The sequence below is a fragment of the Gavia stellata genome, chromosome 1, assembly GCF_030936135.1.
Source record: "Gavia stellata isolate bGavSte3 chromosome 1, bGavSte3.hap2, whole genome shotgun sequence".
Taxonomy (NCBI): Eukaryota; Metazoa; Chordata; class Aves; order Gaviiformes; family Gaviidae; genus Gavia; species Gavia stellata.
The window spans coordinates 95,979,413-96,051,010 of NC_082594.1; the positions used below are offsets into that span (position 1 = coordinate 95,979,413).

The 71,598-nt window shown below is 43.2% G+C and overlaps 2 protein-coding genes across 2 annotated transcripts in view; one reads left to right on the plus strand and one right to left on the minus strand.

Moving 5' to 3' along the window:
- Positions 1-3,860: 3,860 nt before the first annotated feature.
- Positions 3,861-48,881, plus strand: LOC104251402 (amine oxidase [flavin-containing] A). Its single transcript, XM_059817878.1, has 15 exons — positions 3,861-3,906; positions 15,875-15,969; positions 19,426-19,563; positions 31,476-31,580; positions 32,851-32,942; positions 35,731-35,872; positions 37,724-37,873; positions 39,234-39,393; positions 40,688-40,784; positions 42,346-42,399; positions 43,328-43,385; positions 43,819-43,916; positions 45,390-45,501; positions 46,972-47,034; positions 47,527-48,881. The coding sequence occupies exons 1-15, from the start codon at positions 3,861-3,863 to the stop codon at positions 47,680-47,682; spliced, it is 1,566 nt and encodes a 521-aa protein (XP_059673861.1). The 3' UTR covers positions 47,683-48,881.
- An 8,228-nt stretch (positions 48,882-57,109) lies between these two features.
- Positions 57,110-71,598, minus strand: part of LOC104251027 (amine oxidase [flavin-containing] B) — a 21,528-nt gene continuing 7,039 nt past the window's right edge. Inside the window, exons 6-13 of the mRNA XM_009808660.2 lie at positions 71,110-71,206; positions 70,055-70,108; positions 66,078-66,135; positions 65,033-65,130; positions 63,827-63,938; positions 62,106-62,168; positions 61,528-61,688; positions 57,110-58,567 (exon numbers count right to left, since the gene is read on the minus strand). Of these exons, the coding sequence (XP_009806962.2) occupies positions 61,533-61,688; positions 62,106-62,168; positions 63,827-63,938; positions 65,033-65,130; positions 66,078-66,135; positions 70,055-70,108; positions 71,110-71,206 (638 nt within the window). The 3' untranslated portion in view covers positions 57,110-58,567; positions 61,528-61,532. The remainder of the gene's footprint in view (positions 58,568-61,527; positions 61,689-62,105; positions 62,169-63,826; positions 63,939-65,032; positions 65,131-66,077; positions 66,136-70,054; positions 70,109-71,109; positions 71,207-71,598) is intronic.

A 71,598-nucleotide genomic window follows, 5' to 3' on the forward strand; every position in this document is an offset into this window, starting at 1 on the left:
TAGAGCAGAGTGCTAATCAACACAGATGATGAGTTAATGGCAAAAAATTTCAGTTGGTGGTAACACTTAAGATGGCATGTTCTAGGATATTTCAGATAAGCTCTGTTGATATCCTTGAGATACAAGAATTATGTGACTTTAGAGGTGGCTAAGTGGTGGTAATTATGATCTTAGTAATGACAATCAGTCTTCTAGTGATAATGTATTCTTGCCTTACAGCACTTAGGTTCTCTCTATTTACCTGTCAAAAGACACTCATAAAACACATAAAGAACTAAAAAATTATACTGTATGCATGAATGTACAATAGATAAAGTTTTTTATTTTGACAAAAATGTTTTATTTTAATGCCAGGGATTTTCCCTACGTTTGTGTTCCAATTTTCAGATGCATTGGCAAAATAAAGTAACAGTGAAATCAAGAAGGAATGCAAAACATCTGTGACTTCCACAACCATTATGACTGATTTTACTCATCATTTGGGGTACTGAGCAGGTGCAAAATAACACGTAACTGTGACTATTGATGACATGACATGATGAGAAGTTTGACTTTCTCACATCAGTAGTTGGTAAAAGTGAAAGCAAAGCACTTGTAGTACAATAAAGAACTTGGTGATGACACTTAGCTTGAATATTTTTCTTCATGATCTTTGATCAAGAAATTGATGCATTTTTGCCCATTCTTGGGGCTACATGACAATTTTTATTGTTGCTGACACAGCTGTGATCTCAAATGAAAGCCTTGCTCTGGATGTTCCACTGTATTTCTCAGCAACCTTCAGTGTTTTTTTCCCAGTAAATGTAAAAGTCTATGTCAGTCCTGTGACTTTCTATACCTTCACATTAATGATCATGCACATTCTGCAAGCACAGGAAATTATTACTACAACTCATTCACTGAAGCAGACATAAATCTACCAGACAGATTGCTAGGAAATAGTTTTAGCAACAGTGGCTTCCTATGCCCACCCTTCAGAGTTGTCCCCTGTTTTTTTTATAGTGCATAAGGAATAGGGCCCATTGGCAAGCATTTCTTTATTATTCAACTCTCTGTTCTGAGCAACAATTAACTTCTTTCCAAATAAAATTTTATCTGCTTGGAATAAAATTTCCTTTACTGTAAAGTTTGCCATCCCTTTATTTCCTGTTGATTTCTGAAGACATTTTGAATTTTTCTTTGAAAACGTGGTCATAACATTTGGGAAAGGAGGATCACTCTCAATATGACAAATCACCTGCTTCTTCCCTGCTTCTTGCATTTTCAGCAAGTCCTCAGCAAACCCTGATGGACCTAGCTGTGAAGTTGACAAGATCTGCTTGATCACCTCCTATTGGGTTCATCCCATTGTTCTCAAGCAAGACTTCAGTATCTGCTCACGTTTTTTTCCAAATCCTAGCTGTCTGCAGTTCTGTATGAGTTGAGGTAGAATTATTCCGAGGTCTCTTATTTGTATCATAGGGCTTAGCAGTTACGCAGTTCTGACAGCCATTGCTATCCCTGGAGGCTGCTGATGCCCGAGATAATCCTTGGTAGCCCCTTAGATATTTTTTTGGTCTTTACTCCAAGGGTTGAGGCAACCACAATGTGTACAATTCACACTTTGACATCATCTCTCATCATTAGAGCTGCTCTAGGTAAAACCACTTGAATGTCTATTGCTCTTTAACACACATGTTGCAGCTCCTTTTAGCACTAGAGAATTTTTGGCAAGCTTATCTATCAGCAAGTTATCTAGATAGACACAAATTTCCTGTTCTTATCACAGAGGATGTTTTTGTTGTTTTCCTCCAAACTTGGCTTCTGGATTATGAGGGAGGTGCCGCTTGGTGAAGCTTTTTATTTGCCAGATTCCCTGTGACCTGCTCACTGTGGGCAGCAGAACTGTGAGAGCGAGTATCCTAATCACCCTCGAGAAACAAAGACTTTTTCCACAGTAAGCACAGACGGCTGTTGGTGCATTACATTTTCTGTTTCAGAATACATATCAATCTCACAGTCTTGGACTGTGCCCTTTTTGCTCACTTTACTCTGGCATGCAAGCAGCATCAATCTCAGTGACAATGAGCTTCTGTGTTAGTAGACGACCTCTCAGAGCCGTAGGGATCTTGTTCTTGTTTGCTATAGCACCTGGCACTTGTGTGTCTGCAGCTAGTGCAACACGCTTAATTAGCACTGCACATCTACTTTACTTTTATAGTACCTGTTTTTATTTTGGAAGAAGATCTATTATTCTGTCTCTTGTATCATTAATCCAGGTGGAGCCTGATGATTTCACAGATGTTTCTGCCTTCAGTCACTGTGGTCATAAAATCATAGAATGGTTTGGGTTGGAAGGGACCTTTAAAGGTCACCTAGTCCAACCCCCCTGCAGTGAGCAGGGACATCTTCAACTAGATCAGGTTCCTCAGAGCCCTGTACAACCTGACCTTGGATGTTTCCAGGGATGGGCATCTACCACCTCTCTGGGCAACCTGTGCCAGTGTTTCACCACCCTCATCGTAAAAAATTTCTTCTTTATATCTAGTCTGAAGCTACCCTCCTTTAGTTTTAAACCATTACTCCTTGTCCTACTGCTACAGGCCCTATTAAAAAGTCTGTCCCCATCTTTCTTAGAGGCCCCCTTTAAGTACTGAAAGGCCACAATAAGGTCTCGCCAGATTCTTCTCTTCTCCAGGCTGAACAACCCCAACTCTCTCAGCCTTTCCTCATAGGAGAGGTGTTCCAGCCCTCTGATCGTTTTTGTGGCCCTCCTCTGGACCCACTCCAACAGGTCCACGTCTTGCTCTTTTGGCACAATTAGCACAACCCAAAAGTCCTAATTTTTCCTGCTGTAAAAAAGCCAAGGCGTTTCTGAGGACACCGACTGTGTAGTATTGCACTCTCATTCAATTCTTTGGTCATACCCAGGTATAGCATGTGATTGCAGAATTGGGCAACTCTCAGAACTTGTATCAATATTTAACATAAAGCGGCATTAGGATTTTCTGTAATTGTGTGAATTGTAAAGGTCTTCTGTGCTTACTTGGAAGGGGATAGACAGGCTCATTATTTTTTCTACTTAGCTTCACAGAGATGACATTTACACTTTGGCAATAAAAATTGTACGAGCTGTAAAATGCACAAAAAAATCACAACCATCATGTATTTCAGAGCCATAACAGTAGAAGTACAAACAAAATTGGTATTTTGGCAACCAGTTAGTATTTCAGGCATTGTCTTTGGGAAGCTACTTTCGTGCAAAGGTTAACCCTTCGTTCCCTGGCTCATGGACCGAGTGCTGTTTGATTCTCGTACAAGGTGACGCTTGTACAGCGCTGTAACCTGTAACTGCGACACTGTGGCTCCATGGATCTCCTCCTCTCCCACGCTCACTGCTAGCACACTTTCTACATTTTAGCAAATAAAAAGGGGTTAGTGAGTGCAGGCTGCTAGAGCTGCTGCATCCTGCAACAGGCACGCTGTCGCCTATCTGTCTCCAGCCCTTCTGGTGCGCCCGGGACGGGCTGGTGCGAAACCGAGCAGGTACCGAGCGGGATCCAGGCAAAACGTTTACTCGGAGGCAGCGTTTGGCGGCGCTTTACCCCCTGCGGCCCCCGCCGCCCTCCTGCTCCGCTGCGGCCTCGCACCGCCGCGTCGGGCCTGGCCGGGCCCGGGCGGAGAGGGAGCACCGGAGGGGCGTGGCTAGGCGAGACCCCGCCTCTGAGCAGCGTCTATTGGTGGAGGCGGCGGGGAGCCCGCCCAGGGGCGAGTCCGGGGCGGGCGGGACGGCGAGGCGCTGTCCGCCCTCCAGAGCCGGGTCGGAGCTGCCGCCGTGGGAGGGCGGGATGGAGCCGGCGGCCGGGAGGGGGGGCAGCGCCATGGACGAGAAGTACGACGTGGTCGTGGTCGGGGGCGGCATCTCAGGTGGGTCCGGGGTGCGGCGCGACCACCGCAAATCCGGCGGCCTTCCCCGGGGCACCACCCCGGGAGCGGTCCCGAGGGCCGTCCTGCGCCGCGGGGGGCACCGGTGCTCGGGGCCGGGGTGCTGCCGGCTGGGCAGCGCGGGGCCTGGGAGCGGCGGGTCCGGGCGGGGCTCGTCCCCACGGCTGGCCCCAAGGCTTGGGCGACGGTTAACGAGTGTCAGGTCTCCAGGGGCTTCGGATCCTCTCGGGGGAAAAAAAAGGGAAAAGTTATCCAGGTCACTATTTTAGGACGTATTTGCTGCTTCTTGCGTCGGTTTGTACTTCGTGCTCATCAGAAGAGAGTCTGTAGGAAAACTGACTTGATAATGTCCACAGGTGCAGGAGAATGCAGGGATACAGGCTGGGATTTTTGCATCCCGAGCAAGATGGTATTTTGAAGCTGTGGTTTTCCAGGTGGCTCTCGCAGTGCTGGCAATTGTGTTCTCTTGATAAATACTGCAGAAAGATGTCTGGGAATATCTGTAAAAACAGGTTAGGTTTTGTTACTATTAGAAGAGCTGTACTACAGACAGCCAAATTCCCCTAGTGCGATGGACTCTTCACACTTTACTAGGAAATACTTCCCAAAATACTCTTCAGATCTACTTTAACACTAGCAAGTGCGTTGTGACCCCTGATCCTCATGCTTAAAAAAAAAAAAAAGTAATTATTCTTATGGCACCTGATGGTACCTAAGATGAGAATGTTGCTATGTTGGAGAAAATCTGTATTTGGTTTGTCCATCAGATAAATACTGTGTTAGCAGCTTTGGCCAGGTTTCAGTTTTCAGAGAGCCTTTACTTCGCTAATGATTCAGAAAAGGTGAGTTATGTGACTGAGTGACTTCAGTGATACAACAACCATTATTGCTATAGGTAAAACTAGTTTTTATTAGAATTGAGAAGGAGTCAGAGGCTTTCCTTTCTTTAATCTGCAGTGAATTAATGCACAAAACAGCAAATTGTTTACTTAATTACATTATTTCATTTGCTAAAACAACAGTAATTGTTTAAATAATTATTTGTGATGATTTAATTATGTAGATAATCTGTAGTATCGCCAAACAGAGAGAAAGAGTTTGGACTAGTTTTGCTTGTTTTTTAGTTTTACCAGATGCCTGGGTATTTTCCTGCTAGCTCAAGTCATTTGGTCTTCATCCTTAAGGTTCCTGTAACGCACAGAGTGCCCTTAGGGAATTACCACCTGTACTGTTTGCAGCTGATGGCGACACGATCTTAATATGTTTTTTAAGGCTCTGAGAAGCTCTTCGTCCCTTGAGGGTACCTTGCTCCTCCAGCTTTCCAACCTGTATCAGTGTTTTGGAAAATGTATCGAGCATTTCTAGGTGGTATCTTGCCTCACTAGTGCAAGAATCAGTAAGTTACTTCAGAACACTTATGCCTTGGACTAAAGCCTGGTGTGGAGTATGAAATGGAGCCAAGCAGGAAATTTCAAGGCGTTACAGTCCGTGAAAATTTGTCAGTGCCATTAGGAAGACAAATAAACATGTCACAGCACTCTTGGGGTACAGGAACACTTTTCTTGCCAATAGAAACCCTTATGTCATGCCAGTGCTGTAGAAATTGGTGTTTGGTGTTACAAACTAGAACAGTCATCATTTTAAGAAAGCAGCCTTAGAAAAATGAACAGTAAATGCTTTATTTCATAATTAATCCATCTTTGTAATTCCTATCAGCTTTTGGTTTGTTTTGCTTTTCATACAGCTGCTTTGTCACTATCATTCCTATACCAATACACCTACACCTCAGTTCTGTAAGAGGTTAGACAGTGCTGCTTTCTGGCCTCAAAAAAGTATCTGTATCTGGAATTTTGGTTCTGGTGAGACAAATAGTAAAACACGCTCCAGTATGGACAGGGTTTTGCCCTCTACATCTCTCTGACTCCAGTCTTGACTTGCTGCTGCTTATTTCTCTGAAGATATATTTGCAATTGCCTCATCTGATAGCATTACTGTTTTCTCTCCTTCTACTATATTTTAAATACTCATTACCTGATGCTTGCAAGAAAGGATAGGGAACTTTGGGATAAACTAGTTCTTTATTAGAAATACATGAAATGTGTATCAGTATAAGCAAGCTGCTTGTTATAGTAAGTGTGAGCTTCCCAGCAGTGAGGTTGTGGCTTTTAAAAGTATTTGTACAATTTTGAAAAATGAAGCTCAAATCCTGACTGGCACCTCTGGAAATGTGTATTCCTCAAAGCGAAGCACGGTCTTGAGAGCCGGTTTCTGTACAACCTAAGGCACACTTCTCGTCCATGCTCCTGGCCTCTGTATGCACATGTCTGTACGTGGTCATTGACAGGGACACAGAATACACTCTGCCTGTAGGAAGCTGCAGTCTAGGGATGGAGGGAGCTTCTGCAAAGAATGCTTCACAGTGGGGAAGCTCTTGGAAGATGAACTCGGCTCTGGTGGCCTCTGCCGCTGAGATTTGTCTGCTGTACCCCACGGCATCATGTTTGAACTGTCCAGACTGCATCAGCAAGTACGTTTGGACCCCTACAGAGAGGGAAGTGCAGAGCTTGGGCTAGATTCCTCTTTTTACATGGGCATGCATGTTAAAAATGTGGATGGTGGCCAGGAAAGGCCCCAGGCACATGTATGTATCATTCTTAATGGATAGTGTCCCCCATAATACAGTTAATATTAATTTTAACATTTTATACTCAAGCATATTGAATAAATTGATGCCTGAAGTTAAAGACTTTCCCCATACCCATGGGGAGTTCTTATTTATATGCCTTGAATATTGCTCTCATTTTCTATTAATAGAGTTTTCTGCTTAATTGAAGAGGGTGTTCTGGTTTGGATTGATTTTCACCTTTTTCTTGTGCATTTTGGTTTAGGCTATGTAATTTCCTCATTTGTTAAACACAGGAAGCTGACAGCTCGTGACGTGCCATGGATGCGTTGTCTGATTAATCGGCAGGATTAATCATCCCATCAGACAGGCCTCTGATGCTTGGGTTAAAGGGCTACACTAGTTGAGGATTAGGAGATTATCATCCTCTGTGTGGAGTAACTACTTTATTGACGTCTTCCAGAAGTTGTCCCTTTTATGCAGCAAGTCACTGCCATGCTTCTCCTGACACATCATCCCTATCCCAGCTCCATTACCCACTCCCCAAGGTAAGGCCATAATTACAGGGAAATTCAGATTTTGGCTCTGTAGCCCTAGGATAGAGCATACTTGCTTGCTCTGAGATACGAGATGGATTGTAAGGAGGTCCGGGATGCTCAGTCACTCCTTGGGAACTGCTCATTAACAACTGGACACCATTAAGTGCTTGGAAAGTTTTGACACAAACCTCAGATATTTCAGCTTTTGAGATCTAGAAAATGGCTGCTCTCTATGTGTGACCTGTAATTCCTCAAAACTTTCTAACTGACCTTATTGGGGTATATTTTCACATGGATAACAAAATGCGCTATGTTGACTCAAAGGCTACCTCCTTGCCATTTTTCAAGTTGCTGCTAGAACTTCCAAAATAGGACAGGGAAAAAAAAAAGCCATCAGTTTTCAAAATCGAAGAAGAATGTTTGTTTCTTGGAGGTTTAGAAATAGCCAGCTAATTTTGACCAAGATTTTCCAGCAAAAAGGAATCAGCCTGAAAAACACACCCTGAAAATTGAAGCTTAAATAGTTCAAAATTTGGCAAAAACAGTATGTAAGCAAAACACCCCAGCTTTTTCAGTGGGAAGCTTGGAGTACATTCGTATGCCAGCCTCACCTTACACGTGAATTTTGGACACTGGAAGCTGAGTTTATCAAAAGAAGGCATGGAGAATTTAGGATATTTGTCTACATAATGCAAACCAGAGACGCATCAGATATGGAAAGGTATGTCCAGAAGCAGACAAGTCCAAGAGAACTTGTATGCAAGTATCTTTGGGAGAAATTTCAGCACATCGTATTACAAGCACAACCACAGGGGAAACACAGCCGTAACTGAAACTTGCGCTGAAGATTATCATTCTTTGACATGGATACTTCTTATTTCCAAATAAAAGCACATTTGTTGTCAGCTCGAAACAAGGAGATCTCATAGCTCAACAAAACGGACGCTTAGATTTGCCAGCCACATGCAGGAAACAGCACTGTTTTCTATTGTGCTTATGGAGGCGGCCAGGGGCCACAAATTGTAGAAGCTGGGTTGTAAAAATAGTAGTCATTAGTCTTTATATTGAAATACAACATATGAAATACTATTAAGGCTTTCCCTCCCCGTGGAAGTGTGCTATGCGTTGGCATCTCCTGCTCCATGGTGTGTGATCAACAGCCTTACCACTTGAGCTACCTACGCATTGGCTGTGGTCTCTGAGTGAAATACTGAATAATGAGGAAACACAGATTTTCCTTGCTTGCTATAATGGCAGCACAACTTATGTTGTATACTGCTCTGTTTGTTTTGACAGCATGCCAAGCTGCCGGTGGGTGGTAGTGTCAGATAAACTGTCAAATACACAGTTACTGGTAGAAGATATAATCAGTCCCACCTGTGTAAATCTGGAGTATTTTTCAGTAGATTTTTTCCTACTGTTATTTCTAAATTTACCCAAAATTTGACCTGTAGGAATGCACTAGCTGGTTCCTAAAATGTATCCTGTGTTTATCTCTTTACATCTGCCCTGTGCTGGGCTCTAGCTACCTGGTTCCTTCCCACTTTCTTTCTGGATCCAACAGGAAAGCTGATAATCAGTGACAATATTGTCACTTGGTAGCAGAAATTCCTATAAGCCATTTTTTGGGATGCAGAAATAAATAGCAATGTTTTACAGAGCTCTCAGTTCCCCATGTACTGCTAGCAAGCTGACTGCCATTATGAGAATAATTTACAGTAGAAACAAAACAATCAGACCCCCGTATAAAGTGTAATGGATGTTATGTACAATACTCACAAATAAGCAAAAATACCAGTTTCCATTTGCCGCCTTCTTCATAATGTGTTCTACTGTTTTGCTACTAAGGACACAAAACCGTATGGCATGGGGCAAAGGTTTTGGTTAAGACACTCCTTTGTGTTATGCTCAGTGCTAGATGTTTAGTTTTGGCCAAAATATGGTTATGTTGTGTTCATTATATAGCCAGATGTAGAAATATTCTTTTCTTCATATTTCATCATATTTGTCATCTAGTTTTCTGTGGCAAATGCATCATTTGTAAACATTGTCTATCCCAGGGGGTAACCTGAATAGTCACAGCTGGTTCTGCTCCTAGATGAAGAATGTGTCATGTTTGTTTCTGGCAAAAAAAAAAAAAAAGTACACCAGTGTGATTCATAGGTTAGCAAATTCAGAGCTCCTAAGAGAGTGCTGTAAACCTATGGTTTGTCCTTGAAGAGTAGATTTTGCACCATGCCTCAGGCTTAGGTGAAAGGTGTTGAAAGGCAGGAAAGAGCATTCCTGTTAGCTAGGTAGATCTGAAGTCTTAATTAAGAGTGTTATTTACTCCAGCGAGCAAAACGAATAGCCAAGTACTTAGGACAGATCTCTAAATATCCTAGCATAACAAAAATGGGCATGGGGCAGGCATTATGTCTCTCCCAGGAATACCAATGCTGATGTTCTTGATATTTGTGATAGTGATGTTGATCATAGTTTTGCAGCAACATTTTTTCACATACATATTTAGCTGAAGATCACCAAATAACTGACAGGAATTTATTCTGCATACTGACCAAAACAATTATCAATAGTTAGAAAACGTGCATAATTACCTTAGAGTTTCCATAAACTAGACTGAATCAAACCATCATCATTTTAAACGGTGCTACTCATTTTAATATGTAAGGGGAAGGAGGACGCTCCATTTCTAACCCCATGCTTATACTAGTTAACTTTTTTCTGCCTTCGTTTTTAGGGGAGGAGGAGAGAATTATTCTGGGGAAGAGTTGTTTATTGCAGTGGGCTTTGGACTTGAAAATCACAGTGGGTTTGTATGGAGGAGTGGCTTCGTCCTTGGGATACAATTCCCTCTCCCTGCCCACTGTGTGTCTATCAACATTGTCCGTGAGAAACTGTCTTTGTACCCTTCAGAACAAAGCTTGCATCTGTTGAAAGTATTTAGACAGTAGCGCCACTGAAACCAGTTAGAGTGGCTTGGTCTCAGTTGGACAATGTACACTGTAATAGAAAATATTTATTCTCTTTTGGTTGAAATCTTTGCTGAAGCAACTCGATTATATTTGCTAGAGGGGGGGAAAAAGCATTGATAAAAAAAATGAAAAACATTCACATGAAAATTACAAAATAAGTAAATGCAACCTCATTCACAGTATCAAGTATTCTACAACAAGGATTGTGAAAGAACATATGGAAAGATAAAATACAGTTTCTGACAAACAGAAAGTTAGTGATGTTATGGTATTAGGCAACACTGAAGAAGAAATGAATGTAGACTTGTGATCCGCACTGTGTGTTCTTGCTGCTTTGTGCAAATTTAAGGGGCTGTAATTTAATGAATAAGTTTTTTTTCATTTTCAGTGGCAATTTTAAAACTTCAAATCCTTAGTCTGTGAAGGAAAACAGTTCTTTCATTCTCAGCCTTCTATATGTTGTTGCCCATTAGTGATTTCTCTGGTCATTCTGATGTAACTGAGTACATTTTAACTATTTTTTAGAACGGATTTAAATACCATGGTGTGCACAAAAATTCCATTGGAAAGAAAGAGGTGAGGAAGGGAGATTTTACCCTACAGTCATGGTAGAAATGTTTTGTTGACAGGTTCGTGTTTACTTGGCAAAGAGACTTCTAGTTGAATAACGAGAGCTGATTCTAAGGTGACCATTGCCAGATTTAATTATTCAATTGTGTTTGGAGAAAGTTAGGTTTTCCATCAGGGAAACAGTAAAAATAATCACAGCATGAGCATGCTGTTACAGTGGAACTTTAATGTGGATATATCAACATTTGTCTCACTTTACTGATGTATTATGAGAAAAAAAGTTTAAAAATTATTCCCCTGCTAGATCAGAAAAATGTAGAGATTTTCCAGGAAGATTTTTCTTTTTTTCCCCTTATGTTATTCAGTTAAAGCCTGCTAGGACACTGCAATAATGGGTTAGTAGTCTTTCACACAATGTAATTATCCCACTCCATGTATACAGTAGGGTGGATTAACAAGGATTTTATGAAGGAATGTTGTATTAGGTTTGTTTTGGTAAACTTTCAGCCCCATAGTGGATGCATAAAAGGCAAATCCACTTTGTCAAAGAAGCTAGCGAGTAAGCAAACAATGCATCTAGAAAACCAGCAGACAGCTACCTTTTCAATAGTAACAGGTAATTTTCTCTGCCTTTGTTTTGGTGTGCTCAATATGGCACATACATGGTGGCCTCAGTTTGAAGGGTTAAAAGGTTAATGATACCAGACTGTCATCACTCCCCTTCACTGCCCTTCGTTACCCTGTATGGGTATTGCCCTTGCATGTTTTAGAGATGCTCAGCATGCATCACGTAAGAAGTACTGTCTCTGGGAAAGATGCTGGTGATTTTTGCTGCCGATCACGGTGTATCAGTGAGTCTGTTTGATGTACTGCATTTACAGAGCCTAGATTTTGAAAAGTAGAATCACTATACTATTACTGTAGAATTACTGTCACATTTCCAATAAAGTAACTTTTTAAAAAACTTTTTTGTTCTGCAGAACTCGTATCTGCTCATATGCCCTGTATCAACCCCAGTATTGAGGCAACTTGGAATTACTCTCATAAACGCTAGTCTTGTAAATGCTTCCCTATGAAATAGCAAAACATTTCCCACATTGTGGGGCTCGGTTGGGAATCAGGCTCAGGTCCTTTAAGTCCCAGTCTTGTGCACTACCTGTAGAGTTGAACCTTTCTCTCCTATGAGGTAGAGACATGCTTTGTTGTATTTTCCATCAGGCTACATACAAAATTCAGTACTGTTCAGCATCTCTATGTTTCAGCCATGGTATATATCTGGTAGTCTGCAGATTGGCATAAATTCATCTTAGGTTTGTTTTTTTTTTTTTTTAAACTGTATATCCAGTGTTTTGATGCATTTGAAACTACTTTGCTTGATAGGATTATGACAATTTTCTGAAATGAAAGCAGCAGCAGTATGATCTGTAGCAGCAATTCTGAGTCCTTAATAGGGCTGCAAAATCAATAGGAATAGAGCTTTCCTGCATGGCATCTTCAGGCGGGGGGAGCTTGGTGTGAGATTGCCATAGAAACCCTTGTGGAGGACGTATAAGTCATCTCACCTTGTTTATTCTCATCTAATAACGAGTGAATTTCTACAACCAGATACTTCAAATGAGGCATGGTTTTGGCAGGCTCCTTTCATCTTTCTGAGGCAAGTAGCATACTTCTAATTCATAGAATTAGAGTGATATCTGGAAGGAGCACAGCCAGTGATTTTGGGGGGTTTGCAGCTTTATCTCTAGGCTACACTTGGAGGAGGTAAAGGAGGCAATGGGGCACAACAGCGGCCTCAGCTGTGACAGGCATGTCTGTGCTGCAGTCGTACAGGTGTGCTTTAAAATACCTCACGTGAGTCTCGGCTGCGGCCTGAGAGGTCACAGCCCAGTGCTCGGTTGGGCCTAGTATGGCGTGCTGGCAGGACACTGTGGACCTCCACAAAATCACAGAGCTCACGCGTGGCGGAGGGCCACGGCTCTAGAGCAGTGCTCGCGTTGCGGGAGGCCCTTGTGGTATGAAGGTCCTGCCCTCCCACTTGGCAGCTCCGGGAAGGTGCATGATGTCCTCTGGGGAAGTAACAGAGATGTTGGAGAGGAGGTGAGAGGCTAGCTCCATGCAGCCTGAGAGGTGCTGAGCAGGCAGAGACAGGGCAAGGAATTGGAAAGGAGAAGGTCTCGTTCCTTCCTCTCTCTCATTCTGACCCCATCAATCACAGAGAAATAAATGGTCACTCTCTGGTGGCCAGTCCAGTAGAGGGTACTGGAACAGCAACAAAAGTCTCAAAAATTCAAGTTATGGAGAAGATAAAGGGAAAATATGCAATCTATTTAGAGGTTAGTTGTGTGTCAAAAGTACGTAGGCTTCATGTACTTGGCGCTGGTGAGGCCGCACCTCGAATACTGTGTTCAGTTTTGGGCCCCTCACTACAAGAAGGACACTGAGGTGCTGGAGTGTGTCCAGAGAAGGGCAACGAAGCTGGTGAGGGGTCTGGAGCACAAGTCTTATGAGGAGCAGCTGAGGGAACTGGGATTGTTCAGCCTGGAGAAGAGGAGGCTGAGGGGAGACCTTATCGCTCTCTACAGTTACCAGAAAGGGGGTTGTGGTGAGGAGGATGTTGGTCTGTTCTCCCATGTAACTAGCGATAGAACAAGAGGAAACAGCCTCAAGTTGCTCCAGGGGAGGATTAGGCTGGATATTAGGAAAATTTCTTTACTGAGAGAGTGGTGAAGCACTGGAACAGGCTGCCCAGGAAGGTGGTGGAGTCACCATCACTGGAGGTGTTCAAAAAAGACGTGTGGATGTGGCATTGCAGAACATGGTTTAGTGGGCATGGTGGTGTTGCGTTAATGATTGGACTTGATCTTACAGGTCTTTTCCATCCTTACTAATTCTGTTATTCTATGATGCTTAAGACATACCTGTGAAAGCACCTGTATCTGGTGTGCTTCAGTCACACCAGAATGGAGCTAAAGAGTTGGGTTCAACAGACAGCTACATAGAGGTACCCCATGTGTGGGTGTTGTTGGTAGTCCTCCATTGTAAAAGAAAATTGTTTCCATGCTTTAATCAAATAAATGTGTAGTAACAATATTTAATCAACATATTTTGCATTGTTTTTATTTCTGAGTCGGGCCCTCTCCCAATTGCCAGTAAGCTGTTGCTGTCCCAGTGTACCTCTTGTCCTTTCCCAGTCTGTGTAGCTCTGAAGCCTTTTCTTTTTTTATCAGTGTCTACAGTGACACTTGAATTAACAATAATGAAACTAAAAACCCGTGAGGCTGGAGTGCAAGAAGTACAGTTTAACAAGCAAACAGGTTAGAGAACCTCAGTCACATTACCACATGTTCTTGATTCTTTAGTAGTCCTTCTTTATTTGGATATATCCTATAATTAAGCTATAAACCAGTAGTAAGCTTAACCTCCAACCCAGTCCAGTGCAACCATCATTCTTCCTAAACAGCCGTGGCGTGAATATAGCTATCGTGTACATCATAAAATGATGGTCTTAGGCGCTGAGGATTTGCATACAATTTTTTTTGTCATATCAAGGCCAGATTTTTTGCTGCTTCATGTGCCATAGGGTAACATATGAATGCATTGTGCATTTTTTCAAGACTTGTATATCTACAGTAAACTTTATTACAAAAGAATTAGCCACTCATGCCTGAGTGTGCAGTGGTATTTACACAGAATAGCGAAATTCAACCTTTTATTTTATATATGTAGGAAAAGCACTTTTTTGTGACAAAAACCACTGTATATTTTGAAAAATCATTTTTCCTCATATAAAAAATATTTATATTTGTAAGAAAATACTGCAGTTTGTGTTTCCAACATTATAGACTTGTGTCTTCTATGTTGAGGAAGAAGAGAACACCATCACTGAAAGGATTAAAGATTTAACTATAAAAAAATTGTGAAGTGTTCTCTATAGACTTTCATGCAGGAAAAAAATAATTAAAAACTACTGAATGAAATTAGATCAATTTATAAGTTGTTCACTTCCCTAACAAATGCCTTGCATTTTTAAAAATTAGAATATTAAATAGATGGAAGAATTAGGTATACTTCTGCTCCAGCCGCAAGCTAAAGAATATGGTGCAAGGATGTAAAGTTATTTTTAGATGAGTATGGAAATCATATATATAATTTTTGTCAAACTAAGACATTTGAAGTTCCTCAGTTCTGTTTTCCAGTGAACAGTGTTCCACTTCCCCTTTAAAAGATTATGTGTACAGAAGTTTATGGGCTATCTGTATTGTCCTCAGAATAAATGAGTACACTTAACGCTGCCCAGAATGATTCCTCTCCTCTGGTCTTTTCAGACATGCATTCTTTGTAGGCTCACGAACAGTTGCTTTTAATCACATTTCGAGGTAGTGTAATAAACATGATTATAATATTATTATTCCTTACTGCAGGGTATCTTGGAAGTTCTGATCAATAAGGCTGGCTTTCGTATACTTAAGGAGGGGAAACAACTCCAAAGGAGCAATGCTTCAGTGCCAAATTGGCCTGCAGGGCAATGGGATAATCTGATTTCACAAACATGATTGCTTTTTACAATCTCAGCTCGCATTTGTCAAAAGCAAAGAGGACTCCTGTCCTATCGAATTTTCAGTTGTCTCTAGTGCCTCCATCACAAAGTCCCATAATTAGATGATTTTTGCTGAGACCATAATTCCTTTTATAAAGTATCTACATACAGCCTGTTTGATTGCCATGGTCAAACTCCATTGCTTAAAATGAATCTTGACAGTGAAGCAGACTTTCTTTCTGCATGTGAATGAGGACAATGGATAGCAATAGAGTGGAGAGTTGATGAGCGAGAGAAGAAGTTGGAAGCCTACCTTGCTGGAACACACCTATTTATTATATTTCTATCACTTTAGTACTGCAAGCCCCACTGTCTGGCTTCTGCCTTTTTATGCACTGCACAAATGCAGAGTAAGATGAGTGTCCCTTAATAATTGAGATTTTACTGTTTTTAAAATGCCAAAATGCTAACCTGAAGGAGGAAACTTCAGTCTGTGAATGCTGCTTATGGAGATGGTTATAACATGCAACTAAGCAGCACCCCCATGATTTCTGTGGCAAGACACCATGAAAAGTTTCTGACTTCTCTCAGGAATTTCTGAAAACAGTATTGGAATCTCTGACCTTGAAGCTTTGGTTCATTTTTTGATCATTAATGTAGCTGATTGCTGCCACTTGCTTTAAAGCACTTTCTCTTTTTCTGATAGGTTTGTCAGCTGCCAAATTGCTATCTGAGTCTGGGGTCAGCGTGGTGGTTCTTGAGGCCCGGAACAGAGTTGGAGGAAGGACATTCACTGTCAGGGTAAGTGCTTCATGAGATGATGGAGTCTCACTTTTGTTGATCTAGGATGTGGCAAATGTCACTCCTGTCTTCAAGAAGGGCAAGAAGGAGGACCCAGGGAACCATGGGCCAGTCAGCTTCAACTCAATCCCTGGGAAGGTGATAGAACAACTAATCCTGGACACCATTTCCAGGCACATGAAGAAGGACAGGAAAGTCATCAGTCAGCATGAATTCACCAAGAGGAAGTCATGCCTGACCAACCTGATAACCTTCTGTGATGAAGTGACTGGCTTGGTAGATGAGGGAAGAACAGTGGATATTGTCTACCTAGACTTTAGTAATTCAAGACTGCCTCCCATAAGATCCTCATAGACAAGCTGGTGAAGTATGGGCTGGTTGAGCAGACAGTGAGATGGACTGAAAACTGGCTGAACAGCCTGGTCCAGAGGATGGTGATCAGTGGTACGAAGTCTAGTTGGAGGCCAGTAACTTGTGGTGTAGCCCAGGGGTCAATACTGGGTCCGATCCTGTTCAACATCTGCATTAATGATCTGGATGATGAAGGGACTGGAGCATCTCTCCTATGAGGAAGGGCTGAGAGAGCTGGGGACATTTAGCCTGGAGAAGAGAAAGCTGAGGGGGGATCTCATCAGTGTATAGAAGAGAGGGATGGAAGGGTGCAGAAAGGATGGAGGCAGGCCCTTTTCAGTGGTGCCCAGTGGCAGGACAAGAGGCAATGGGCAAAAACTGAAACACAGGAGGTTCAAACCATCTGAACATTAGGAAACACTTTCTTACTGTGAGGGTGACCAAGCACTGGCACAGGTTGCCAATATCTCCTTGGAGATATTCAAAAGCTGTCTGGACGCGGTCCTGGGCAACCGGCTATAGGTAACCTTACTTAGAGCAGGAGAGATTGGACCAAATGACCTCCAGAGGTCCCTTCCCACCTCAACCATTCTGTGATTCTGTTGGGTTTGACATCATTAGCCAGGGAGAGGAGGGGGAGTAGAGTTCCCAAAGACGACAGGTGTCTCAAGTTGCCATCGCTTTTGTCAAGTAATAGAGCTCCATTTGGACAGGTTGCATTGCCATATATGCCAGTGCACTTCTTGACAGGAGGTGCTTTAAAATTGGTCTGAAAGCAATTCTGAGAGCCATCAAATGGGATTTGGGTGCCTAACCAGAAGTGTGTAGTGCCATTTTAGCTGCCCTAGGATACACTGCCTGTCCTCCAGCTGCAGGTCTTCTGTGGGTTGTGAGTCCAGTTTGTCAGCCTTGCACAGAAGTCTTGGATACCTTGGGCTATCTAAAATGGTGTTAAACATCTGTATTAAGGTAATTGAATTCCACCCACATAGTCCATACCCTTTGTCCAGGGCAGGATCTGATCTGCCTTTGCAGAGCAGATCTGTCTCTGTCGTTGCAGATGACACCAGGTTGGGCGGGAGTGTTGACCTGCTCGAGGGTAGGAAGGCTCTGCAGAGGGATCTGGACAGGCTGGATGGATGGGCCGAGGCTGATTGTATGCGATTCAACAAGGCCAAGTGCCGGGTCCTGCACTTGGGTCACAACAACCCCATGCAACGCTACAGGCTTGGGGACGAGTGGCTGGAAAGCTCCCCCGCAGAAAAGGACCTGGGGGTGTTGATTGACAGCCGGCTGAATATGAGCCAGCAGTGTGCCCAGGTGGCCAAGAAGGCCAACGGCATCCTGGCCTGTATCAGAAATAGTGTGGCCAAGCAGGAGTAGGGAGGTGATCGTGCCCCTGTACTCGGCACTGGAGAGGCCGCACCTCAAATACTGTGTTCAGTTTTGGGCCCCTCACTACAAGAAAGACATTAAGGTGCTGGAACGTGTCCAGAGAAGGGCGACGAAGCTGGTGAGGGGTCTGGAGCACAAGTCTTATGAGGAGCGGTTGAGGGAGCTGGGGTTGTTCAGCCTGGAGAAGAGGAGGCTGAGAGGAGACCTTATCGCTCTTTACAATTACCTGAAAGGGGGTTGTGGTGAGGAGGATGTTGGTCTCTTCTCCCAAGTGACTAGCGACAGAACAGGAGGAAATGGCCTCAAGTTGCTCCAGGGGAGGATTAGGCTGGATATTAGGAAAAATTTCTTTACTGAGAGAGTGGTGAAACACTGGAATGGGCTGCCCAGGAAGGTGGTGGAGTCACCATCACTGGAGGTGTTCAAAAAATGTGTGGACGTGACATTGTGGGACATGGTTTAGTGGGCATGGTGGTGTTGCGTTGATGGTTGGACTTGATGATCTTATAGGTCTTTTCCAACCTTAGTGCTTCTGTGATTCTGATTACAGAGGGGAACTATCATCTGAGACTGTGAGTGTCAAAGCATTTCTCCTCTCATTCCCATCTCACTTTGCATACTGTAACAGGCATGATAACTAAGAGCTGTATAAGAAGCAGGCTGAGCAAGCCCAGACATTACAGCTCAGGCATACATTTTAGCACAGCTTAATATTATCTGAAGTAACACTCCTGCTTCTAAAAATGGACCGCATCTTGATTGCCATTAAAAAGAAAATTAAAGAAATGACAAGTCACCTGTGGCACAGGATAATGTAATACAGACATTACCTCTGCTTCCCACCCTGGAAGTAAGGGAGGTTTAAATTATGTCAGATACCATTGCTGGGGAACCAGAGATAAACAGTGGTGTTTCAGCAGAGATCATTGTACATGAAACATGAAGGGTAAACACCATCCTTCTGTGACACTGAAAATGCCTAGCTTAAAATGCTCACTGTAAACAGTGTTAAAAAGGGTTACTGTCTTGGGAAATTAGCCTGCTTGTAACAGTATGTGTCCCTGCAACTTTTTGCTTCCTTCCTTCCTCCCAAGCGCTCATGATGCTGGTCTGAGGGGTGTGTGGAGCACCTTCAGTGGCAGGCATGGCTGGGGGCTGCTAGCCAGAGTGCATCGGGCTAGAGCCAAGCTGTGCCATGCTGGAAAGGAGATTACTCTGCTTGAATACTGCAGTGCAGTGCTCAGCATCTACAGCATTAAGTCTGAGCAGATGTCTACTGAGAGGAAACAAGCCTTGTCACTGGAGATAGTTTCAACTTGAGAAAGGTTTTGCAATGACAAGAAGAGTACCATGAATTGTGAAAAAGTGGGGTTAGACTTTTAACCGAAGTGTTGATTTGATTGTGTATTTCTTCGTGTTCTCATGTCTTTTGTGAGACTAAAAAGCCAATACTGAAAACTACAGTGAAATTTAAACAAGAGTTAAACCCAATTGCACATATGTGTGTGATGGAGTGAAGACACTGTGGTGTCTGTATGCCTGTCATTACAGGCCTCAGTACTGCCTACTTTTAAGCCAGTCAGTACCCATTTTCTCCTGTGCATATAGCTGCAGTGCTAGTCAGTGTGAAATAATTCTTCCTACTTCTAGATGTTTGTATTGAGGAGCTTCCTGCACAGCTTCTGGTTCCTATATTCTTTATTTTGACAGAACAATCAAGTTAATTATGTAGATGTTGGTGGATCATATGTGGGACCTACCCAAAACCGGATTCTCCGACTGGCAAAAGAGCTGGGTATTGAGACCTATAAAGTGAATGTCGAGGGCCATATCATCCATTATAAGGGGGTAAGTATTGCATCTTTCATGTTCAGATACCTAAAGATAACGTTGAGCTTTGGAAATTACTGACCGTCATTAAGGGGGTTTCATTTAAAGCTCAGTTTTAGTAATCCAGTAAGCACCTGTTTGAAGTGTTGCTATTCTATTTTAATTGATTGACAGTGGGGTCAATGGTTCTTGTTTTCTTTTGAAAAGTGTTCAGAAAATGCAACTGACAGCAGTTAAAAAATTTGGCATACATCCGGCACCTGATTTGTCTTTTAACATATCCTCTAAAGAATTTTTGCCTGAAATGTCAGAAAATTCTAGTTCTGAAATACAAGACAAATTTAAATGAGAAAAAGTATAATACTGTTGGATACTATTGAATGACAATATTAGGCAACAGTGTTATGGGACTGGTCTGGGAGTAGTATAATGTATTTGCCCCACTTACATAATTAGATTCACATGAGATCCCTCCCAGTCCCTTAGCGTGGGATTCATCTTACTTACAAATGGTTGTCTGGAAGTTTGACATCTAATTTGAGACTCATCGAGATTCCCTCTCTAGCTAATGGTGAGAAACAGGCACCTCCCAAGGCTTGCCGTAAACTTCATGTCTGAGACGTGGGGCAGTGGGAGTCCAGGTGGCTGCTATTGAGTGACTAGTGACAGGACTAGAGGAAATGGCCTCAAGTTGCGCCAGGGGAGGTTCAGGCTAGATATTAGGAAAAAGTTCTTTACTGAGAGAGTAGTGAAACATTGGAATAGGCTGCCCAGGGAGGTGGTAGAGTCACCCTCCCTGGAGGTATTCAAGGAGCGTGTGGATGTGGCATTGTGGGATGTAGCTTGATGGGCATGGTGCTGTGTGGTGTTGGGTGGGTTGGTTTTTGGTGTGTTGTGGTTTGTTGTTGTTTGGTTTTGGTTTTTTTTGTTTTGTTTGTGGGTTTTTTGGGGTTTTTTTGGTTTTTTTTTAGGTTGGACTTGATGATCTTGCAGGTCTTTTCCAACCTTAATGATTCTGTGATTCTGTGAGTAGTGGCGTGCCTAAAGTGAACTGGAATGAAACCTGTCTTCAGAGCAGCCCTTGTCTTAGATCTTTAGCCCACTGAATTTTTGCTCAGATCCTAGGCAGGACCTACTGCCAAAACCAGTGCAGAGGGAGAGTGATAGAGAGAGGGATGAAGAGAGGCCTAAGATCCATAGGTATGAGGTACAAACTACTTTACTTTCCAAAGACCATCACTTTTTAATTTTTTTAATTTAGTTTTGGTACTTCCCAGACTCTGGCAGAACAAGGCTTGAAGCCTATATGAGTCAGAGGTAAGGCTATGTGATGGATCCTTGACTGGTTTCATTTCTATTATCTTTCCCCTTTTTTCTTCCAAGAATTAGAGCAATGCATTCATGCTGCAAAGTTTTATCATCTGGTTCTGTAACTCTCCTTATTGGGCAGATTCATGCCGTGCTTATAAAATAGTCACGTCTTAAATAATTGCATAGACACTCTCTAATACGCAAAGAAAATTAACTTGCACCACCTGGTGTAAAATTGGTCTAATTCTACAGCAAGTGGGCTGGACTGATTTGTACCAGCTGTATGTTTGGCCCACTCTATTTAATTTAAGCTCAGACACGGATCTCTTAGCATCTTAAAAGGCACTTATCTTCTGTATGTTAAATAAAAAGCTCTAATGGGTTACATGAATTTGAGCCGCTAATCCATTTTGACACTAAAGCTCCAGCTTTTTTTTTGTCCCACATTACATTATGCATGTCCTTGCTAATGACCATGTAATTTTGTAAGTTTTCTTTGAAGGGGAAGTATGTTCCTAAGCAAGAGGCAGCATTATGAGCTATTCAGCTGGATCACAGGCTGTGGATCAATTCGAGATTTGGCGTCGTGGTCCTGCTGAGCTAACCAGGGTCCCCAAGGGAGGCGTAGTTGTTGGAACATGGTGACAGCAAAGGGGATTTAAGGTCTCCCAGCATGGACAGACTTAAGTACTGGATAAATAATAACGATGCTTTTCCTCCAGTAGGTCTCATTCCTCCCACATCCTCTTCCCATGAATTGCAGGCCTTTGTTTTCTTTCCCTAAGGTATTCCACTGCTTTTTCTCCTTACTCTTTCTTAAGACCTCGTGTAGTCACCGTGCCCTTTGTTTTAGGGATCTGTTGTTGAACTTTCTTTTACCTCCCGCTTCTACAAGAAGCCTATTGAAAACAAACTGTGCAGTCCTGGCTATTGGCTGGGTTGGTGAGTGCTCAGGAACCTTAGGGCTTGTACATTTTACCTACCCGCTACACACCGTTAACATGCTGTGATGGTGAGTTGGCCAGGTAGGGATTTGTGCTCCCCTGGCTATAGGTGCACCCCTTGTATTCATTAAAGATGCTTCAAGAACCTGAGTACCTGTGGTATTTCCTAGGTGATAGAAAATGTGTCAGCAAAGAGATGATTTGATATTAAAGGTTCATTGCCTCAGAAATTAAATACTAATCTGAATTCAGCTTCTTGGACTAATATGCTGTCAGCTATGGGCCAGCTGCTGCCTTTCAGGTTTGAAAAGTATGACTAAAACTTTTGTCCTTGTGTCTCATCTGCTATTTCTGTCAGCTGATGGCTGGCGGGGAGCATGTAGCCGGGGCCAGATAGGAAGGTCTCTTCCCAAGGGCATTTCTCCAGAGTCTGCAGTGCTGTGTGGTTTTGTCAGAGGCAAGAGGGAGCATGTTTGAGGAATGACTAAATCTGGCTTTAGATTTTGTTGTGACAGTCATTCAACTGTATATAATCCCCAGCATCTTCAAGTTAAGGGATTTTTGGTCTTTTGTTTGCCATACTAATCAGTTAAGTTTGACTCTTTTTGAAGGTTTCCAGGAAACTGCTTGGATTGAGTTAGGGGAAAGTGGGAAGATGGTTTATCCTAGCAGCAGAAGCAGCCAAGGGAAAGTGGAAATCCCCAGAGGGATTTCATGAGCTTCTTTGCTCTGAAAGGAATTTTTCCCATATGTGTGTGGAGAAATTCCATGTACTGCAAGCTTTAAAAAACACGTTGCTTCATGTGGGCGGGTTTCCTTTATAGTTATAGTTTATTTGAAAAATCCAAATATGTAACTATTGTTTATCTTTTTTTTTATTTATTCATTCTTTCCCATCAGTTAGCATGGTAACGTGGACTGCTTTGATATCAGTCAGGAATTTGTTTGTATCCTGTCATCGTAAATCCGTAACTTCAAACTGTAGATTTTTTTATGAGCCCCAGACTTTCTTTCCAGCCAAACTGCTCTGTGGCTACTGTCCCATAATTCATCAAGAATGCTTTAGGACTGAGAAAAGGCAGATGTTGTCCCTTCCCAGAAGAGGCAGATAGCTTTTTATTTTTACAGAGGTCCTTGAAGGTCACACTGTGCTCCGTTTTCACCTTATATTTAGTACAAGACCCTAGAAAGTAAAGGTGTTAGGGTCTTGGTGTGGTATTAATCTTCTCATATAACTGGAGTCCTCTAATATTTGGCTGCAGCACCCAGCTCCGGTATACTTAGCATTAGTAAATAAGGTCTGGTTTTGCTTATTTGTTTGCTTCTGATTTTCAGAGCAAGGTAACACTTGACAAAAAATGAGCATTTGTATGCAATGCTTGACATTGGCCATCTAGTCTTTCCTTTCCTTTCCTTCATCTGTCTTTAAGATTAAGAGATTAGGGTGCAGCAAGTAAGTCTGTGACAAAGCCTGTGCAGATCGCCGTAAATCTGCAGTTCGGACATGGGAATCGCAGACAGTCCAAGGCACTACAGAGCTTGCAAGGCTAGACCTGCTGGAGATACTGAGCAGGGAAGGATGCCCACCTGAGGGCTCACACTGTAGGGAGCCACTGCTCTAGCTGTGTGCGCTGTGCACAGCTCGAGTGCACCAGCAACCCGGACCCTGGGGCACAAGGGATGCTCCTCCTGTGCTTCCTGACGTGTAGCTCATCCTCAGCACAGAGGGCAGGAGCCAGACTTGCCTTTTTCAAGACTGGCAAAATTGTCTGCTCCTCTTTGAAACTTGGGGTGGTGTCACAGTGGGGTCGCTTGGGCTTAATTCCTGTAGTTATGGCTACAAGCCACAGTGTAGTCCTGGGCAAGGAAAAGACAGATGTTGCAAAGCACATCTCTCTCTGCTGCCTTCCTTCTAACCACTGAACTATGGTGCTTGGGGATATTGTTTCCTTTGGATTGGTGTGGCGTAACTAATCCAGGCAGGCAGCAGGACTCAAATCTGAAGTCTGCGGGAAAGTGTTTGACACACCAGGAAATGGAAAAAAAGTTAGATAAACTCTGTGGGTCAGTCAGGCAGCCTTGTGTTAGCATGGGAACAAAGCCAGTAGGTTATTTGCCTTTCAGTTAAGAAAACGGTAGTTCTCAAAATAATACACCCAGAACACTATAAACTTGTTTAAAGATGGAATATTGCAAGACCTTGCCTGCTTGCAGTGAGCTCCTCTGTGAAACATGTAGCCAGAGCTCCTCTGCCTAGTAGGGAGACAATATTAAAAACAAATTAATAACTTACCAGCCTCAGGTCATTTGAGCTAGATTTATTCCCTGCTGTGGAGATACTTGTGCAAGAGAGAAAGCTGAAAAACTGATGTGGTTAAGGCTGTTTGGCTCATGGTATCTGATGGGCAATGGGAATTTCTCTCCTGGAATTTGTTAGAATTGGGCTTTCTTCTGATCAGCTCCCACCTCTTACAGGTCCAGCCACCCTGCACAAGGAGTTTGTGTGTCTGTGAACTATTTCAGGCTCTCTGAATTCAGTCTCAGCCTCTTCCAGGTCTCTTAGCACTGTTGTATTTTTCCAGCTTTTCCTGCCCTTGGTCTCCAGTCTTACTGAAATTACGGTTTTTACAGGCAGAAGAGAGCAACAAGTAATGCAGCTTTAGACTGTTAATTATCAGTTGGCATTTCATAGTTCTCAGGGGATAAAGTATGATTTCCCATTGATCTTCCTGGGCTATGCCATTGACCAAAGATGTGGGGATAATAATATTTTCAGATCAGTAATGAAAGGATAATTATTTTTCAAATAGCAGATAATTGAATACTAATGTATTGACCATTGTATTGACCACTGGAATCAGACCCTACCTTCCCTGGGACAAGCCCAACAGGCGGACAGGGCACAGGATATGGAAGATTCCCTTTCCTCTCTCCACCGAGTGGAACAAGGTGACTCAAGGGGTAGGGGGCAATGGTAACAAGTTCCTGCGTGGCACAGCAGGCGAACCCCCTCTGTTACTACCCCACCTTTCCAGGTCCTCTTGCATAATAGGTACAACGCTCTGCAAATGGAACGAAACAATGATGAGGTCGAGGGTTCACCTAGCCTGGAGGTGTCACCAAGGCTAAGCTGGGCTACCCCCTGCATAAAAACAGCTTCCATAAATTAAAAAAAAATGGGTCATTGTCATCGGGGACTGTCTCCTGAGGGGAACAGAAGGCCCAATATGCAGACCGGCCCCACTTCTTAGGGAAGTCTCCTGCCTGCCTGGGGCCCATGTTAAAGATGTGACAAGAAAACTTCCTACCCTGGTACGGCCCTCAGATTATTATCCATTATTGATTCTTCAGGTAGGCAGTGACGAAGTTGCAACAAGAAGCCTGAAGGCGATCAAGAGAGACTTCAGGGCCTTGGGATGACTCATTGGGGGATCGGGAGCACAAGTGGTGTTCTCCTCCATCCTTCCATCAGCAGGGAACGACAAGGGAAGAAACAGGAAGGGCCAGCTGATCAATACCTGGCTCCAAGACTGGTGTCACCACCAGAATTTTGGATTATTTGATCATGGGTCGCTCTATATGGCACCAGGCCTGCTGGCGACAGGCGGAGAATGCCTGTCTCTGAGGGGGAGAAGGATCCTGGCACAGGATTTAGCAGGGCTCATTGAAAGACCTTTAAACTAGATTTGAAGGGGGAAAGGGGTAAAATCAGGCTTGCTGATGATAATCCTGGGGGTGGCATGCCAGCGTTTGAGGGGGGGTGTGCTGGCGAGAACCTCTGGACTGCCATCTCAGCAGAGGTAGGGGATGAGGACCCACGCATCAGCAAAGATGTAGGGGTTGTTGACATGCTAGAAACCAGGGAATTGCCTGAGATCAGTCACATAGAAATTAAGACTTCTCCTCCCAAACAGGTGGCAGGATCAATAGCCCAACTAAAGTGCATCTATACCAACATACGCAGCATGGGCAACAAACAGGAGGAGCTGGAAGCCATTGTCCAGCAGGAAAACTATGATATAGTGGCCATCACGGAAACATGGTGGGACAACTCGCACAACTGGAGTGTTGCGATGGATGGCTACAAACTCTTCAGAAGGGGCAGGCAAGGCAGGAGAGGCAGTAGGGTAGCTGTGTATGTTAAGGAGTGTTTTGACTGTCTAGAGGTTAATGATGGTGATGATAGGGTTGACTATCTGTGGGTAAGAATCAGGGGGAAGGCCAACAAGGCAGATATCACAGTGGGAGTCTGTTATAGACCACCCAACCAGGATGAGGAGACAGACAAAATATTCTATAAGCAGCTGGGAGAAATCTCATGATCGCTAGCCCTTGTTCTCTTGGGGGACTGCAACTTACCAGATGTCTGCTGGAAATACAATATGGCAGAGAAAAAACAGTCTTGGAGGTTCCTGGAGTGTGTGGAAGATAACTTCCTGACATAGCTGGTGAGTGAGCCAACAAGGGGAGGCACCCCGCTGGACCTCTTGTTTGTGAACAGAGAAGGACTTGTGGGGGATGCAATGGTGGGAGGCCGTCTTGGGCACAGTGATCATGAAATGATAGAGTTTTTGATTCTAGGAGAAGTGTGGATGGGGGTCAGCAGAACTGCTACTTTGGGCTTCTGGAGGGCTGACTTTGGCCTGTTGAGGAGCATGGTGGACAGAGTCCCTTGGGAGGCAGTCCTGAAGGGCAAAGGAGTCCAGGAAGGCTGGACACTCTTCAGGAAGGAAGTCTTAAAGGCACAGGAGCAGGCTGTCCCCATGTGCTGGAAGACAAGCCAATGGGGGAGAAGATCGGCCTGGCTGAACACAAGAGCTTTGGATGGAACTCAGGGAAAAAAGGAGAGTTTATGACCTCTGGAAGAAGGGGCAGGCAACTCAGGAGGACTACAAGGATGTTGTGAGGTTTTGCAGGGAGAAAATTAGAAGGGCCAAAGCCTAACTATACCTTAACCTGGCGACTGCCATATAAAGACAACAAAAAATGTTTCTGTAAATACATTAGCGACAAAAGGAGGGCTAAGGAGTATCTTCATCCTTTACAGGATGTGGTGAGAAACATAGTGATAAAGGATGAGGACAAGGCTGAGGTAGTTAATGCCTTTTTTGCCTCAGTCTTTAATAGTAAGACCAGTTGTTCTCCGGGCACCCAGCCCCTTGAGCTGGAAGACAGGGACGGGGAGCAGAATGAAGCCTCCACAATCCAAGGGGAAATGGTTAGCGACCTGCTACGCCGCTTAGACACCCACAGGTCTATGGGACCAGATGGGATCCACCCAAGGGTACTGAGGGAGGTAGTGGAAGTGCTCACCAAGCCGTTTTCCATCATCTACCAGCAGTCCTGGCTAACCGGGGAGGTCCCAGTGGAATGGAGGTTAGCAAATGTGGCGCCCAACTACAAGAAGGACCAGAAGGAGGACCTGCGGACCTACAGGCCTGTCAGTCTGACCTCAGTGCCGGGGAAGATTATGGAACAGATCATCCTGAGTGCCATCACGCAGCACAAAGAGGACAACCAGGCAATCAGGCCCAGTCAGCATGGGTTTATGAAAGGCAGGTTCTGCTTGACTAACCTGATCTCCTTCTGTGACAAAGGGACCCGCTTCATGGATGAGGGAAAGGCTGTGGATGTAGTCTACCTAGACTGTAGTAAAGCCTTTGACACTGTTTCCCACAGCATGCTCCTGGAGAAACTGACTGCTCATGGCTTGGACGGGTGCACTCTTTACTGCGTAAAAAACTGGCTGGATGACCGGGCCCAAAGGTTTGTGGTAAATGGAGTTAAATCCAGTTGGTGTTCCTCAGGGCTCAGTATTGGGGCCAGTGTTGTTTAATATTTTTATCAACGATCTGGACGAGGTGATCGAGTGCACTCTCAGCAAGTTTGCAGATGACACCAAGTTGGGTGGGAGTGTTGATCTTCTTGAGGGTCGGAAGGCTCTGCAGAGGGATCTGGCCAGACTGGATCGATGGGCCGAGGCCAATTGTATGCTATTCAACAAGGCCAAGTGCCGGGTCCTGCACTTGGGTCACAACAACCCCATGCAATGCTACAGGCTTGGGGACGAGTGGCTGGAAAGCTGCCCGGCATAAAAGGACCCGGGGGTGTTGGTTGACAGCTGGCTAAATATGAGCCAGCAGTGTGCCCGGGTGGCCAAGAAGGCCAACGGCATCCTGGCTTGTATCAGAAATAGTGTGGCCAGCAGGAGTAGGGAAGTGATTGTCCCTTTGTACTTGGCACTGGTGAGGCCGCACCTCGAATACAGTGTTCAGTTTTGGGCCCCTCACTACAAGAAGGACACTGAGGTGCTGGAACATGTCCAGAGAAGGGCAACGAAGCTGGTGAGGGGTCTGGAGCACAAGTCTTATGAGGAGCGGCTGAGGGAACTGGGGTTGTTTAGGCTGGAGAAGAGGAGGCTGAGGGGAGACCTTATCGCTCTTTACAATTACCTGAAAGGAGGTTGCAGAGAGATGGGTGTTGGTCTCTTCTCCCAAGTGATAGGACAAGAGGAAATGGCCTCAAGTTGCGCCAGGGAAGGTTTAGATTGGATACTAGGAAAAATTTCTTCACTGAAAGGGTTGTCAGACATTGGAACAGGCTGCCCAGGGAAGTGGTTGAGTCACCATCCCTGGAGGTTTTTAAAAGACGTATGTATGAGGTGCTTAGGGACATGGTTTAGTGGTGGACTTAGCAGGGTTAGATTAACGGTTGGACCTGATGATCTTAAAGGTCTTTTTCAACCTAAACAATTCTATGATTCTATAATGTGATACGTGTCATACAAGTGGCTGAGGTCATAAGATTTCTTGATCAGTCCTCAGCAGTTTGTGTCTAAAGCTAGTATAGAGGTGGAAAATTTGGAGGAAAATATTAGGGAGCCAGGCAGCAGGCAAGTTCTCTCACCAGTTGTGCCATCTGCAGCAAACAGGATCGTTTGGTAGTTCCTGAACCTGCAGCTGTTGAACATGGTAGAGTTAATACTGAGAGTTAGAAGTGCTGTTTTTCGCACAAATATCATCATAGAGTTACTGAGAGAGATTTTTCTTAGGCTGTTGTTTCCAGCAGTATAAGGAATAGATTTGGATGAAAACAAGAGGAGGAGAAGCGCCTTAGAAGAAATTACTTTTTTTTACTTTCCTTTTAAATAAGTGCTTCTTTTTTTGGGTTAAGTAAGCCAAGGATAGGTATTTGCAAGTTACAGCACTCAGCACAAGCACAGTCACTTATCAAAAGGCTTTGTGAAAAGAGGTCTTACTGAATGGTGAAAAACTTTGGGAAGTTTTCCCTGCTGCTCCTTAATGTTGAGCTTATCTTTTCCCTTTGTCCCCTTGCAATATTGACATGACAGAACTTCAGTAATAACTTATCTTCACCTGTTTTTGGGGGGCCTGACAGCATTGCACCTAAGGACAGGATTATTGGTGCTAAAACACGTCAAGGAAGACACCTTGATGGCACCTGCATTCCTCACGAGAATAAAAAGTCTAGCAATAAATGAACTTTGAAGGAGCAGTATTTGATGATCTTTTTGAAAAACAAAACGTTGTACAATAAGAAGAAACTTATTAGCAATTTATTACTGCTTTGTATCAGGATTTCCTTGTTTGATACAGCATCGGTTTATGACAGTAAATACTGTAGCATGCAGTATATCACTTTGCATGTGTTTTTTGGTCCTCTTTTCTGTGGCTGAACACACAGTGCTCCAAACTGGCAGTGAGAAATCATGCTCAAGGAAAAGGAAGAGGCAGTGTCGTGCAGAGGATTCCCTTGCTGGTAGTTCATAGGAGCATCTTCTCTGTTCTTGCCATGGCATAAGTGTGTTTTGTGTACGCACGCGCACATGGAGAAGGCTGGAGCAGCAGCCCCCACCCACCTTCCTCCAACGTAACTCTTTGAAACAGAAAGAAACAAGGATAAAAGAAAGAAAGAAAAAAAAAAGTACACAAGATTAAGATTACATACCCAGAAATCCATAAGTAACCAATCACCACCAGAGGCATTCTGGTGACTTGAAAAGAAAACTCAACATTTGTTGGAAATCTAAAAGAAACACCTTTAAGCACTGGGATCTCAAGCTGAAGTAAGTGCTGAGATCATAACCTTGTGCTTTGCTTGGCCAAGAGCAGAGATTACTCTGTCTAGACTAAACAGGAGAGTGTTTTTGCTGCTGCCCTCACTAGAGGTGGGGAGGAGGCACAACGCAGCGGGCTGCGGGCCTAGCCAGCTGCCGGACCTGAGGCACCACTGCTGTCGTCCTCTGGCGAGAAAGGGACCAAGTGGTGTTGGCCATAGCAAGACTTTTGTCCCCTACCCATGTACTCTTATCTCCTCCATTGTACCTGCCCCGGCGATAACAGAAGTTGACCAAAATGTGCGAGTTTGGCTTTTTTACTGCTTTTGCCAAGTCTGAAAGCTCACTATGGTCTCCGAGTTTCATCTTGCACCTTTTATCTTCGTTATGATCTTTGCAGAAAATTTTTTTGAAGAATATCAGAAATCCATATGTATTTACACACATGCATTTACACACATGCATACAATTATCAGTGGGGAAGACTGATAAATTCTCTCATGCTGAGTGTGGGGAAGGAGCATTTGGCTCCTGCTTCATGTGCCCCTGTCCCTGGGTCACCATCTCATGCATGTGCAGCCTCTTGCTTGGTCTGTGACTCCCATCTGCCAGGTGTGATGGGCTGGCATGGTATACATTGCACTGAAAAGCACATTGCACAGAGCTTAGCACCACAGCTCCTACCTGTCATGGTCCAGCATGTTCGCTGCATCCTGACATGTGACCTCATGCAAACTTTTGGCACACATAGAAGAGCAAAGATTAAAGAGGGCTGAGAAGAAATTTGCCATTGACTTACATGGTGGAAGGTTTAAAGTAATTTAATAAGAGGAAAATGTTGCCTGCTCATCCAGTCCTCTTTCAGATTATCACAAAGAACTAGCTGCTGTTAGATTGTTTCGCTTATCATTATATCACAGGATTATCTGAAACAGTCTGTATTCCTGTTGCAGCTATGTGTCATGCACACTGTAAGTACTGATACCATTTTTGCAAGTGTGTGAAATTTTTTCTCCTGCAACCAAAACCTTTCTTTTTGGCAATTTTTTTTTTTTTTTAGGCTAGGTTGCTCCCAAGGTACTTGGTATAATAAACAGGTACATTTGCTTTTTATGGGTGAGGTGTACCATAAAGGTGCTTAGATAGTTTAAAATGCATGCAATTTTAGACCCATGCAAATTTTAGGATGCACATTTCAGCAAGCAGGCAAACATTAGATTCATTCATATGTAATAACGAAGAATGCTTAGGAACAAGGAATATTATCTCCTTGGCCATTCCTTGAGTCTCCTTAGCCCAGAATTTGACAACCTGCTCAGAACAAATCTACCCCTCCTCATCCTCTTCGAATAAAGAAAAAAAAAGTGTTACTGTCTTTTTTAATGTCAGCCCAACTGTTTTTTCCCCTCATACTTAGCTTCATGCATTCCATTGCTTACGTGCATGTGCAGAAAAAAAAAAGGAAAAATGAAAAAAAAACCCTAGGTCTTTTGGGGCAAAAGGTCAACCATGTGATGACTTTGAGAATTTTGTGTTCTTGAGCAATGAAGATATGCTGTGTTGTGTTTCAGTTGCTTATGTTCTTACATGTATTTTAGGGAAAGTCACACTATTTCACGGGTATTTCCCCTTCAACATGGAATCCCTTAGTTTATCTGGATTACAATAACTTCTGGAGGACCATGGACAAGCTGGGAAAAGAGGTAGGCTGTGTAAATTGCATCTGTTTCCTACTCATGTCACCATGAGTAAATCTGGTTTTGTTTTATTTTGTTTCTGGCAGGCTCTTTTATTGCTTCTTTAATATAAAAAACCAAGAAACATCCATCAGGAAAGATATCTATGTTGCCCAGGAACTATGAGAAATAACAGGGCTTCCTCACTGAGAGGGGGTTGGACTAGATGACCTTTAAAGGTCCCCTCCAACCCAAACCAGCCTGTGATTCTATGAGAGGATACAAAAAGATATGGAGGTGTCTAAGATATCTGAAAAAAATGAGGTTGAACCTCAGCGTGTGTACTTTCTCATGCCAGGGAAAACCATTCTGCAAGGTTGGAGATGAGAAGGGGTTTTCCCCTTCCCCTGTGACAGCCTTTTTGAGTAAGGATGATCCTTTTTTGTAGCTGCCTAAGCTGGGCTCCAGTTTGGCTTCATAGTAATTTTATTTCTTAAACAGTATGCCTTTCTTAAACAGTAAATGCCTTCAAAATTCAAGCAGTACAACTGCAGATCTTCCTGTGTGCAAAAAGTAGCCTCTGGAGTGTCATGCTGTCTTTCAAATATTTATCAGTTGCCTTATAATCTGGCTGCAAACCAGGGGCCCTACCTTACAATAACCTTCAAGCATAACTAACTGTATTCCTGCAAAGTTCATCGGGTTTATGTGGTTTTGCAGCATCGTATTTGTGCATGATACTACACATTTTTTTATCAAATAATATGTATTTTTTTAAAGATTCAAATATATGATAGTGTCCTTATATGTCATGGTACTTATATACAATGGATTATTATTAAGAATTTAACTGTCTAAAAATAATTTAATAGTATCTAGACATTTTTGCTCCCTCTGTAGTTAGCAGAGAGACATAGGGGCCTTCAGATACCCATCTTGTAACTGACTGAATCTCTGACTGGAGAAAGAATTTTTCCTTCAGCTGTTAGAGGACACCAAGACAACTAAATTAGAATAGACTCCTCACTTCTGGACAAATAAAGGCCGGATGAGTCCCAATATATGGATGTAGTTCACTGGTCAGACAAAGCCAGATTTGATGGTCATGGTACAATTCATGCCCAAAGGTGTGAATGGAAACTATTCCGTTTAGTGAATTTATTCCAAATTTACAGCCATGTGCAGGGGACAAAAGCAACTCCTGGCTATCATATCAATCAATTCTGTGCTACTAACTAGCTATTTCCAGGCAATGATACAGTACTGAATAATTTTAATATTCTGCCTCTGTCTCCAGATTCCTCTTGAAGCACCATGGGATGCTCCGCATGCTGAAGAATGGGACAAAATGACAATGAAAGAGCTGATAAATAAGATTTGCTGGACCAAGTACATAACTCTTTACTTACTTTGAAATCCAGCTGCTCCCTGGCAAATTCTGGGGTACAGCTGGCTATAGCTGGGTGCAGGTGGTGAGAGAGCAGGAGGTGTTTGAGCTGAGACTGGTCTTTGTGATGGGCTGTTGTCAGGTGGTGGGTGAGGGCCTGTGGAGGATAAAGTGGTACGCAGAGCTTGGGTTGGCTGGCAGATGGGATTAAAGGTGTTGTGGAAACCTGGTGTTTGCCTCAGCAGGCCCATGCACACGAGAGTGACAGAGTGGGCTCTTCTCACCGTGCTTTCACTTCACCCAGTTGGAGAACGTGTGCCTTTGTCTTTAGGAAAAGCAACATGTAAATAAAACTCTGCTTTGTAGGTATGAATAAAGGTCACTTGCAGGTACAGAAATGGAGGCAGAAGGAAGTGAGGGAGCTTCCCCAGCTCCATGGTAGGCTAGGAGCTGAGGAGTGATGTCCTCTGACTGAGCTATGTCCTCTCCTGCGCAGTTATTATATACATCTTTTTTTACTGCGTGAGCTGCATCATGTGTACTACGGAGCAGGCAGGTGCCACTGGCACATCGGAGAACAGCACGCCGTGCCAGAGGGCAGCTGCTTTCCAGTGGTCACTCAATGGATAATGCAGCATGAGAACCGAGGAGTGGGGAGTGAGCAGCTGTTGGCTCTGGAAACTCTGGAGAAGTTCAAATGCTGCTCCTTATTTCAGCTGTAGTGCCTGCTGTGCCTCCAAAACCTTTGGAGGGAAACAAGGCAACTGAGGCAACCTTTCTTGTTGCCTTTAACCTCCACGGCTGGTTTGTGCCTGTGCCCTTTCGGGAGCTCTGTGTTCATCCCAGCAAGCCGGTTGCTGCACTTGCTCAGCTCTGCCCATTGCAGTGCACCCTCCCTCTGCTCCTGGGAAGCTGTCCTTGAATGTGAGCCAACTCTCCTGGGCCTCTTTACCCTACAGGGTGGTTTCCCATGAGATGCTGCCAAGCAGGTCTTTGAGGAGGATAAAATCTGCTCTTCCAAAATTCAGGGTTGCAGTTCTGCTGTCTGTCTTACTCCTCTCAGGATCTTAAACTCCACAGTCTCATGGCCACTGCAGCCAAGGCTGCCCTTCACCTTTGCAGCATCTGACAGATCTTCCTTGTTCGTAAGTAGCAGGTCCAACAGAGCATCAACCCTAGTTGGTAGGAAGAGGGCCCAAGGTGATGTATTGCCTAGAAAATGGCCAGTGTGTTTTATATGTGTATGAGGGACCACATTGCACGAATAAAAAAGGCACATGGTTCAATATGGGGTGATGACAACTGGAAATACTCTTTTCTTCCTTTCCTTTTTCAATTAATTCTCTTTATAAGGCAAAGAGAAGAGTGCTTATATGAACACTTATATCCCCACTTCCTGTGCCAGCTCCCATGCTGTTCTGTAACACTCTTCTCCCTTGCATTCAGCGTCTTTTATTTGTGCGGCTGTGCTCTGTTTGCCCTTTTATTCTGATTGTGGTTTAGCACTCTGCCTGCAGCTTCCGACCAAAACTTTCCGTTTGAAATTATTTGCCTGGCTTAAATCTTGCTCCAGCTCCATGTGATACAAGGTACAGCCATTTGGACTTTCTCTTGCTCTCTGTGGCATTGTAGTTTTCTTTGCAATTAGTTTTACATGCCATTTGCCTGCAAACTTGTTCACTTTGAACTACCGTTTCTGTTGCCATTGCACTGGCTCTTCCTCTTCTAGTTTTTACTGTTCCCTTTAGTTGGGGAGCCAGTGGAGTATAAACAGAACTGGGTTTATAGTGATCTCTCCTGTAGCACGCTTCTCTGCAAGACTGCTTCTATTGCCAATGGTTTTGTGGCACTCCAGTTTTAATGGATGTACTCAGCAGAAACACGTTCAAAAACTCAGTAAAAAGCTATTTTAAATCTTCAAGCCAAGATTTTTCTACACATAGTTAAAAACCATAGTGCCCTAAACAGAAAAGCTCTTCCACAACATTTTCTATATGACTTGGGTCAAGATTATAAAAGAAGATTTGTTTGTCATGTGTCACGGATCAGCATCTACTGATCCTGGAGAGACTCTTCACATTTCGCAGGCCTGAACCTGCTACAATTGTTTAGTGTCTTGGTGCTTTCAGGATTGTTGCAGAAGGTTCTTGCGTGCAGGATGTTTTCATATCCTGGCTAATGAAATAGAGGTGTCTGGACTTCATACCCAGGGAAATGAGGTTATAAAAGTTTATGTTACATATTTTAGCCCAGATGATAACTTGCAAAGTTCCTTCCTTTAGCAGATGATTATAAATTCATGTTGTTTTATGAAACTTCATCCAAGTCAAAGACCTTTCACCTTTTTTGCAAAATAATCTCAATTCTTTTAGCAATCTGTAGCCACAAATGAAAGAAATGTGAATAGCCAGGTCCTCATTTCCTGCTGCTGTAACTCTGTTTATGTTCAGAGGACTTACTATGGTAGACAGATGACCCTCTCCTTATATTTATGGCAATGATTCCCAATTGGGTTTCTCTGGGTTATCTACCATGTCTGATTCTTGGTTTCACAAAAGGTGAAATCAACGGGATTTCAAACTGAATGGGTAAATGCTTTGGGAAGGAGGGAGGTGCTGATACAAACCCATTGAAACAGTCTCGCTACAGACTAAAAAATGAGACAGATATAAATCATCTTGGCTTTTCTGATTTTGGGAAAGCAACCCTTATCGAGAATAACAAAGAAAATCCTGACAACAGTCAGGAGGTCACATTTACTGACTGTTTCTGCTTCTGTGCCTCATGCAGAGCTGCTAAAGAATTTGCCACCTTCTTTGTGAATGTCAACGTCACGTCTGAGCCTCATGAAGTCTCCGCTCTCTGGTTCCTGTGGTACGTGAGGCAGTGTGGGGGCACAGCCAGGATTTTCTCTATCACCAATGGGGGCCAGGTACAAAATGTCTCATATTCTTCCTCCTCTCTTGAAACTATGAAGAGCAAGTGGAGTGTTGTAGCTGTCAAAACCCTGCAATTAATGAAAACAGGGCAAAACACCAAGTTCATGTGGCACCGGTGACAATTATGGTCTCATGGGGTGGAATAGCCCTCTCAGCTAACTCTGTACAATGAGGAATTTTATTAGCTAGGCTTTGGGATAAACTGGGACAATGTAATCAATTGTTTTTTCCTGCATTCACTTCAGAACAGTCCTTTTGTTGTTGTTTTGATGCTTTTTTGCCAGTTTGTTTTCTATGGGTTACTTAGCACATTTGAATGTTTTCAAGAGTTCAGAGCAAGTGTACTTCAGAGTGAAATAGGGGGTTTTTTGGCATTGAAGCCTCTAATGACAAGAGTTGGAAGTAGATAGCAAAAGGCCCTTCCTTCTTGGGGCAGCTCACATGGCTCACATGTTTTATGAGCTACTTCAGACTGTTGCATTGGTCGTGGTAGGCACCTGGTTGCCTGCAGAACATTGTGAGTTTTACGTGATTGTGCTGGATGAAGTTTCCGAAAAGGGGAGAGGGGGCTGTCAAAGTAATTTGGATGTGGTATGTTGGCACCCTCTACTAGCCTCCTATCTCAGTTAATGCAGCCTCAGAAAGCATGTGCAGCATTTCAGACTTAAGCTACCAACAGCAAAAGTGGAGACAGTACCACACCCTTCCAAGTGTGCTGGGATAGGGAGACATAAAGAGAAGTTGCCTGGAGAGATGCAAAGTCTCCATCAGCATCTGTCCGTTGGGGTAAGAATAGACAACCATGTGTCAGGAAGGATGTAAGTAGAGCTAATCCTGCCCCGAGGTAGGAGCAAGACCCAAGAGCCTTCCTCCTCAGGAGCCCCACAGCCACATTTGCTGTCCCACATCAGCAACTGCTAGACGTTGCAGCAAGAATTAAAAATAAAATGAATCCCAAGATACTCATAGCTAAACAAGACATGTGGAGAGGGGAGAGCTAGCCTGGGAGTAGCACTTGTTTTCTTTGTGCCTGGATGGGGAAAGCTGTCTTGGTTTCTACCATCCTCCCCTCTCCCCTCACCCCAGTCAAAATCAGTTGAGCAAAAACACTAAGGGTTTCTGACTTAGCGGCCATGACAAGTCTTACAAAACCTCTTCAGGCAGCTATTTCAGTCTTTCAGCACAGGACTTTGTGGATCCTTTCCTCCCTGCCAGTACCAGCATCTTATATGTAAAAGTGAGCTGCTTGATGTAATGCTGGTGGCTGGTAGATAAAAGAGGGTTAGTGCTTCCCCTGGGCCTCTGCACAGACATCTCAAGGAAATATGTGTCACAGATTGTGCTTTTTTCCAGACAGCAATGTCTTTGTGTCTTCCCAGGGACAGATAAAGCTCATTGCCTGCTGCACTCGAGGCCAGACCCAGTTAAAGATCTGTCTTGCTTCTGGGTTGGTGCAGGCTTTCGCTGTACAGATGCAAGTTGGTGCTTTTGTCACACATGAGGGTTTTGGTAGCACAGTGATGGGTAAAATACTCAAAACCTCTTTTTTATGAAGTGATATGTTTATACTAGCTAGAATACCTGCATTACGTGTGTTTGTTCTCTAGGCTTCCAGATTCTTTAAGCCAGCTAATTTTTGCCATTGCAAAAGTGGTTTAGGCAGTAGTCCCCACTGAGGCTCAGGTTTATGCCTTCGCTTTTCTGAAAGTCTGGGCCTCTACGCACCCTTAGTACTTGCAGATTTGGCCTGGATTTTCTTGATTATGAGCAGAAGTCATATTCAACGTCATTGTGATGAATGCTGGTGATTTTTTGTTTGTGTTTCTTTTCTGTTTGTTTTTTAGGAGAGGAAGTTTAAAGGCGGTTCTGGTCAGATATCAGAGAAAATAATGGAACGCCTCAAAGGCAAAGTTAAACTGGAGCGACCTGTGGTCCGTATTGATCAGACAGGTGATAATGTCATTGTGGAGACTCTAAACCATGAGATATATGAGGTAATTCGATCAGAATAAAAGTAGAGTATGCATTTAGTGGGGGAATACATCTGCTGTAGCTCTTAGCCAGATGTAATCAGGACATACCCATTTGTGTCTGTCTATTTCTCAGACTACCCTGACACTCTGTGAAACCTGCTTTACAGATTTATTTATGACTAGGTCACTTCTTGGTGTTCTGCTAGTTAGTTTCTGTCATTAGTCTGCCTTTTCTGTCATAACTTTTTCTGTGATTATATATTTTTACATTTTAGTTCCTCATTGAGACCATTTCAAAGAAAAGAAAAATAACACTCCTCTTCATATCTGAGTTTGTGGTTTGCGGGGAAAAAAAAGACATTTCAAATGCTGTTAGTAAGATCTGTGAGGTCAGCTTGTCACAAGTTAGGAGAGGCCAGGGCGGAACCTCTGTGCAGCAGTGCTGTGGAATGCTCTGTTTGCATGACTACCTGGAGTGGCACCCATGTGGCGGCAGCTCCCTTCTGCACACAGAGCCCAGCCTGCCACAGGGGTGAGGACGGTTTGTGCAGGACTGTCACAGTCTGCAAGACCCCCATTTCACCCGCGGCAGCATTTGGAGGGTATTTAGAGAAAGTTAGCAGAAAGGAAAGGGGCTGTTTGGCGGAGAAGCCAGTCTAAGGATGTCCTGGAGGAGGGACTCTCTCCCTTCCCCAGGGATTTTTAAACCTTGGAGTTAAACCACAGACTTCTCCCTCCATGCTGGCTGAGCAGCAGCAAAGTCAGAGGGGATGGCCTTCCTGCACTCAGCAGCCCCACCATCATGAGAGCGCCTGACGGCAGCAGCATCTGTAGTGATATAGTGTCACCCTAAGCCCTGAAGTAGAGCATCCTTCATCCCTCCAGTCAGACACAGGACCTGTGAGAGGGTTGGAGCATGTTCAGGAAAGCCAAAATCACAATCAGTGTTGCTTGTCCTGAAGTAGTATCCTGTGAACGTGCACAAAACTGATTTATTTATTTTTTTTAACAGCTTATAATTTGGACAAACGTGGGTCGTATTTTCCTGGGGATGATAAAAGGCAGTTTTACCTCTGCCATAAGATCTATCTTGTCCCATTCACCCCCATGTCTCCAGCCAGGTTTCATCTCTGGTCCTGTAGTGTCCGGAAAGCTGTCAAGAATCATCTAACCACAAAACAATATGTTTTTCCCAGCTCCTTTTTCTGAAATGGCAGAATTATTTGGGTCACCTGGAAATATCTGTGTGGAAAAGCCAAGTAGCAAAGTCAGGAATGGGAAAGTTGTTAACAACTGATAAGAGCATCTTTAAAAGATGTCCTGCGGGCGGGGTCAGTGAGAGGCGGTGCCTCATCTGTACTGATTGTGTTTTACATTTCAGGGCAAGTATGTGATCAGTGCTATCCCTCCAATCCTGACAACGAAGATTCATTACAAACCAGAACTGCCACCAAAGAGAAACCAGTTAATTCAGCGTTTGCCTATGGGGTGTGTCATAAAATGCATGGTGTACTACAGGGAAGCCTTCTGGGAGAGGAAGGGTAGGTGGGGAAAGTGAAGGGCTGGGGAGCCCAGTGCTATGTGAATTTTGAAACTCTGCTGTCTGTCAGGGAGCAAGTCCAAGGCGGGGTTAAATGTGCAAAACCTCAAAACCAACCACACAGTAAAGTGAAAGGTAAAGCTTCTTAGAAAGGAGAGCTCTTCTTTCAAGCTTGAGTGCATACCTTTTCCTGAAGATGAGTCCAGACCCAAATAGGATCCCAAATCTCATTATTGCTAGCTGAGGAGGGACGACTGAGAGAACAAGCAAGGTTTCCCAGGGAAGCATTGCTGAAACCTGCAATGCACAGAGGCAGTGACCCTGCAGCAGCAAGTCCCTGCTTCTTCCTGCCAGGGACAGAGTTAGGGCAGCCAAAGAGAATTTACAGCAGATGACAAGGAGAGCTTAAGGTGTAAGCAAGACCTTTCCCTGGTTTTAATCCTCTGTTCTACAGACTTGATATCTCAGAGGACTGGAAAAAGTAGGCTAGCTTTTTGTTTAACTCAAGATATTTTTCCATGTGCTGCAACATCATGGGTTTCTCAGCTTTAACTGATACCAGTTCCAAAACTATTTGTATGAACAGATTAGTTTCCACTTCCTGTGTAACGATACTGAGAGTTGCACTGGGCAAGAATATTTCTTAATCAAAAGAATATAATTTTGCATGTTTCTGGGCATAAACTGGCCATTGTGATTAGAAAGAAATGTAGGCAGGTTTATATATTGTTATCTACATGGGATTTTTTGCATGTTCGTCTGAAATGTGTGCTGGTGTGATACTACATTAGATAGCCCATGTTTCTGCTGCATTACTGTTACAGGACACCATTCCTGACAGTCTTATCATCAGCAAAATCAATACAGGGTGTAAATTTGAGCCCATGGTGACCAGATGTAATTACACTGTTTTTTGTTACTGCTGCTGTTGTTTTGGCCAAAGTTACTCATGGAATGAACCATGATAGCTCTTGCTAGATCCTTTAATTTTTAATGTTTATTGCCCCCAATATAGAAAGCCAAAGGGACTTGCAACAATCCACAGAAATTCCTTGCTAAGTAATAATGGAATTTAAATATGTCTTTCATAAGTCTGTGTACCAAATTTCTGAGAGTTAGAGGGAAGAGAGGAGAGACACTGTTACAAAAACACTTCAGGCATGTAGGTACTATTGTTGACAAAGGAATTACTGTACAGTTCCTTTTATGGATAATTTTCCTTCCTCATTACTATCAGAAACAGTGATCATCAACAAGTTTCTCTGACAATCATTTGGTTTTCTTTTCCCCCCTAGGTTATTGTGGTTCCTTCATCATTGAGGATGAAGAGTCTCCAATTGGAATAACCATAGATGACACAAAACCTGATGGATCTTTCCCTGCCATTATGGGGTTAGGACCTTCTAGCCCATACTTACAGATGTGTATTTCTTTTTGTATGAAGGAGTGGGAGGAGGAGGAAGAGGGGAAATGGCCAGGTTACATCAGTGGTGCCCACTCCCACAGTCTTCATAGATGGAGGAGAGCACTTCTGACAAACCTCTTGTGCCTCTCTAGTCCATATAAGCATTCAGGTGAAGCTTCTGCTACAAATAGCCTAATACAAAGGAGATGGTTGGGAAGGAGTTGCTGAATTCAGCTGTAGTTCATTTTAAGCATTCAGTTAATGTTTTTTTTTTGCTGTGGAGTAGATTTAGAAATAAATCCCTTTCTTACCTAGCTTTGTGAGCCTGTATTTGGCTTATGTTGGGCCTTGTATTTAGTGCCAAAATGAAAATGCAGTTGTCCAAGAAATCCTCATTTGCCTCTTCTCCCCATTGAGCTGAGGCAGGACAACGAACATCAGCTGGTGGTTGAGTGGGGCAGCAGCTGTGCAGTGTAGAAATCTGGATTCTGAAGAAATTGCCAAGTAAAAAAGTGGTAGTTTGGAGAAACAGATGGGAAAATATGTAACAGCATTGACTGGCTTTTGAAATAGGTTAAGCCAATATGAACAAACAATCTTTACAAATGTTTCCACTGTAATCTGAGGTAAGACTGACAAAAAAAGGCCAATATAAATGTTAGGCAACTACTCCTTAAGTATCTGGCAAGGAAAGCTTGCCATTTCAGCTGAACTGTACATGTTTATGGGCATGTTCAAGGCTTAAAAACTTACATGACCTTAGAGCAATAAGCCTCCTCCAAACCCCACGTGGCAAACATATACTGCTTTCTCTTTGTGGATTTATGCAACTTTCTAAAAGAGTTCAGGAACATAGTTCATCCCCCAAGTATCTCCACTAAGGCTGGATGAACTAATCACCAAATCTGTTTCCTTCAAGCTGAATAAATATTAATGCCAGTTCTTACAGGACTGATCCATGACACTGTGCAGTGCTTGTCAGAGCGGCAAGCTCCCATCACTTACTAACACCAAATGACACGGACAGCGGTATGGCCAGCTGCCTGCGAGACTTCAAAAGCTCAAGAAAACTCAGAGTCTCAGTCCGTTTGGATAAGACCTAGGTATAAGAGGGTAGGCAGTTGAGACTAGTTTGCTGGACACTGTCATCTCTCTGCCCACTTTGGGTATAACTTTGCTCTCCTGAGTCAGTGGGGATGGAGAGTTCATTCCCACGGAGCGAAATAAGGCCAGTGCTGTCAGCTTTGAAAACGCACTTGCAATCCACAGCTTTCTCATCTGGTAGCTGCCAGACAGTCCTCTGCACCTGCTCCCTCGTAATGTATGCTCTCCCTTTTGATTAACTCCCCAGGGTACCCTGCACAGGCCTTTTCACCTGTGTGACCTGTAATTATTAAGTGATGAGGTATGATGAAAAAATGTCAAGCCCATTACGTACCAGTAAAGTGCTTTGCCCGTCTTTTTTTAGAGTCATTTCAAGCAAGAGCTTGCGAATCAGCTGGGGTGCTGACACTGCCTGATATTTATCTGCCATATTTTTCTTTTCAGTTTCATCCTTACGAGAAAGGCTGTTAAGCTGACCCATCTCAGTAAGGAAGAGAGGTAAGAGTTCAGAAACTGTAAGTATTTCAGAAATAAGTCAGTTCTATGGGATGCTTCCCCACAGGAATATGTGTGTGTATATGTGTGTGCATATGCACGTATACACATGCTCAGTGCAACTACCAAGACTGGAAATTGGGGCAAAAATTGAGCTTTTAGCATAAACAGGCCAAGACACTAATGCTATTATCCATCCAGTTATGGATACTTCTGAGTTTCAAAGTCCTGCCCACTCTTCCATGTTATGACTTATCTGCTCTGTATCTCTATGTGAACTGAGAAGATTTTTCCAAAGACATTCCCAGACTGCATTCCCACTGAATGATGCTTCACCTCAGGGATATAGGGAGCGCTGACATGTGTAGTTTTGGGTGTCCTTCACATTCAGACTGGGTGATAAAATTTTTAAACCTCCATGTTTACAACAGTATGGTTTCTCCATTAGTCTGTGAAATGAACAAACAGTACTTTCTAAATGTGGTTTTTGGTACACATGCAAGGGAAAGAGGTCTCCTTGGGAACGTGAGTAGTATTCTCCAGCTCATATTTTGTTCTCAGCTATAGTAAATCTGTAGGGATTTAATTGATTTATATTGCTTTCTCTTCTGGTCTTACACCAGTGAACATGAGAATGAATTGGCTCTGCATCCTAAAATAACTGTACAAAAATTTATTTTTTCAGAGCTCATTGCAAAATCAACCTTCATTTCCCATTCCCTGGGTCCATTTTAGATATCACATTTAGGCATCAGCATCTGAAATATGGTCGTTAAGATAAGAACTTGAAATCAGACTTAAAAACAAAGCCAAACCCAACTTCCTTTCCAATGTATTGCAATAAATGTAATTTTTTTTCATAAGAAGAGCAATAGCTGAGAGGTTTTTTTCCTCTTTTTTTTTTTCCGGCTTTGAATTTATTTTCATATAGGAAGAAGAAGATCTGTGAGGCATATGCCAAGGCAATGGGGATGGAAGAGGCTTTACATGTAAGAAATGAATGTCTGTTTTCACCTCTGTTGTACAGTAATCTGTTGTTCCTTTGTTCTGGAAGATGAAGCCAAAATTCCTGGTACCTAAAATGTGTACCTAAAATTGCATGTTGTGCCATACAATCTGTACTCCCAAGGGGAGGGCAGCAGCATCTAGTACAGGAAGAAAAGAGCTGCCAGTCTCACTCTTCACAAGAAAAGAGAAGGCAGTGCATGCTTTTATTTGTCCTGTCATTTTCCCATGGGAGGCTAGTGCTTCTGTAAAAGTGCAAAGATTTGTTTTGTGCAGATAGATAGCATTAGCCAGATGACATGGCACTCCTTTGACAGGTATCCTTAGCCTGTTTTTTCCCTCTTCAGAGGAAATCTGATTTTTATTTCCAATTTCTCTGCCACTGTTTCACTCTCTAATGTTTGCTAATACTTACAGCCTGTGCATTATGAAGAAAAGAACTGGAGCGTGGAGCAATATTCAGGGGGTTGTTACACAGCCTACTTCCCACCAGGCATAATGTATTCTTATGGAAGGTAAACCAGAGAATACTTTGCTTTCTAATTTACATTTCTTAGCCTATGTGCAATGATATACCTTATGCAACAAACTTCCGGCATATGTAGCATATTGGGGGAACTCCAACCCTCTTTCCGCTCCCCTACTCCCCAGCTAACAAGGATCTTGCTATTAATTCTAGTAATAGCAGGGTTTCTCTTGTGACTTTCAAGGAGACAAAGCACAGTCACAAAGGGACCTGCTAGAGCCAGGAAGCCTTTCCCCACTAGGTTACTTACAGTATTTTCCACTACGCAGTATTTGCAATAGATCCCTTTAATGCTTTCTAAGACCTTGAGGGCACACATCTTGGACAGATGAAGAGCCTCCACTGACTGTGTAGGTGGAGCATCAGGTTCAGGTGACTGCCCTCTGAGTCACATCATGAGAGGAAGACATAATACCGTTACATGAAAACTCAGTCGTACCTCCCACCCAGCAAAGCCTCCCATGCCCTCCCCATGCAGAACTGCTGTATTCCTAAAGGAATGTTTTTGATAATACTGGTTAATACTAGGTATATCACTGAAAAGTGTGTGGAAGGCACAGTTCAGCATGTAGCAGGAACAACCAGACAAATCTTGTATCCATAGCCAAAGACGAGATAAACCATGTAGTACATTGCAGCATGAGCTCCTTAGCATGTCCATCACAGAGTTACAACCCGCCTCTGTACCAAGATGCATGTGGGAAGAAGTCATCCCATGCACAGACTCTTCTGCTGTAATTTATCTATCTGAACACTTGGGTAGTGATGGGTGAGGCCCCTGACCTGGGGAACCTGGTGGCAGGCAGACAGGGAAAACCTTATGGGGGGTTAGATGGGAGCCCTTAGAGCAAGTACATCTCTCAATGGGAAGAGGGAAGCTCATTACCTATGGCTGGGTTGACCAGGATACTTGTGCAGCTTTGCACGGCTGAGGGGCTGGCTTATATGACCCTGTGAGGGGAATGTGACTCCCTGAATACAGAGGCCTTCAGCTGCCATCCCCTTTTGGCCAGACTTGCAGTCAGGCAAATCCAACCCCCAAATAAAAGCTGGTATTAGTGACCTGTCACTGCAAAAACATTATTCACATCCCATTGTAATGGCAGGATAACAACAAAACTGCCATGCAGAAGACATAAATCTATCAGCTGCACTGTATTTCTGGAGGCTGTTGGGATTATCCCTTATCCCAGCACTAAAATAAGGCTCGTATTATTTTGCACGGAAGCTGGGCACACTGATTTATGCCTTAGATTTTCTCTCTCTCACATCTTGAGTTTTGTGTACAGAAGCAGGTAGGTGGTCCTGCAGGGACAGCTTATTGCACCGTGCTCCCCAGCCCAGGTCTGCAGCAGTTCTGGAGAACTAAAGTTAGGCGCTCCATCAAAGCCTATAAATTGCTTTTAGAAGGATCATCACCTTCCTGTTACTTGTCATCTGACATTCTTCATTTGTTTTGAAGGATCATTCGCCAGCCCGTTGACAGAATCTACTTTGCTGGCACAGAGACAGCTACCCAATGGAGTGGATACATGGAGGGTGCCGTACAGGCAGGAGAGAGAGCAGCCAGAGAGGTACAGACCATTGGTTTGCTTTCAACATCTCTATTAAAAGGTTAAAAAGGATTAAGTACAACTAGGAGGGTGTGATTTTGTGCATCACACCCTGTAAGTGTGCAGAGGCTCCTGAATTGATGGGGAAGAATCCCGGAAAAGGATGTCAACCAAAGCCTTTCTTTTTTTAAAAAAAACTTTACTTAGTTTGCTGTTGACTAAAGTGAAGCCAAGAGTCTCACCCAAATCAGAACATTATGCAGTGTGTTGCTGCACTGGAGACTTAAAACGAAGCTCAAGCCATATACCTCATGTCTAGAAGAAAAAACCCTCCAACCTGATGCTGCCCTTAGATATACTACCACAATTTCTAACAAATTATCACTGTATGTTTTAAAAGTCATTTAAGTCATTACAAATTCTTGCAGCTATTTCCTATGCAGCAATCTGGAAATCTGAGCATTGTTCTCATTTTTGATCTATCCCTTCTGTTTCTCCTTTTACGAGAGAGTACCGTTAGCTCAGCTTTATGAATTCATAATGGGCAGCTCTGATAATGTCTAAATCTCCTCAGAATGACACGCATTGGGCTGGGTTCCCAGTCACAGTGAAACCCCTTTACAACAGTCTGGAGGGAGGAAAAAAAAAACATTAAAAGGTGTACATTACAGTTACAACTACTGTATGGCAGAGCTACGGAGCTGGTTTTTAAGGGAAGATCAGCCCTTTGCTTCTGTTTGACAGAACGTCATATTCACCTTATAATCCTCATTACCTGCTCTGTTTCAAGTCACCTAATTTCCCTTTTCTTTTCTCCATGCCTGTGAGCATTAGTTACAAAGCTGTCTTTTCTGGAGACATTCATTTGCCCCTGAGAACTCCATGATTGTTACAATCAGTTTATTCTCAAGAAAAATCCTCGATGACCGCTGTACTGCCTGAATAGCCAAGAGATAATTTCGTAATTGTATGCTTTGAAAGACCCAGAGTTGTATCTCTCCTCTTTCTAGTTTGTGATCCAAGCAGCATCACTTCTAACAGGCTTTGCATCCGGAGTGCATTGCGGTAACCTCACCTTGCTATTTCTCAAACTGTCATGTAAAAAAGCATTTTTGCTTGTACTCAGAAAAAAATTTCAAGTAAACATCTGGAGAAGCTGTAGTTTTTGTGGATTTCTAAGTGAAGTCCTACTTTTTACAAATGACTCTGTGAAACTGTCCTTTTATCCTTAAAACACTGGTTAGGCACATGACTGTTTGATGACCAGCTGTCATTTATTTACATAAACTACCAAAACTGCCTCCTTCTTTTCTCTTTGCTGATATAAACAGAGAAATCACTATACGTTTTCTGATTCAAGGCACTTTCAGCTAGTTATAGTTATGCCTTTTATCAATGTCACCTTGCTCTGACTTGCTCTGCTTTTCCAAAACCAAAAGTAGCGTGGGTTTTAATTTTTTCTCACATGGTACAAATAATTTTTTCTTCTAGATATTGCACAGTATGGGGAGGATCTCAGAGAATGAAATTTGGATGCCAGAGCCAGAGTCAAAGGTAAGCCAGACTTTCTTGTTGCCACCCTGTCAGGCACACCCCCCGGTCAGGCTGCGGTCCCTGTTTCTGCGATTCCTATGGGGCCTGCCCCCGGGCACGGTTTTGCTTACCTTACATGATGATGGTATTCATTCATTTTTCAAATATTGTTGCCTCTGTCTAAGGGGTGGATGGCCAAGAACCAGGGACAAAGATCTCAGAGCCTGGGGGACTGCAAAATGCAGGAAATCAGCCTAGTTCTGCCCCGTCCCAGACCATGGTTTTAAGCCAACTATAACCTCCTTTCAGTCACAACTAACTTCACCTGCACTGTCCTCTGGCTGTCCAGGATGACAGAAAATAAGCATTTCACAGCTCTGACCCTCCTTCCCACCCCCAATCTGGTCCTTGGGAAAACCTGTGATCTCCCTGGCCCAGTGGGAGACATTTGCTGCCTCCCCACTCACACAGTGAGGGAGACCCTGTGGTGGTACAATCTCCTCTCTCCCCCAGGATGTCCCAGCCCGACCGTTCACCACCAGCTTCTGGGAGAGGAATCTGCCATCCGTGCCGGGACTGCTGTGCCTGCTTAGCTCTACTGTGTGTTTAGCCTCTGTGGCAGCTGCGGGGCTCTTTGCCTATAAAAAGGGACTACTAACGCGAAACTAGTGGAGACCACACGTCCAGCGGAAGCTGCATACTCCCTCTTCTTCCCTTTTACCAGATGAGTGTTATTTTCAGAGAGAAGTGGCACAGACAGCTGGAAAGGGCAAAAGTTGTTCTCCTTGTGATTTTTCTTTTTAGTACCATAATTAATGCATAATTAATTGCTACCAGTGAAACAGAAATAAATCAACTGTGGGGGCGTTTTTCAAATTTGCCTTTTCCTTGCCCATTTGTTTTGATTGGACATGATAATATCGATGGTATATTCTTAATATAGGCAAAGCAAAATGCAGATCACACCTTTCCCAAAAGGCAAAGAGGCCTTGGAGAATGCATTTGTTTCCACTCGCCGCTTTATTTTTTACCACACAAGATAATAAATGCCCTTATGTATTCACCTCAATTAGAAGCTCAGAATATCCAAGGTTATTCCCGTAACATCCCCGCTGCACAAAAGAGATTAGCATGCCAGTCAGATGTAGAATTGCCAAATTAATATTCAAATGCATTTGATTAATTATTAATCATCGCAACATGAAATTTAACCACGAGCTGGTTGAAAAGAGGTAATTACCATGAAGCAGCTCGCTAAACGGTGAGGAAGCGCGAGTGGACTTTATTCTGCCTGCTACCGAGCAAACATTCGCGCTTATCTGTTCTGCAGGGCGCCTGCGTCGGTGCGGTGCGGCCGTGGCACGGCTCTCAATTGCTTCCTGGCCCAAGAGCATCTGATCCAGCCCAGCCATTCGTTGTTGAAGCGGAGTGAAATGAGTTAGCAAAGTTAAAACCCCTCCCAACTTGCAGCAGATGCTAGCTGTTGTTTTCCAAATGGCAGCAGCCTCCTGGCTCCCTGTCAATTTGCTGCCCCTTGTTTTGCTCGTAATCTGTACTGCCTTCCTCCAATAAGGAGAGATATATCTGGGGCTTGAATTACTGCCTTCTAAATTACAGTAATTGGATGCATCTGCCTGTTCTGCTCTTATTATGTACATGACACACTTAAAATAATCACTTTAGTGTTTAACTGAAGTCTGGAATATATGTTTCACAACGTACCATCATTATGCGGTCTTTTTGCCATGAAATGTGAGCATTGTATGTGTCCATGAATTCAACTGTCATTCAACATGGGTGAAATGTGCCTTTCAATAGTCCTGAAACGTTGATAAGAGGAGCTCTTCTATAAACTTTTCTTCAAATTCTTTCTCGTGTTGTTTTTTGTGAGTTTGTGGAAGGTGGCGTTTCTCTGCACCTGTGTTAAATTACTAGGCACATCACATGCAGTGGCCACTTCCTCTGCTCAATGTGATCCATATGTATACGCCAACAGAAATACCTACCTACCCAAGGTGACTTCGCTCCTGGCCTGTGCTTCAACCACGGTCATGTGTCTTCTCATTTTTGTACAAAAACCTTGTAGACACCGTAAGTGCAGACTAATCTCAGCCTTGGTGCTGGTGGGCTCCAAACCAGAAGCCCTTTCCAGAGGGAGGGACTGCTTCAGGCATCCCCTTGTCATCAGATGTGAGCAGGTGCTCACCGTGCCAGTGTTAAGCACCACACAGAAAAGGTTGTCTGTCTGTACCACACAGTACATGTCTCCTGAGCTACTTCGTTCATTGTTCACAGCCATTCTGTGTGAGGATCAGCCAGCCATTGCCAGTTTCTCTGGGGGAAAAAAAGCCTGACAGATTATTTATAAGACTATCTACATTTCCAGCTTCAGCTTTCCCATCTACCTTGAACTTACACATGCACTTCAAATTACCCACACTGGAAAGGGGAGAACAGTCTCAGTAGGAAGCAGCAATGTTGGGTTTTTGAACACACTAAACTGTAGTATTAAATGCTTGTTTAAAGGGTTTTTGACAGGTCATTTGACAGGTTGGTTTAGCATCCACCTTAGGAACATTTTAAGGGGGTGAAAAGTGACTAACATGAATTGCTGTTTGACTCGAGGGCTCCCTGCAGAGTATTTTCTTCCCATCTCCAGCCATTACTGAGCAGGGATTCCCATGCATTAGGAGCACCCCTGTGCACACAGCCTGGCACAGCCACAGCGCCTGCCCGAGGGCTTGGGAAGGGAGCACAGTCGGTAAACGGTTCTGCACCTTACACACTTCCCCCGGGGGATATTTCCACCACCCCAAAAACACTGCCCATACCTGTTCAAAAATATTCATCTATATGTGGCAGTTAGAGCCATTCATTTTTGTGCTGACTTTAAACTTGACATCTAAATTACACAGCTTTTGTGTGCACATGCAAAAGGGACCCCAAATCATATGGACTACACTCATGGGCTGACACCATCCAGCTTCACTTTTCACCATATCCACGCACATTGCTATTGCAATTTGTTTGGGTTTTGAAGTGCAAGTTCAGTTCGGCTGAACTAGTCTCAAATTGTTAAACAGGGCCAGGTACAATGTTCCCCACTTCACAGGGAAAAAGCATGTCTCACTGCTATGGGAGTGGTAAGCAGCAAATTAAATGAAAGAAGTTGATGAAAATCGGCATTTCTGAAACGCCTGCAGCTCCCAGGCACCACGCTGCTGCAGAGAAAGGACAGCGTTTGTCAGAGATTATAGACCAGTTTCCATCCTGCTTTAATGCCCTTTCTGACAATCAGAACAATTTCCCTGTTTAAACATTAAACATTTAGCTTAAATATTAAACAGCCAGGCATCTTTCTTAAACCAATTTTGAAACAGAATGGGGCTGCGTTTACCACCGCTGACAACTCTCCAAGCGAGCTGCTGCCATTATTAAAACCATGAGGCTGAAGCACCGTGGAAACACCTCTTTCTGCTGGGGACTGAGCGGAGTCCTTACCTGGGCCGTGGGGTGGGAAAGCTTTTGGTGACCTTCCCGAACCAGGGGTGCTCAGTGCCCCAGTTGGTGAGGAAGAGCACTACACCCCCTTCACAGAGGTGGGAGATCCTCTGTCCTCTCAAAGTAAGGGGTGAGACAGGAGAGGCCAAGGTCCACACCAAGTCCATCAGCACCAGGGTGGCAACTGAACTGCAATGACATGCCTGGGAAACGGGAAAGCCTCAGGTGAAAAGGCTGCTGTTTGATGCTTGGAAATAAAGCAAAGACAAGAGCACGCAGTGGCAGAAGGAGTAGCAGAGGGGAAAGAGAGGAAAAAAATAGACTAATCCTCCATACTAGCAGTGAAATAAGAAGCACCATGGAGCAGATAGTTCAGGTGGGCCAAAAGAAGCAAGCAGAGATGATGCATGTGAGAGAACCTGCCTCTTTTTTAATTAAATTGCTGGGTTTGCTTACAGATACTGCATCAGCTGTGCCCAAGCCCCTCATAGCATGTCACCTTTGAGAGCCACAGAAATTGGCACCAGGGATGGAAAAACACTCCTGTGAGACTTGTGCTTCCCACCTCCTTTCTGCCCCACTCCCCTCAGCGGCAGCTCCCACTTGTGCAGTGCAGCACGGCTGCCCCCCTTCCTGGCTGCCATCAACCAGCCCTATGGGGACGGGACCTCAAAACAGGACAGGCTGATGGGCCATCAGGAGCTAGATGGGCAAGAGGCATAGGAGGAGAGCTGCCGGCTGGCTTTTTTGCACCACCAGCCCAGCAAGATTTTCCTTCCCTCATCACCTGCTCGTCACGCAACCTCCAAAATGCCCGGCATGGGAACTGACAACCCAAACCCCTCTGGTTGGAAATCCACCATGTGAGAGGTCTGGGAAGGGGCCACCATCACAAGGAAGAAGCACTGGGTTGCAGGGGCTGCATGCTTTGGCGCAGTGGACGTGAACCTCCCCTGGGTCAGGCAGTATCCCTCCAGCTGTGCTCCTCTCCTAGAGCAAGGGGGAGGTCTGACCATATTCACCTGGGGTGCTAAAGGTACATCCAGCCTCAAAAGCCACTCTGGGCAAGCAAGTGGTTGCAGCCTGCAGCCTGCAACTGGTCTCTTCGATAGTCATTCACCAGCAACACTTTCCAGTCCATGTTTCATCCAGCCTCTGACTTCATGTTGTTTGATCTCTTTTCCCAGGATGAAACGTAGCCCCAACTACAGGCACAAAATAGCATTATATATCAGAATAAAAATACCACCCAGGGGGATGCGCCAATGTTGCGCAGTCTGACGGGTCATAATGTGCAGGTTTCCCACCAGTCAGTTCCCATGTCCTGTTGACCAGGTTCTGCTGCCTGACAGCAAGGGCTTTCCCTGGCCAGAAATCATGCCAGGAACAAGCTGGAGGCTGGTTTTATGTTCTTTGCACAGAGCTCAGCTCCCAGTTCCTGACAGCAGCATCATGAAATAGAAAAATGGACAAATCCAGAGAGTCCTGTGGAAACATGATTTTAGTCGTTTCTGTTCTTTTCCTTTTGAGCTGTTTCTCTTCCACAGAGCAGCTGGAAACAAACAATTTTGCTTTGTAAATGTTCCCTGCAACCGTTGCTTTCCACACACACAGAGAAACAAATTTCATCTTGGTGAAAATCCAGAAGGGGAAATTAAATGTGCTCTTTGTTAGTGAACTGTAACTTCTTCTTTTCCCACTCAGCTCCTGCACTTGGCAATCAATGCTTTGGGCTCCAGTTGCAATTCCTCTTCTGCTCTTTATTCGCTTGCCCAAGCCCCTTGCCCAAGCGCTTGCCTTCCCAGTTTCTGTTCTGTTTCTTGATCTCTTTGGGGTTTTTTTGGACTCATCTTACGTAACAGAGCCAGAATAACCCAGGACACAAAGGAGGAGCAGGGACAAATCCCTAGTGAGAGTGCATTACTTAGGAGAGGAAAGGGAAGCTTTAGCAGAGTGGTGCTGGCTGCTTGCTGGGTGCCAGAGGAGGTCAGCAGTGCCTCCAAGCTGCCCATCTCCTATTCCAGGGGTCCTAGGAAATGTGATGTGTCCCAGCCTATAACCATGAACGGATTAGACAGAGGTGTGAGTTTGCACTGCCTGTGACCTTATCAAGCACAAGACAATATAAGACAGATGTCCTTTGCCATCTCTATCTTCCCACTGTTATTCTTTCTCTATGATACGTAACTGTGAGCTCCACTGCCACTCACGGTGCAAGAAGACAGATTCCACTCAAGATGGGGTTGAAAATGAAGCAAAGGACTTAGTTACCACTTGTGTTGGGATTTGGACTTCCATGGCCAGACCATTCACTTGAAAACTTCTTGGATTATAGCCTGAGCACCACCATTTCCATCAAAACATTGGTTAAATCCAGGATGTCCGGCCGAATTACAAAAAGCAGAGCCTAGCATTTGGTGGGGAGACTACTGTCAGCAGACACCAGCTGCAGGCAGCTGTGCTGAAGCCTGGCTGGCCGGCATCTGCTGCACAGCAGCACGGCCCAGCGGGGCTCAAGGCTGAGATAAAGGCTGCCATCTTCTGGCTGCATAATAGCAGTATTTTATCACCTCGCAAACAAAAACGTGACAAAAGCTTAACGCTTTGATTTGCAGAAAGGTCTCAGTGAGTATTTCTGCGCTGGTCGTGTTGGGTACCCAAAATATCGAACTCTGGAGTGGAAGCACACGAAAGGAAAGGGATGCAAATCCCCAGCTTCAAGCCCCAGTTCTCACCCATCTCTAAGCTCAGATATGCCACATTGGAAGAAGCCGAGAAAAGCAGGCTCCATCCTGCAGCTTCTGCTTCCCAGCACTAGCCAGTCCCTGACAGAAATCAGGGCGATGAAACGGATGCTGCACCACCCCTCTGCCAGCACTGCAGGACTTCCTCTGAAGTCTTAAGTCTTGTCTTAAGTCTGAAGTCTTAAGCTTAAGTAAGTCTTTTTTGCTGCTTGGCAGCATGAAGGAGCTGGGAGAAAAGTGTGAGCACAGATCCTAAATGCACCTGAACACTCCCCTCCTCTGAGAAAGGGGTTTCTTTGGGGGCAGTTTGCTTTATGGATATAGATAGAGGTGTTGGCTCAACTATGCAACCTCTGAAAAAGCACTCTGGCCAAACTCCAGCTCATAAAGAAATGATTGGGAAATAACATAGTTTCTAATTTAGTTTAATATTCTCGTTCCACTTTGGGCTGAATTGGCAAGTGGAGGTTGGAGTAACATCTCCCCTTGAATTTGGTTAAGTGCAAGCATGCATTTCAATTGTTTAAGATAATGACTGCACAGCCCGATGGGACATCTCACTGCCTCAGACCTGGAATAGAAGTTTCCACATCTGAAATTATAATGTAATTTCTGTGAAATGCAACACTGCTGTGCAAAGTGTTTTCTTACAACTTGGAGCATATGCAAATTGGAAGTGAACAGCCTGAGAGCTGACAAGGATGCCTCAGTGCATTATTAATACACTTCCTTTTCTCCCCTCCTTCCCATCCAAGCATTAGAGCATATTCGAGTGCAGTGTTGAATCCCATTAGACAGCAGTGCAGGAGTGAACTGAGCCATTTGACAAACCCAATCAGCCAAAGGCTGGTGTTTCTGCTGGGTACCGCTTCCTCGAGTGCTTCATCAACAAGTCTCTGCTGCAGCCTGGAAATGGCACTTGATGAGACCCCCCCAAAGTTACTGCTGGCGTTCAATGACTTTATGCCCTTGGATAGGTGAGGCTGGTCTGTATTTGCTCAGACCCATTCTGCTGTAGGTCAAATGAACTGATCGCTTGGATTTGGATGAGGCTTCTTCTCTCCTCGAAGTTGCAGGGGAAGGGAGTCTGCAGAACTGGTAGATGCCAGAGTAAATGGAGCTGGATGGATATTGATTATTTCGTTAGGGCTGTTTTGCTAAGGAGTAATTGCAGAAATTGCCAACAGAAAATTCCCTGTGCACGTAGCAAAAAAGAACCCTGGGTGAAAGCTAATAACCCTTTACTTCTAAAGTAGAAAAGGTATCTCTCACATTCTGTCAAAACAGAGAGGGAGGCTGTCTTTGAGCCACAACGGACATAAAAACTCAAAACAACTTTGTTTGCCTCTTTCAGCAAGGCCAGGAAGAATGGAAAACTGCGATGAGCTAGCACGGCACTGGGTAAAGACCCAGTGGATGAAACCCTTAATATGTATTTCACAGCTTATCACAGCTATTTAAAATTCATTTTTGAGCTTTTTCTAATCTAGCTTCAGAATAGCTTATTGCTACTGACTATACAAATCACACAAACTAAAATCAATTTACAAACCCTCTTACTCAGGTGTATTTTTTTTACAGCTTAACTTGGCCCTCAGCTGCTAACTAACTGAAAGCTTTTCTAGCAAACACCACTAATACTCTAACTTCCTAGAATATCAAGCCTTTAGTTTTTCTTTCAGGGACCAACAAAATCATCGTATAGCCTGCCTGCATAAAGGACAGCTATGGATTAACATATTACATGTGCAGCTACCTATTACTATGCATTCATGTTAGATTCACAGGGCCTACATTATCCCTGTTTGCATTTCTCCAAAGCTAAATATCCCAAGGAAGCATTTAAGTACCTAATTGCCATCAGCAGTTGGTGGGAGGTAGAAGCTGCCTAGTTTGGTATCTAAAGCGCATCTATGCCACCTGCGCAGGGCTGGTTTGGGACACGTGGCCTCTGGAAGAGCTCCCGCCTTTTGTAGCAGCAGCTGGAGGCTGGACAAGGTGCCCTCAGATGTCTGAAAGGCACAAGGCAACTGTGTTTCCTGAATTGCTCTCTAGGTAAGTAAATATCACGTGCTCTTTGAAAACATCTTGCCTTGCTATTAATGTCTTTGCCGAACAAGCGAAACACATGCATTAGGTATGAGTTAATCCCATGTATCTGAAACACGTAAGTGAGATAGATACTGAAGTTAGAAACCCCATCAATTCAGGTATCCTCCTACACAGAGAGCGAGAGAGAAGGATGTGTCCGCAGGACTCCTCCAGTCCTGCATGGGCTGAACTGCCAGGCGAGGAGCCCCTCTCCCCAGCTCACCCCACAGAGGAAGACCAGACAGACAAGAACTGTGTCTTGGCAGCCCCCTTGACAGAAGCACCTCAAACGAGGTGGCAGAAACTTGGGCCTTAATGCATTGGTCTAAATTAAACAGAAAGCCTCCCCTTGTTTCCAGTAGATACCAAACTGTATCTTGGTTCTGTACAATCTGAGGCCAGTTTTGCCTTTTATTCCTGGATGCTTTTTTTCTGAGGCAATTCTACAGGCCCGAGGGGAATTTATCCTGCCTTGAGCCAGAAGGCAAAACTTATCAGTCCGTCAAACATTTTGGGATTTGCTTCAGATGAGTAGATTGTTGTAATTATACAAGGTGAAAGGAAAAAATGATCCTCAGTTCTCGTACTAGAAGTGAGTTTTGTATGATTTAGCCAAATAATTTGCAAACACATCCTATCCCCTCCTAAACAACAAGTGGGATTTGTAATTGGTTTCTCAGGAAATCATGTCAGTAACTTCTGTAGATGTTATACAAAATGCGTTTCCCCTGTATTAATCTGGAAAGATTAATTTTCTGTACACTGGACTACTAGAAATAATGACGTGCACCCTGGCTGTCATAGTCTGACACAGTCTCTTTGACATGCATACTGAAAGCTTTTTAAGTAAGTACATAAATAAACAAACCATTTCAGTACCTCCTCTGAGATGCCACAGGATATGTCTGAACAAAGGGTTAAAGAGGTAGTTCAAATCTGACCCAAGGCAGCAATGTTTAAGAGTCGTAACCATTTGTGAGCTGCTTTGAGGGCCTGTGAAATGCATTGCTGGTTCTGATACATTTCTTAGGGGACGGATGCTTTATAGAGCATACAAAGGATTAGTTATTTGCTTTCATGGCATTTGTGTTCCTTTTTAACTTGTAAGAAATACTGAAAGTTAAGCCTATACAAAGAGCACTGCATGCTTTTGATACGTTTTTCACATGGATGGTTATGCTTCTTCCAGTATTCATAGACTACGTTTTTCTGAAACAGGTCCCTTCCCAAGGCCGAATTTGTTCTTCTGTTACATCATCTCTCTAGCACTGACACTGAGCTGCTGGATGAAATTAAGTCAGTGATTTTTGTCTCTCTTTTCTGCCAGGTTTTTTTATGTTTACACCACACAGTATTTGGTACAAGGTCTGTTTCTTCTCATGTTCAGTTACAGCTGCATACCATCTGCCCTTGACTCTTATGAGCAGCTATAAAACATGTCCTTGCCCATTCATGTTCTGGTAAACAAGGTGCTGTGAGAGGTATGCTCTTAAGTGTAAGACAGTTGGCCATCTATATGCCAAATGTGGTTTGATTTTTTTTGGGGGGTGGGGTTTTTTTGGGCGTTTGGTTTTTTTATCCTTCTTTCCTTCCTCTTTACAGAGCTTTCTTTACTAAGAAAAGCTGAAGATACCTCACGGGCTTCAGTATGAAACGCAAAATTTTGTGTTACTAAGTAATACCATCACAACCGAGTCAAAAAGGGCTTCCACAAAAGAAAAGCCTTAAACAGTAAATGTGACATGACAATATTTATTGATTCTAATTAAGGTTAAAAAAAGTTCACAGCTGTCAGGTAAAAATATCTGCAGAGCCTATTGAAAAGGGAACTTAAGAAGGAAACCAAGGGAGACAGTCACCACAGAGGCACTTGAGAAAATGCTACAGTTATAAAAGGCACAAATTCATCACACACACAGCATATATATTCCTGCAAAATGAAGTCACTCTTTTTTTCCAAAACACAGAGGCAGGCATCACTGAACACTGACCTGAACATGACCACAGGAGACACGCTGTAAGCGGCAGTCTATGACAATGCCTAAATGATTTGACTGTAGAGATACTTTGAAAGCAAGACTGCTTTGGCCATCTCGTTTTTATCTCTATTGAAGAACAGATTGTAAGATCAAGGTCATCTTAAGGTGGCGGACATGGGAGAGGGAATGTTAGTCCATTTAAACACAGGTCAGGTTTATTTGCGAGCATTTGTAATCTGCAATTTAAGTGGGTCTGCTTCTTGCCTGAGAGCAGTGGCAGATCTGTTGTCATTCAATCCTGGCTCCCCTTTGCATCCAAGTACTTTTGGAGGACATACAATTTCTTCTTCCTCAAAAATATTTTTCTTTCATGTCTCAAAAAAAAAAATCTTAGACTTTACAGAAGTGCAGAAATTTTACTTCAGTGAAACAATAGTCCCACTGAGGACACAGGAAGATTATTTTAATAGAAGTCCTTAACTTCTCCTCCAGGCCTTGGGTTCCAGTGATGGACAATGCTCAGACATATAATTAATTGTGATTCATGTCTTTGTTGTATTGACAGCAGATGTGTTATTTGGAATCAAGATTTGCATTGAGAAAAAAAAATGCACTAGTTAAAGGAAAGACAAGGGGCTGCCTCAGATTGCTCACTTCCTTGTTATTGTCCAGTAGTTTATGCAATTAGCTTTCAAGTACTTTGGTTAACAGATTTTCATGCCATGACCCAACATCCTTTGCAATATACAGCAGCTATCAGAACAGTGTACAAGCAAGTAAACCTCTTTTTTTTTTGCAAACTCTTAAGAGCCTTACAAAATATGCATGATAACACAAATCAGTTCATAGAAGACAAATACAATTCTTTCCGTGGTTGTTCCTATAATACATTTTAAGAAGCTGGTAAATTGCTGGAACTTTCATGATAGCAGATTTCTCAAACACATTAATAAATTAAGAATACAGCACAACTGGTTAAACCAGACTTCATTCCTCTCTTTGAAGGGCTGGCATGAAGGAATTTTAAAAATGTAAGCCAGTGCTAACAGTTCCCTCTAGCATGGGAAAGCAACTTGATTCTCTACCTACATCGTCAATTTTCTCATCACACTAGCATCCACATACACAAAGTGCCACATACTCCTTTTATGTGGATGATGTCGAGAAAACAGCAGCAAATCCTTCTTTTTAATCCCATAGTGGTGATAAACTCCACAGCATAATCGTAGCAAGACACAGCTGTAAAGACAAAGAAAGCATTCCTAATGCTTTGGCAGTCTGGAAGGAAGAAGACAGAGACTTTCGAGTGCTAATACAGATGTTGCAATTCAGACCTCCCAGCCCCATCAGATTTAGCTAGAAATCTCAGGGAATCCAAATTTAATTTGAGATTTCATGTCACACCTATTTTCAGTTGTGGCAGAGTAACATGAGAAATGCTTTGTGGGTTTTTTTTTTTTCCATTTTTGTTTCACTTTAAGAGTAAGAAAGGTTTATAACTATATACACTTTTTTTTTTTTAATTGACCAATTTCATGAAAAGCTTTGGTTATGATTCAGTTCAGTTCTAACTATACCTAACTTCTGGTTTTCCTTGGATTTCCTGCCCCTGTGGCACACATTTTCTTGTTAGACTGGGAAAAAACTCTGCCAGATTCAGGAGCAAAGAAAAGAGATACGTTTTGGACGTGAATAAAACCAATTTATCCTCATTAGTCTCACGGATCTGCTCCCCTTTAGAGACTTGCAGAGTATTTCTAGGGCAGAAGCAGGACTTGAATTCCAAACAGTTTTGGCAGAGAAATCATCTGCAACTGCAGCAGTTCTTTATATTTTAAGTATGTATTCACTGTCTAGCACTTACAAATATTGGGCCAAGACTTTAAAAATGTCTTCCCAAATTTAGGTTCCTATGTTTATTTCTGGCCTGAGAATTGTCTGAGTTGCAAAAGCTCTGAACTTACACAGTTCCCATTCAGCTTTCAGTTCCTAATTCATTTAGTAAATAAATCACACAGAATGAAAGCCACGTAGAAGCACTTTATGGAAGGAAAACGTCCCAGCCAATTAGTGCTCTATGTGATACAATGAGGAAGGCCATATGTACACTGCTGCTTTGTTCTTCTGACTTAAAGATCTTTATGTCCGAAAAGTTCCCCTATGCATTTTAAAAGGCTGCTATGAGCATATTCATTTGTGATAAAATCCAAGCTGCCACTACAAGGAGATTTTTAAGTGGCACATCAAGTTAAAAAGAATTAAACTTAAGGGCCAGAAACTGATGCACTGCTCACAAATATTACAGCTTTGTAAGTAGTCAGTGGATTTCCATGGGACTATTTGAAGAATGAAGTACTACTCTGCATAAGCAAGATCAGATGCTAGCCCAAAAAGTCTGCCTGAGACTGGTGATACAATTCTTCTACCGTCTGCTCACACCAGTTGCTGAATATGGTCTTATTATACTTCCCTCTATGGCTTTTTACTGCCACGTAATTTTTTACATATAAATCATCACTGGTTGAAGGAAGAAGTGCATCAAATGGGCTCAGAAAAATTCCAGACATACAACTTTTCTCAAACTTCATGTGCACCAAATCCTGTTTTCAGTTATACCTGTGTCTTCCCGTTTTGTGCTGTGCAGATGTAAACCAGCAGAAATGCCTAGAACAAGGTACCGTGATGTTGACAGGTAGGCACCTAAGGTTTTGGTGGTTGGGTTTGGGGGTTTTTTTCTTCCTTTTTTCTTTTCTTTTTTAACATTATTTGAAAGGTACCAAGCTAGGGAGGACAGAAGTACTTGCATGTCACTATCCCATCCATGGTTCCCCTTGATCTCTCTATCATTTAGATCCTTGATTAGTTACCAAAAGTGCACAGTCAGTACAACAGAGCACAGCAGGCAGAAATGGAAGTGCTTATCACATCAATATGGTTGTTAGGAGAGACTGAAGCTCTGAATCAGCTAAGCTGTGTTCAGCATGAAGCAAGTGTTGGGGGACAGATAAAGTTTTTTGGCTTTTTTTAATGCTAACACTACATTTTCCAGCCCATTGTGCCCCACCAGGCAAGAGACAGCCTCAAAAGTGTTCAAATTAGAAATTTAAGTAGATGAAAGAAAGGGAGGAGATAAGAATATCATGTAAAAGAGTTTTTTATGAATGGCTTTACAACTTCGTGGGGTAGGCAGAGGTTAATTTGTTCTCTTGCTATCTTGCAGCAAGAGCTATGAGAGCTAAAAGAGGACCTTAGAGGCAAAAGGATGTCAGACAGCGTGTGAAAAAGGTTTGAAAGGCTGTGCCTGTACCATCACATTAGCACAAGGTTCCCCATAACCCCCAAGGTTACCCGCAGGTCCAACAGCCTGATCAGCCTACTGCTGTACACATCGGCTATATATCGGCTATAGCCTGCCAGTTTTCTAGGCAGAGGAGATCTGATCCCACAGAGGGATGGACTCGACTCGGACCCACGAGCTCTGATGTTCCAGACAGTGTGGACACAGCTGAGGAGCCTGAAATTCAACGCCATTGCCAAAGGCAGTAAAAATGTTGTCCTTTAACTCACTGTAGGACAAATATACCACTGGAAATGCTAACAACTTATGGCCACAATTGCATAGTTCGGATGGATAAATTTAGCCTGACCTGTCCAGAGTCCAGGCAGCACCTAACGGACATCTGAGTGAAAAATAAAAACCACTAAAAAGATCCTCACCAGCACTTTGCATGAACTAGTTCATTATTCTTTAAGCTACAGATTTCTTTCCCCAGTCTACCACACAGGAAGGCAGAAATTCTTTGTTTACAACTAGAGATGGAAGTGCCTGTGAAGACTTGGAGTTCAGGGTCTGGTTCAGATATAAGTGTAAAAAGAACTGGAAATCTCATCAGAACAGGCTTCATAGAGGAATTTTGTCACTTCTGTTCTGAGATCTGGGTAAAAACCTCAAAGTGATAATGCTTGATAGAGTATCCTAGAAATTCAACAACAAAAAAAGTTACTGCTAGAAGTAGGCATGAATTCAAGGGGTTCTTTTTCAATATGAATCCTCTTCCTTTATTCCTCCCCTCCAGCCTCTTCTCTCTACTGTTTTCTCCTCTTCCCTAGTCCTGATCTGATTTTGGAGACAGGGAAGTACATGCCAAAAAAACCTCTGAAAAAAAGAAAACCACAAGTGTGAGGCTTTGCGTTAGCACCTTTTTCAGTTTCGAACCAGAAGTCCCTTTTTGTAGGTAAATAACCCTGCCACAGCCACAGAGGTGAAGAAAGTGGAAAATCCAATCAGCTTTAGCAGTCCCGGCACCGACGGCAAATTCCTCTCCCAGAAGGTTGTAGTGATGGGCAAAGCTGGAACATCCTGTGGGGAGAACATCCATTATCAACATAACATCTCCACTGTGAGAAGCAAGATGTAAATCAAGAGATTCTTGCAGCAGAAATGGAACTGAGTTGAAGCAGTTCACGTTGTGAAGTACCACCATGTATCAAAATTTTCTGCTAAGTTAAAGACAAGATGAAAAGACACACAAAAAGGATTTACAGCCCAGCTAAAAAGTACAGTTCTTTCTGATCCTGCATTACAGAGTTGTCAGATGGGTGCCCTCTCTGAGTTTCTATCGTGTTCCTGTTTAGGGAAGGGCAGCTTTAGTGAGTAAGGGGAAGTTTATTCTGGCTTTGGTTTAGTGAACTTAAATAAAAACAGCCAACAAAATTTTACCTCATCAGCAAAACCGCAGAAAAAAAATTAATCCATTTAACCCAGATAAAGACTTACAGTTGATTCAGGTTCTGGCTTCCAAATTTCACTGTCTGGGATTTTCCTCATAGCAAACAGTATCTGAAAATAAATAGCGTTCTCTAGTAAGTACCATTCATTCTTTGAAAGGGAAAAAGAGGTGGCTTCAATTTTTGTTTTAAAATAGCATGATGAAGATAACAATTGAGATCATAAATCTCTGCGTACTGAATTTTTTAAAAAAACTCGACCTTTGTAGAACTCATTTCTGGGGAGGCCTGATATTTATTAAGACTCTCTTCCTATTGGAAAAAAGAAACAGTAACAGAAAAACCTCTCTATGCTTAGTTAGTCCATGCAAGATACTGGAACTTGACTAGTCCCATGGGAACAGAGTAATATAAATATGACTAAGAGTTAAGCATACACTCATGGCAAAGTGAGGTGTGCATAAACCAGCTACTGCATGGGCAAGCTATATGACCAGGACTAGCTTGTTTTGCAAATTTTACCGTGACGTAGGATGAGGAACAGAATCCTGTGAGTGATGACAGACCACCACTTTCAGCCAGAGAAAAGCAAGACTAAAAAGAAAACCTTCACAATGGAAAAGTAACCATTCAAAGTATCAAAGATACCAGAGATGAGTAGGATAGCAAAGATTATCTGAAATGATAGTCATGAGAGACAGCAAGACTAACTTCTTCTACAGTAAGTAAAATGGAGGTAGTGATATTCATGTTTTTCCTATTCCAGGCACTTGTAGATTTAACAAGATTTGCTGTCTTTTACAATGGGCCTTTATTCTAGACAAGATTCATGGACCCCATCAACTCTTCAATACAGGAGAGTGAGAAACACCCTTGCACCGGATTTTAAACATATTTTCCTTTCACAAGTAAATGAGGAAAGGAAAATATCAAATTTTTTACCAGTCAAGCTCACCTGCCAACTTCTCTCCTGAGGCCTATGGAGGTTCTGCTGTAATGTCTTTACATTAAAGGTCATGAAGCACTATCTCTGGAGGTTTTAGGAACAAATTAGGTATAACCTTCACAAATGGGGCAGTTTAGGGACAGTTGATCCCTGTCTTTTGGGGCAGGGGTATGGGTTAGACGAACTCTCCAGATCCCTTCCAGGTCAATTTCTGTTCCAGGACTGTAGTTTTTAGCCACAAGGTTCCCTTCACCTCATAAAACAAAGATGAAATTTCTTTTGCTGCTCCATAAACTGTAATATTAGTGAAAATACTTGAGGAATTGGCATTTTCTCAGAAGCCAAATATTTAGGTCCTTGTTTAATGACTTTACATAAGGCTGTCTCAATAGTGTATCACTGTGCCAATGGTATTGTTGGTAACAGTTGAGGAAGGGACTGGCTTGGTGTGCAGAGCTGCAGAACTGAGCTCTTCCTAGTGAGGCTAACGACCATGATCTCTCAGTATGATGAGTAACAAAGTGCCCATTTCGGGGAAAACATGACGAGGTGAGAATTTGGGATTTCAGTTAAAGAAGAAAGGATTTCCTTCCTGGAAACGGAGAAGAGTTTGATGATATAGCCAGAGCCTTCCTAAGAATTCCAAATCTAAGTGCAAAACCTTCATCCTTTTTGAAGTCTATCCCCTTTGCAGGGATTTGCATCAAGATTTCAGAACGCCTGAAGCTGTCAACACTCAGTTCTCATTTCACCTCCAACCAAAAGATCTTTCATCTTCCACAGGGTATTTGACAGTGCCCACTGTTTTGGACTTGCATCTGTACCTCTCTGGCTGCTCTTTCTCCAGCCTGTACAGCCCCCTCCATGTATCCGCTCCACTCTGTGGCTGTCTCTGTGCCAGCAAAATAGATCCTGCCAACGGGCTGCCGAATAATCCTGGAGGGGGACAAGCAGTTAAGTCACATCAGCCATATCAGGAAAGATAACTGAAATCCCTGGGTTAAAATTAGAATAAAAGTGTTTTAAATAACAGCGAGCACTTAAAGATAGTAACTTCAGGTTCATTGAGCTGGAGAGGGAGTGGGCATTGCATTTCATTTCCTACAGTAAACACACCAGTGTTCATATTTTCTAAATGTTTACACTGCTCATAGGTATAAAGGACAAGTAGTTTGAGATGAGACTTATTCTATCTCACAATTTTAGCCATTGTCATAAATACCAATGCTAGGCATTACTGGCACAGTGTAGCATTCTGAAGTACATACCCATGATATCTAAAGTAACAAGCAAATTAAAAAAAAAAAAAAAAGGAATTTTTTTTACTTCATTTTTGCCAGAGTTTGCAATAATTATCATTAACATTACTGTAAATACTAAGGCCTCCATATACTCTTCATTACAATTGCTTTATTGCTCTAAGTTCTTTTTAAATTGTGAAAACTTATACTTCAAAAGCAGGGCTGTGCCACCACATAAAAAACTATGTATCTGGTCTGACCAGTAAGCCCTTTTCTTTTTGGTAAATCTTATTTTCACGCAAAAACTTATGTCGGAGAGGACTGTATACAATGGTGCACTGATTACTATATTAAGCCTTGACTGCTAAAAGGAAAGAAATCCAAAGAAATCACTCATTACTGTCAATGTTGGCAAGAATTAACTCTCTGCCAGTATTTATAAAATACCAGCTAAAGATGGCTGGATGTGGTAACACTGATCTCAAATACCCAAAGCCAGTTTTGTAAACAGATTGTGAAAGCTTCCCAACTCGCTTCCCTTCTAAGAGCCTACTCAGCTTTATTCACTGAGTAACAAAAGTGAATAAAAACCCCTAATGATACTGTACTCATCCATCATAAAGCCCAACTGAGACAAGTGGAGGGTTATAATATCTGTTTAAAATATTCCCCAGTGATCTTAAAGGTATAAAGCAAACAGTGACAGAGGATTTATGACCCTTTCTGAGGATATTTATTAACTTGGTCTTATCTTACTACTCCGAAGCCCACTGTAAATAGACACCGTACCTTCCATACTGAGTCATTATGCCTGGTGGGAAGTAAGCTGTGTAGCAGCCCCCAGAATACTGCTCTTCACACCAGTTCTTCTCTTCATAATGCACTGGCTGTAAAACAGGAGATTAATTCACTCAAGGAATGGACAAATTCCCGAGGATGCTGATAAAAGAACTGAGGAGACAGCAGAGAAGAATAGCTTATGATTTGTTGCATGTCAACGTCTGACAAGACGAGCACATTTAGCAAGTCTCTTAATGCAACATGGATATGACACAATAAGCCTTAGTTTTAGACACTGATAGCTATTTTTAAAAAAACTAGCTAATCTGGCCACTGTAGAACATAATCCTCTTAATCTGTCAATGTAAATTTACGCTTTGAGCCCAAATTTATGCTTTGAGCCATGTAAAGCAAAATTAACCTCTGGTGTACACAGGCATAATACTTGTAATATGTACACTGTATACAAATATATACTGTTAAAAATGCAAAGTATGGCACTTGCATGGTTCTGCATACAATATCATTGTGTTTTAAATGATATAATCTTGAGATTGGTGTCTACAACATTTATCTTGCATAAAATTGCCCTTAAAGGGTAAACAGCGTTGATCACATAAACTAAGTGTGAGATCACACAAATCAGCAAAAACAACCCCACATGCAGCAATAGATCTTAGCAACTAGTAAGAGAGAAGAAACATTATGCTCAACATAGACTGAGAGGGAAAGACAAGCCTGTCCCATCTGAAAACAGTTGAGATGTATGGTGATAAGCAGTGTGAACGCCAGCCACGAAGCTGAACAAGAATGTATCTGCCTTTTAATTGTTTCATAAGCTCATTCTTATCCTCACTGTCAAACACAACCCAAGACTTGCCATAACCTTCTCTGTACTCCTCTACAGAGGGCAGCAAGTGCTCCCATAGCAGGTACCTTTTCCAAAAAGCTACGCAGCGTTGTGCTGGAGCACTGCTGCATTCCAGTTTCATTCTGCCCTTCCCCAGCTCAACAAGTCTGACAAGAGATGCCATGGTTTAGATTTTGTGCTTACATGTAAAGCTTCCTCTGATCCCAGAACCTTCGCATAGAGCTCACACAGCCTCGTCTTCCTGCAAAAGAAAAGCAACAGAAGACTTCTGCATGAGGAAAGAGAAAACAAACCACCTCTAATATGTCCTAGTATCAAGAGAACAAGCATTAATATCTGCTTGAACTTGAGGTTCCAGCTTTTTGGGATCTATCCTAATTGGTCAGCCTCTGGATCACTAGAAATAACTCAAACTCCTGTGCTGCTTAAGTGCCAGTTTTACCAGCAGTTATGCAAACTGTTCCCTTAAGATATCTCTATCAGCCCAAATCCATACATTATCCAAAGGTTCTCTAGGCTGTCAGGAAAAGAAAGCAGTAAGGCATTGCACTTTTTTGTCTTGGCACATAGTCTAACTGACGGTTTGTTCCTACAAAGATGCAGGTATTGATAGCCTGAGGCTCTCAGGGAATCAGTACTTTATTTCTGTATCTATAAAATTTCCTCCTGTTTTAGTTTATGAGTCTATAAATCCATTAATATACTTAATTCTGTAGCAAACCCCAAGTACAGTTAGGTTTGTTCCTACAAGCTTTTGGGTCTTGCTGTTTACTGTTAGGTGCACTGCACCAATTCCCAAACACAAGAAGATCAAGATGAAATGATAGTTAACAATTATGAAAAACAAACATGCAAACACAACAATGGAAAGACATTTACTTCTGGAAGCAAATTCCCGTGCTCCACAAAAAGCCATGCTGGGCACAGAAATACAGCAGTCCCAGCTCTGTAACTGTACGGGCTACACTTGCAGCCATAGAAGCATATGAGGAAACTGCATCTATACTGTTGCATGAAGCAATCCAGCTATACAGGAGCCCAGCTATACCCATGAGCAGCTGAACTCAAAGAATGCTACAGAAAAGGGAGGAGAAGTAAAATAAAAAAAACGAACAGGGAGACCTGAAGGACCCTGAAGAAGGTGTCCTCCTGTGCAGGTTGGGGATGAGCAGGAAAGTGAAGGCTGCTACAGTTCAGGAAGAGCTGTGGCCTTGGGGTGATTCTGCTGCTGGCAGGTGTCAAGCCCAGGGTAGGAGGGGTAGGAAACGGCCCCTTCCTTGTGCCCCAGGGCAGAGGACAAGGATCAGCCTGCTCCAGGCAGGTGTGGGTTGTGTGGGTTGTGGTGTATTTTGTGGTTTGTGGGTGGTTTTGGTGTTTTTTTTTGTTTGTTTGTTTGTTTTTGTTGTTTTTTTTTTTTTATGGTTGGACTTGATGATCTTACAGGTCTTTTCCAACCTTAGTGATTCTGTGACTCAGAAGCAGAAATGCATGGTGACGCAGTGACTAGCCAGGAGGGCTCAAAGAGCTGCAGGATCTATATATGAACATCCCTCTGCAGTCAGGGGGTGACGCGAATCCAGTGACAGCCATAACAAAAGGGATCATTTCCCCCATCTCTCTCTCCATCTCTCCCTAAGGGAGGTGACCACTGTGCCCTGCAGACCACCAGCACCTACCCAGTGCCTGAACAGAATAAAGCCATTTTAACAGCATGATTCAGAAAAGCCTCTGCTGAGGTCTGCCCACCACGTCTCACAAACGTCCACCAACTCCTGCTTTCAGGGCAGGTCACTAACACCACAGGGCTCCACAGGAAAGTGAGTTATCATGTTGGGACCCATCTCCTTCTGCTCCTCCCAGCACCACAACAGGGATGAGAAGGACCCCTCCAGATCTGCCTGTGCCCTGCCCTTTTTCCACACATGACTTGCAGACCCTTCAGGGAGCCTGGAAATGTCATACCAGAAGCTGGTAGGGACTCTCATGTATGGCCAACTGCAGGGCTCCAAGAAGGTGCAAGTTCACCGCTGTTTGCTAACTACATTGTAAATACAGATAAAGTTAGTTTAAGACAGCTGTGCAAAAGAAAATGTTAAAAGTTCAGGTCAAAGGCATCTTCAGACTCTTAAGAAATTTTGACCTTGAAAGGAATTATTCATTATTAATAAGGTATTATTTGACAGAAAAAACCCCACAGAAATGCAGTTTCTAAAGGATTGCATCGTACCAACAGGAATCTATCACTGAGGACGTTCCCCCGAATAAGAGCAATCCTTGCAGATGTGCTGGTCTCTGTGCAACATCTGCATTTTTTGTCCTAGAACAGTTTAAATAAATACTTATTTATGGATTTATGGCTAATGCTAGCATGGGAATATGGGAATAGGGAATATGCAGTGATTAAAATCCTTACTTCTTGGCCTTGGACTCAACTGTGAAATTGCCACCAGCACTAAGAGGCATGTTATGTCTGGAGCTACCTAGGTAGGGTCCTGTCGAGAGTTACACTGCACCTGGTGTGGAGGAAATGCACACGCTGACACTCAGCTCTTCTCCCTGGCCTCTTGTTCCACAGCAGTGTGTGATGCCATCACCTTCGTTCCACAGCTGTGAAAGGTAGGGCACAATCTAACCACTGTAATTACTCATTGGCACCTGGCCTGGGAAGACCAGCTGGAAGGCAGTAGTGAGTTTTACTCCCTTCAGTCTGGCTTAGGCTGTAAAACAGTTTCCAACCCCTCCCACAAATGCTGTTCCCAGCCACGATTTAGGATAGCTGCCATGGACTCTACATCCTACTCTTCATATCCAAGGATTACTGAAAACCTTACACTGCCATCAACATGACAAAGGGAGAGCCCAGCTTGTGTCGATAGGCAAGCACAGCATTTCACCAAGATGCAACTTCTATAGGGTGCCACAAGAAGCCTGTTCTCAGAAGAGATCCCTCCCTGCAAACACCATAGCCCCCATCTAAACACCGCAAACCGGTCGCACCCTGAACATACACTGGGAGAAGGTCTGGGTTTGCGCTCTGCCCTCTCCTGGACCCCAGTTTCCACTGGAAGGAGACTTGTGCTCATGTGCAGGAGAGGAGGTGCAATGCAGCCCAGCGGGTTCCTGCCTTGGCTGACTGTGACCAGGACTTTGGGAGCCAGAGGGACCCCTGCCCCCTGCACCAGGGTACCTCTATTGGGTACCAACCCAAGCATATTTCATAACCATTCTCTACCAAAGCAAAGTTCTTCCTAGTCTAAGGTTTATTCCTCAAAAGACAAGAGTTCAAAATCCTTTTTTTTTACAACTTGGCTATAGGCAGAAGCAGAGTCAGATAATTGTACTAATGCTTTCAACACCCAGGGGAAAGCAACCTTTCCTTCATGGTGCCTTGCAAACAGCCAGAACAGCCCTTCATTGCACAGAAAGAGAAGCTGTTCTCAAATACTGTAAATGCTCAGTTGTATCTAGTGTATTGACACACAGCATAAGACACCATTTGGTGTTTATGATGGCTTAAAATGCTGGGCACACTGGATTTCAGAATACCTTCACTGCTTTTATCGTCAGTCACCTGCTGGGGGTCTATCTCAAAGCCTAAGTGCTGAGGAAAAGGCTGCCTTGTCCATTGCTGCCAAAATTGAAAGCACTCTGTGGTACCAGGGTGTCATTTGAAAAGATTGGGACATTAACAGCCCCCTTTAGACCCATTATCCACAGACTGCTAGACTACTTGCAAAGCTAATCTGAAATGACTACATCTTCTCTAGTTAGACTAGCTATTACTGTAAAAATGTTTACTTGGACACAGTATTCCTTGTGGCATGCTTTAAAAACAAATGCCTTTTCTCCGTGTCAAAATAAGGCTCTCTTCATATCCACACTCTCTACTTGTAGCTTTAATTTGATCAGATACTGTGAATCAGTGTGATGGAAAAAAACTCATTACTTTGTAAACTCTATTTTAGTAATAAACAAAAGAGAACTATTGTATGCAGAGACCCAAAACCAAATAAGAGATCTTCTTCCTTAAAGTGACATGTCCTCCCACTGTTGCAAAGTTACAGACAACTTCCTTCAAATCAGGGAATTTTTTTCCTGCTCTGGTCATTTATAACAACAGTTTGACTCAGATTCCATGCAGATCTCGTGTTTGTACTTACCGTTCTTCTTTTGTGAGACCTGTCAGTCTTCTACACTTCCGAGCAAGAATGAAGCTGTAAAAAAAGGAAGATCACAAACAATTTACTTCCATTATGTTACTACATCTCCTGCATTATTTTAAATGCCAATAACTTATGATGAGATGCTTGTGATTCATAGCATTAGCTTTTGGATCTCTATCCAAAATATCCATTTCACCTCTCTGCATAATGTTACATGCTATGCCTGCTGCTTGCAGGACTCACGGTGGAAGAAACCACTCTGAGGTTCAGGTTAGAATATTTGTATGAGCTGTTTCCCAATGACCTTAATTTTATACAGCAGTGCATGCAGGCATATAACAACAAGAGGTGAAGCCTAGGATTGAACTGGAAATTATTGTTAAATAAACTTTCTAAGACTGATCATAGTCTCTGGCTGTTCAACAAAACAAAATATAATTCTAGAAAACAAATTTTCATTTAAAGAACTGGAAGATTTGGAGGAGGCAAAATACTTGGAGAAAACTTCACATTTCTGCAATCACTCCCTTTTTTCTTCTCCTTCCTTTCCTCTTCTCCAATTTTCTGTTTTGCCACACCAAAAGGCAAAAGATCAGTGGGAAAAAAGAGAATAAAAATAGAATTTCATTTTTAAAATCAGCAATTAAATCACAGAACCACAGAATCACTAAGGTTGGAAAAGACCTGTAAGATCATCAAGTCCAACCATCAACCCAACACCACCATGCCCATTAAACCATGTCCCACAATGCCTCATCCACACGTTCCTTGAACACCTCCAGGGACGGTGACTCCACCACTTCCCTGGGCAGCCTATTCCAGTGTTTCACCACTCTCTCAGTAAAGAAATTTTTCCTAATATCCAGTCTGAAATCATAGGGAGAATTTTTTTGCAAGAAAAGTTCATAGAACATACTCACCACACACAGAGAAACTCAACCCTTTAACTCTTTTAAAGTATTTCCCTTCAAAAGTAGCAGGTTTTCTGTTTCAGTTGTTGTCTCTAAGGCAAAATAAAAAGGCATTAACTAGGCACCTTCTTCGTCTCTTACCCTATTATGGCAGGAAAGCTGCCATCAGGCTTAGTATCGTCAAGTGTTAAACCAATTGCCGCATCCTCATCTTCAATGATCATGGTACCACAATACCCTGGCAAGCACAAAGTGGAAAAGAAGTTAGGATCCATGTATCCAAATGCAGAAACAAGCTTCCAAGAAGTTGTGAAATACTCAGAACTTGACTGGAAAAAGGCCTAAACAACCTGATCTAAATTCACCCTGCTTTGAGCAAGACATTGGACTAGACAACATTCAGGAGATCCCTCCCAATCTCTATCATTCTCTGATTCTAATGTAGGGAGATAAGAAAAAAAAGTAAAGAAGAACAAAAAAACCCAAGTAAAGCAATCCCCATCAATTGACAAAGATTAGTGCACAGCTCCCTTGCAGTGTAGTGTTCTTTTGGCTCAGAGAAGTGCTAGATCATCTCTAGAAGAGAAAATTCAGATCTGAGATGTGCTGACAATTAACAATCCTTTTCAA

Coding starts and splice junctions, on each gene's coding strand:
- LOC104251402 (XM_059817878.1), top strand. CDS start 3,861: ATGGACGAGAAGTACGACGTGGTCGTGGTCGGGGGCGGCATCTCAG. Junction 37,874..39,233: donor TAAACCATGAGATATATGAG/GTAATTCGATCA, acceptor TTTACATTTCAG/GGCAAGTATGTGATCAGTGC. Junction 43,386..43,818: donor GGATGGAAGAGGCTTTACAT/GTAAGAAATGAA, acceptor TAATACTTACAG/CCTGTGCATTATGAAGAAAA.